This window comes from Choloepus didactylus, chromosome 1 (genome assembly GCF_015220235.1).
Source record: "Choloepus didactylus isolate mChoDid1 chromosome 1, mChoDid1.pri, whole genome shotgun sequence".
Lineage (NCBI taxonomy): Eukaryota > Metazoa > Chordata > Mammalia > Pilosa > Megalonychidae > Choloepus > Choloepus didactylus.
Window position 1 is genome coordinate 116,095,964 of NC_051307.1, and position 72,089 is coordinate 116,168,052.

The following is a 72,089-nucleotide window of genomic DNA, read 5'->3' on the forward strand; positions in this document are numbered from 1 at the left end:
GTAGTAAAACTGTACATAAACCAATATTATTTAAAGTCTCTTGTGTTTGGTTGTCTAACTGATCTCTCTACCTCTCATTCTATGTTTCATGACCCATAACAAAGGGGGCTAAGTTCAAACTTGATAGAGGTACAGCTACTCCAAAGTTTAGCCCAATTTGCTTTCCTGGCCTCATCTCCCACTGCTCACCAATATATAACCTCTACTGCTAACCTAAAGTATTGACTATTCTAAGGTCATGATGTGGTGTTTGTTTTGTTGCTCCTTTTCGTTTTCATATTACTTTTCCACCTTTGAGGCTTTCTCCCATATCTGCCTATCCATACCCATCATTGTTCAAGGGCCTGATCAAATGTCACCTCTTCTTTGAAACCTCATCACTTCAGTGTGAAATGATTTCTCAGAACTCTGATAGCATGTAGCCTTACCCTTACTTTTACTTCATTAAATGGTGGGGATCTTTTCATGTGTGGATTCCTTATCTTCTCATCTAGCATGGAAATGGAGGGAGAAAATTTATTCTATTGTGTTGCTTTAAGGTAGATGTTCAGTAAATATTGTATAATACATTAAAAACACCCAGCAACTACTTAAACAATGCATGATTATTTACTGAGTGCTCAAGAGCTAAATAAATTATATTATACAGTAATTTTTTTTTTACTAAAATGTCAAGTTGTTGGTCTCCCGGCATGCAACATCCACATTCTGACTAAGTGATATTTATTTTACTTTCTGAATCTGACATTGAGCTACTTTAATAAAATGCCTCTCTAACAAAATGATCAGATAGGATAAAATAACTCGGACTTTGGGAGATGGGATAATGTCAGGCTATGCTTTATCTTTGTCTTAGTGAGGCCATAAGGTCCAGACAATACCCTGTGGGGAGAACCGGCATCCACTGAAGGGTATATGCATTGTCCCTGTCAATCATCCCAGAAAGAGGTAAATCCTGGCATAGTAAGAGGTGGAAACTGACAAGCAAAGAACTTCCTAACTCTCTGGGGCTTCAAGTGAGTTGGGCCCAAATTCCCAGGCCTGAAGAATCCTGGAATAGTTTATGGGATGAGACTGAGCTCTCCCCGGCCATCTGGAGACATCCTGAGAACAATAACCAGAACAGATTTCTGCTTTCCAATCACAGAAATTATTTATGATTATGAGATTATTTATGATTGTGAAGTCTCTGGTCATGGGAGGATGCATTTGATTTTTGAATTTGCTAGTCATGGTAAGAGTAACTTGGGACATGAATAAAATGGTCATGGGGATTGGACATAGAGGAAGGAGCCTTGGGGATGATCAATCTTTTTGCTAATCTGGGCATGCAAGTTCTTCAAGATCTTGAGGACCAATTTGTTTACCCTAACCTAGTAAAGATGGAGATTTCGACTGATCCAATTAGAAGGTCTGTATTTTTGCAGCTTTCCTAACTCCTTCCCATTGTACCAATAGTGGGATGATGCCTACTAGCATTTTCTCTTCCTTTCCCAATAGTCATACGTCACACATTCAGCAGTCATGTGATTAAATTTGACCCATTGGGGTGTGAGCAGCAGTAATAGGTGCAACTTCTAAGGACTCTCCAGATAAAAGAGAAGCTGTTACCTCTGGACTTTGTTCCCCCCCTTCCCATAAGATGTTTTTTGATGGAGTGTTGATCCAGCTTCTACCATGAAGGACAATGCCCTAGGTTAATGTCAGAACTTGTGATCATTCTTGGACGTGACTTTGAAAGTCCATTTTTGGGAGTGTTGGGGTATACAGAATGGTGAACAGGTAAAACTTTCTGTTATTCTCCTTGCCATGGTTCTCATGCCTGGATCGATAGATTTCAAGCTGAATTATCATTCTTGCAGCATTCATAATCTTGACTTTTGTCTTGCATGAAGATCTGAATTTTCCTACTGATTCTTCCTGCACATCTACGTAATTTGCAGGCACAATTGAAAAAGTAAAAAAGTGAAATCCCCTCCAAACTCCCAAACTCTCCAAACTTAACTAAATATTAGTGAGAAGACATTGCTAAAAATCCAGCTTATGCTGGCTCTGCCATTGGTTAAAATCCTCTCCCGGGGGAACTGTATGTATATGGTAGGGTGATATTCATAAACCCTGTCAATAAGAGAGAAACCGGAAGGTTGCAGCCTAGAAATATTTCCTTATTTACAATTCTGCTTTATTACACTACCCTTCTTTGCAGCTCGGTTCCCTAATAGCTGAAATCATAGGCAAGTAGTGTTTCCAGTTTCATTTCTCCTCTGCACGTTGCTCTTACCTCTACTCCTAGGTATGAGACGATGATGTTATTCTCTATTAGGCTGGAGTCTACTTGAGAGTATGACAGTAACTAAGAAGGAATTCATAGATCCATCTCAAGTCACTTTTGTGTAGGTGACTACCCCTTAATAATCCTGGCCCTGATTGTGAAAGAAAATCATTAAGCATCTAAAATTTTCTAATACGTTCTAATTGTTCTAGTTTTCTAATAACCCTGGGTAATCTGGCCTTTGCAAAAAGACTCCAATAATCAGGTTCTAAAACGATGAGTTAGAATTTTGGTATTCCTGTCAGGTTAGCTTTTTCTCTTGCTTAGATTTTTAGGATGCCTGCTGTTTCTTTTCACATTGGATCAGATTCCTCTTCTGTGCACTGGATTTAGTATTTTTTCCATGTTCTCCCATCATTCTATTCCTTGCCTCTCCCTGGTTTTGTTTTTATCACCCTCATTTTGGTAACAAGCATTTGGAAAGAGCTCGACTCCCTATCTGTTAAAAAGAACACCCCCTCCCACTTTAATTTTTTCCTTTCCAAATAAATGCAAAAATACAATAATATACCCATAACCTGTATGATCATTTGATTATGCACATATCTTTGGATGACATAATTTAATTTTTTAAGCTTATGCAAATAAGCATTATCCAATAATAAAAAGTGGTAGATGTACTTGAATCAAAAGCTTGATAATTATACAATCTTTAAATTAATTAATGAGCCAAAGGCAGCTAAACATTAGCATTTAGAAAGATCTCTACAGCATTAGCTACTAATGAGTTCATTTAGATCCATCAAGCAACCCAGTTTGGAAGGCACAGACCATATTTAATCATATTCAGTCAGATCTAATACTGAAATTATGAATACAAGGCATTGTTGAGTGTGAAATTACCATAGAATCTTAATTGTTAAACATGAACACATTTCTTGTTTGTACTCCTAGATGAATGATAATTTGATGAGGAAATAGGTAATCTGTGTACAGTGGGCTTATTTACTGAAAAATAAAGAATTCTCAGGTGTCCTGATTTGAGTTACCTTTTGTACAGAAATTCATTTATATCAGCTGACTTAGAGGTTCTATTGCCCTCAGGCAAGAAGGATGCATTCTTTGGATTTGTCTTTTCCCCTCCCCTAAGATTTTTTTCTTTTGAGACGACATGAAAAATTTTAGAAACAAGGTGCTCCAATGATTAATGTATATTACAAAACACTTTTAAAATTGAAATGTAATGATAATACAGAAATACCCTCCCTCTCATGTTCCTTTCAGTCATTACCTACATCCCAAAGGTAACCACTATTCCAACTTTTCTCACATAGATTAGTCGTGCCTGTTTTTGTATTTTAAATAAATGTAATCATACAGTATGCATTCTTTTATATGGCTTAAAATTATGTTTGTGAGATTTATTAATATTGTTGCATGGCATAGATCATTCATTTCTCATTGTTGTGCAATATTCCACACAATTTATTTACCCATGTTGAAGGACATTTAGTTAGTTTCCAGTATCTGGCTATTACGAATCATGGTACTCTAAACATTCTAGTACATGTTTTTAATGTACCCATTTCTGATGACATTATATGTAGTTGGGTCTGTGGAATATGTCAAGGTTTGGCTTTTGTAGATTTTGCTAAACAAATTTCACAGTGTTTCTGCCAGTTAACACTCTCACCAGATATATGTGAACTGTATTTTTTAATGCAGTTAAATTATTGTTTCTTCTAGCTATATACACTACAATAGTTGGATGCCAGTAAAAGTATTGCACTGAGTATATTTTCATTTTTAATACTCATGCTACCAGATTCTGTAGTAGATACACAGTTCATTTCTCACTTGCTAAACCTGGTAAGGCGGTCTCCCTTGAGATGTGATTCAGGGATTCAGGATTCTTCCCTTTTGTGGCTCTGCCATCTTCAACATGTAGCTTCCAATGTCATCTGGAGCACTAGCATCCAGAGTAGAGTGTAGAGAAGTGTGTTGTCTTCTTAGCCGTCTGAGCCAGGAAGTGACACTTACGCTCTCTGTCAGCCTTCCCTTAGTGGGAACATATCACATGGCTCCACATACAGTTGATGTGTGTTAATTGTGGATTTTGTATTTGCAAACTCAACCTACTCACTAAAATTGATCTGTAACCCAAAATCAACACTCCAGGAACTTTCATGATCATTCACAGACACATGCAGAGCAGCTAAAAATTTGAGTCACTCAGCGCATATGTTCTTAGCTGAGGTTGAACAAGGCAATGTTTTACCCTTTTTTTTCAACTCTCATACTGTAAACGTGTCCTTTTTGCAGTTTAATTATTGCTAGATTTTTCACATTTTTGTGCTTTTTGTTGGTGATTTCTCTTTAAAATGGTCAAGTATAATGCCGAAGTGCTGTCTAGTGTTCCTAAACACAAGAAGGCTGGGATGTAGAAAAAACGTGTTTTAGATAAGCTTCATTCCGTCATGAATTATAGTGCTATTGGCCATGAGTTCAATGTTAAGTAATTAGTATCTATATTAAATATGGTTTCCTTAAATAGAAACACACATAAAACAAGGTTGACTAGAATACTGTGACCAGAGGCTCGCAGGACCCCAACCCTGTATTTCCCCTGGGAGCAGCGGTTCAGAATTGGCTAATTCAGTGTTTGTGATGCCATTATAAAACATTACCAGTAATGTAAGTAACAGGGAATGACTGTAAATGCAAGGGGTGTGGTGGTGGCGGGAAAGGTAGTCTTGGCTGGGTGACTGTTTCCAGTAATTAAGCAGTGGAAGAAGAGCACAAGTGCTTGTTGGGTAGCTAACTGCGCTTAGCACACATGCCTTAGCATTTTCGTGTATTACTGGTACCACCCTCTCAGAAAGTATGTTCTCCTTGGGGTCGCTGGATTAGTGCAATAATGACAGAGGTCACTTGAAAGATCTTGGAGAACTTGCAGGACAAACATGATGTGTTTGAGTAAGCCCTCTCTTCGTGGTAACATTTTTAATAATCCTCTCTCAGTAGAAATCTTTCCCATAAACAGTAGCCAAAATAAGTAAGAAGAGAGAGATTTGCAGGGGAACTGAGAAGTTAGACTACACATGGGTTCCTTTTAAGATATTTGTCCTTTATCATCTCATTCAGTGATCTTCGTGGATCCTTGATAAGCAGCAGTTATTCATCGTTTTAAAGTCCTGATATGGATTAAGCCTTTGGATTTGGATTGCCTGGAAAGCTTCAGGTCATCCAGGTCTCAGCAATGTCCAGGAAGTACATGTTAAACATAAGGCAAATATGCAAATTACATGAATCCAAGATTATGAATAGGAGAAAGTTAAGGAAGTGGGGGGCCCAGCATTAGGTATCTACTATGTGCTCATAATAATTTTGCTTTATCAGATAAGAGGGAATGCAGTTTATTACTTGGAGCACTAGCATAAGTTCTTTGTCCAGTGTAACAAAGGGAGGTTAAACATTGCTAACACATATTTGAAGTATCTACTAACCTCCCATCTCCCTGTTCCCTAACCAGAGTGACCTGTGTACATTACCTGTGGGAATAACTTCTTTTTCACCTGCTTCCTAAAATGTGCCTATGTTTCCAGGTTACATTATGAGGCTGATTTCAGTTGAATGAGTTCTGAGGCTTTAAAAATGAAATGGGGCCAGTGTAACCACGGGGAACAGAGAGTTGTATATATAGGAGGTGGTGTTGGGTAGGAGAAGGATGGAGAACTCTCAAAAATAGGTAACAGCTACATGTATTGAATACTAACTATGTGCAATTACAATGTGCCATGGATGTTATCTGCACACATTCCTTTAATCCTCACATGGAAGAGGGATTCAGAGAGGCGATCTGCTCACCTCACCCAGGAGGAGCCACAGTATGAATTGACACTTTCTGACTTTAGATTTTTCACGTTCTAATCACAGGCTCCACTACAAAGAGCAAAGAGGTCCTCTTTGAGGGAGGCACAAGGGCAACCTCTGAGTGGATAATGGAGCTGGGATTATCATCTGAGTCATGAACTTGACTTTAATTAAACCGGCAGCCCCTTCCTGATGAGGACTCACTGCCATTTACATTCATCATGATGACCTTTCCCCATGGTGGTTACAGCTTTTTGTAAAATAAACAAAAGCTAATAAGCAATGACAGTTTTCCGGTGTTTTAATGCTTACTCTTTTTTTTCATTTTCATCTGATTTCTGCATGTAATAGTGTGTGAGAGAGCAGTGGGCCAAAATTTTTTCCAGCCTTCACAATCAAAATGTTAATAGCCAGTTAATAATGGCTGCTCCATGTTTGCTTTCACCACTCCACTGGAAGAATAAAGCCTATTTTCTGGAATTTTAGCATAAAGGGATCCACAAAGCAGGGTGAATGTCTGGAAGAGATGGATGGCAGGAGTGTTTGGGGAGCTTCTAGAGCATTGCTATTTGTTTTGAAAGTGTGCAGAGCAGTGGGGTTTCACAACTCATTAGAGGTGTTGGGTTGTTGTTACAGTAAATACTGATAAAAGATACAATGGCTATAGGGGACCACTGTAATTTTTAAAAAGGTCCCTTTATGCTTGTGTACTGCATGTCAGTTTGCCTCAAAGTGATAATTCATTTACCAGTGAAAGGTCAAATTAGTTCTGTAGTAAAAGTAAGTTTAATTTGTAACCCAGTCAGAAGGAAACTATGAATATATCAAACTGTAACTGTATTAAGAGCTTCTGTTCCTTTAATATACTTTATTTAGCTTTCCAAAATACTGGCCACTCTTTGGTCTCTGCCCAATCAATTTAGGGCACGTTTATCTTTTCCATTTCCTTCTTATCTATTTTCAATCTCAATTCTCAAGCCCCACCCCCCCAACCTTATTTCGTGAATTCCATAACAAATTTAAATTAATTAGGTTTATTTTTCTAGAGGTATTGGTTAGAGCAGGTTATGAAAAACCAAATAAACCCTATCCCCTCATCCTGCAAATTATAAAGGCTTAAAAGCATTAGGAGTTTATTTCTCACCCATGTAACTTACAGAGAGAATGTTCTCTCCTTCGCATGATGAATCAGGGGCCTAGAATTCCATCTTGTGGCCCCACCGCCCCTTAGTCTTCACTGTTCGATGTAGTAATCACTAGCCACATGTGGCTATTGTAAATTAAATAATTAAATTAAAATCCAAGTCCTCAGTTGTACTAGCCATATTGTAAGTACAGGACAGCAGGCAGCACTGATACTCAATATTTCCATTATCTCAGACCATTCTGACAACTTTTTGTTTTGTTTTGTTTTTTACATCCACTTGGCAAAAGAGGAAAGAGAGTATAGAAGAGACAGACCCTCTTCTAAAATGCCTTGGCCTGGACGTGGCACACATCACTTCTTCTCACATTCTGTTGGTGAAAATAAGTCACTTGGACTTCTATGCAAGGGGCCTGGGTAGTGACAGTTCTATACCATGGACAACACAGACTGGAGTTTAGTGGACAGCTAGCAATTTCTACACACCAGATGAATTTAATAATCCAAATATGGTTTCGAGGAAAAGTCTTTGGAAATAGACAGACTTGGATTCAAGTCCTGCTTCTGACACTTCCAAACTGTTTGACCTTGGACAAGTCAGATACCCTGATTCAGCTTCTCATATTTAAAAGGAACAGTGGTAATATTTAATTCATAGGGCCTTTGTCAGGATTAAATACGGAAATGTATATGAAATAGAAGTGCAAATAGTTTATAAACAATGTAAAAAGGTGTTATAGCAATTAAAGGTTTAGAGTTCAAATATTTTATATTTTTTTCCCAAAGGCACATGAAAATATATTTTAACTTTAAAAATAACTTAGTTATAGTAATACTTTGCTTGTGTCTTACCAACATGTCGCTGACAAAGTTTTGCAGTATAGATATAATATATAGGGATATATAAGAGCTACAAGAAAATCCCCCAAACCATAAAGTTGCTCAAATGTGAAAACAGAGAAAAGTTTTGAACATTGGAGAATTCTCTACAGTGATCCCATACAATATAAGATAGAAAATAGTCAAGAAAAAAATGCTTAGGTGTTAAATAATTTTGACTTCCTCTTGCTCAGAAAGTGTTGGAGTCATATATCTATATCTTGTGATAGATTGCAACATTGGCCTCAGCTCCTCGTTCATTCGTGGAGCCTTGCTATTTGGCACACGACTTTCTAGGACATTTTCCTGCTCCTTGAATTCGGGCTGTCCTTGCAACTTGCTTTGGTCAATAGGATGAGGTGAAAGTGACATCATGCTGGTTTTGAGCCTGGTCGTTAAGAAGCCTTGTGGGTTTCTGCCATCACCTTGAGAGAAACCTCCTTGGACTAGCCTGCTGGTCCCAGGAGGAGTTCAACAGACCTGTGGAATGACCTCACTTAGACCAGCCACCCCCAGCAGACTCATGAGCTAAAGAAATACTTGCTTTTAAATGGCAATGAGGTATTATAGTTGCTTGTTGTGCACCGTTATCATAGTGATAATTAACTACAACAACTAGTTTGTTAGCTTGTATCTATTCGCTTGAACAAGTTTTAACATTTCAACTAATATAATCCACATAAAAATAGTAAAAGCCATTAAAGAGAAAAGTTTTACTAGCTTTAAATACACACACACACACACATTGCCTGGCACTTTTCATCCATTTCTGGGCTTCAAGCATGTGGTAAATAGCAACAATAAATGAGATGAAATAAAACAATGGGGAAAAATAATTATGGATTAATGCTCTTAGGCACGGCTTGACATATTTTTTCTGTAAAGGGTCAGATAGAAAATATTTTCAGCTTTGCAAGCCATATGGCCTCTGTCACAACTACACGAATCTGTCTTTGTAGCATGAAAGCAGCTGTAGGCAATATGTAAACAAATGAGCACGATTGTGTTAGCATAAAACTTTATTTACAAAAACAGGCAGTGGGCCGGATTTGGCCTGCAGTCCATCGTTTGTGGATTTCTCATACTAACTATTGATATGGAGATGAAGTATATGGAATATGCCTCATTCCATATCCTGCAAGCAAAAAGTGTGAAATTACCAAAAGAATACAAAATTATAAAACATGAAAAGGAATATTTATCCCAATTGTGAGGGGGAACAGGGTTAGAGCTATTGGAATGAATGAAATCATCTAGTTTAAGTCTTTACATATGCTTTATGTAAAGCATTATGCTTTAGCCAAATGCTTAGCATATTGGGCATATCTAGGGCTGTACATTATTGTTAGTGTGAGAATAATAGAAAAATATTATAAACAAAGTTGATGGATTTAACTATAAAAAATAAAAAACTGAAACCCTAGGGTATTAATAAAGCCATGTCTCACTACTAAGAAATTTGTTCTTTCCTCATCCATGGGTTTATGCAGTCCAGCATAGTAGTCTTCAATATACTGACTTTCTGGAGAGAAAACCGAAAAGTCTGACCAGTCTCCAGTAAGCCCTGGTATTGCTACTACAGAGTGTCATGTGAGACATGGGGGATTCTTCTATTTGGCTGCTCTTTCTGATACTTAGTATCTTAGTTTGCCAGGCAGCTATGACAAATACCACACACTGGGTTGGCTTAAACAATGGGAATTAGGCAAATCTTCAAGATCTGGGATTTGGCAATGGATTCTTAGATATGACACTAAAAGCACAAGCTACTAAGTAACAGCAGATATATTTAATTTAATCAAAATTTAAAGCTTTTATGTATCGGAGGAAATTATCAGGAAAGTGAAAAGAAAAGACAACCTACAGAATGGGAAAAAATATTTGGAAACCAGATATCTGATAAGAGGTTAATATTCAGAATATATAAAGAACTTTTATATTACAACAACAAAAAGACAGAAAACCCAATTAAAAAATGGGCAAAGGACTTGAATAGACATTTCTCCAAAGACAACATACAAACAGACAATAAGCATATGAAAATATGCTCAACATCATTAGCCATTAGGGAAATGCAAATCAAAACCAGATCTTGTATGATCTCACTGGTATGAAAGAATTAGAATAAGCAAATTCACAGAGTCAAAAAGTATAATATAGGTTACCAGGGACTGGGTTGGGGGTAGTGAATGGGGAGTTAAGGCTTCAATTGTACATTAATTGTAAATGAATGCTTAATTGTATTTGGGTTGATTGTAAAGTTTTGGTAATGGAGGGTGGTGATGGTAGCACAACACTATGAATATAATTAATAGCAATGAATTATATATTTGATGTGGCTAAAAGAGAAAATTTTAGGTTGAATATATGTTACTAGAATAAAAATTTAAAAAACAAATGTAGGACTGTACAACACAAATGGTGAATCCTATTGTAAATGATGGACCATGGTTAATAGTAGTCAACATTCTTCTATGCATTGTAACAAACACACCACACTAATGAGAGGTACTTATAATAGGATAGGATATGGGAACTCTGTATTTTATGCACAATTTTCCTGTAAACCTACAATTTTTCTAATTAAAACACACATACACACAATGAGATACCACTTCAAACCAACAATGATGGTTATTACTGAGAAAGAAAAGACAAGTTTTGGAGAGGATGTGGAGAAATTCTAGTGCATTGTTGGTGGGAATTTAAAATGATGCAGCCACTGTGTGAAGCAATATGGCAGTTCTATAATATAGAATTACCATATAACCTGACAATTCCACCCTAGGTATAGCCAAAGAAAGTGAAAACTAGGATCTCAAATAGATACTCGTCCACCAATCTTTATAGCAGCATTATTCACAATGGCCAAAAGGTGGAAACAGCCCAAGTGTCCATCAACAACTAAGGGGATAAACAAAATATGGTATATACATACCATAGAATATTATTCAGCTATAAGAAAGAAGTTATGAGACATGCTACAACATGGAAGAACTTTGAAAACATTGTGTTTGGTGAAATAAGCAAAGCACATAAGCACAAATAGTGTATGACATCACTTACAAAGAGATGCTAAAAATAGCAAATTTGCAGAGAGGAAATTAGAGGTTACCATGGAATTGGGGATGGGGAAGGAGAAGAGGAATGTGTATTTGTAGAAAAAATATATATATAAAAAGAAAAAATGAAAAAAAGAAAAAAATATTGCTTTGTTCAGTTGCTAAAAACAAAAACACAAGAATGTCTTGGCTCATAGTTTTGAGGCTAGAAGAAGTCCCAAATCAAGGTATTGGCAAGGCTTGCTTTGTCCTGGAGTCTGTAGTGTTCTGGCATTGGCTGCGGGTTGTCCTTGGGGTTCCTTGGCTTGTATCTCTGCCTCCTGTCACATGGTGATTTCCTCCTCTCTTTTCTGACTTCTATGTCTTCCAGGTTTTCTTTGTAAGGCCTCCAGAAATTCAGATTAAATCTCACCATGTTTCAGGTTAGCCACACCATAACTAAAAATAACATCTTCAGAAGCTCCTATTTATAAATGGGTCTGCACCACAGGAATGCGTATTAAAATTAAGAACATGATTTTGCTGGGGTCCATAACTCAGTCTACCACAGTCTCTGATGTGTCACAATTAGCTCCGGTATTGATGACACCAGAGCGCAAATGAATGTTATGTTACTGGACACCTCCAACGCTGCCACAGAGCTGCTGCCAACAAGGGTTTTGGGAGGGAGAACATCAGAGGGCTGATGGGGCTACTGTCTCCCGGTTCCCCAGTCTGCCCCATGTTTTTTCCATTATCCTCTTATCACTTCTAGGATCTGTCTGAAGTTTGCCTCACCTCCGCCCCATTTTTCTAGTCTGATAGCCCCTCTGTTCCCTACTCAGAGCTTCTAATGGACATTTTGTGAACAGTGTGACATCAGTGGTCTTCCTAAGGTCCGTTCAGAGTTGTCCATGGTTGTGCTCCTATGTAAATAGCAAGAGAAAAGAATTAACATTGATAAAAAGCAAAAAAAAAAAAGAAAAAAAAACTGAATGAAAATCTATAACATTTAATATCCATAGAACAAATGATTAAAGAGTATTAAGTGATATTTTACAAATGAAAAAATGCAAACTTGAAATAAATCTTTCCTGTCCCTACAGGATTAAATGTGATTTCTGGCCCTTCCTCTCTGGTTTGGGTCTTTCCTGTGTGTCCCCTCCGTGTTGGTGAGCCTGGGAAAAAGAGAGGAATTGGTATTTCTGCGCAAAGAGGAACTTTGTGAATAACAAATGCCTAACCAGAGATTGGCTAGCAGACAAAAACTTCTGACTAAAATGTTCATTTTTACCAAAAAATTTAAATACCTGTTTTACTGGTATTTAAATATCAACAAAATAAGCTTTGGTAGGTGATACTAATCAAAAGAACCACGAACTGATTGGGGTATATGACTCTGAAAATCTATACAAGGTGATAGTTGTGCTCAGTGGTTTTAAGAAATAATGCTTTTTTTTTTTCCCCTGATGACACTAGTAATAGATTTTCATTGTATGAGAGAAGAAAATACAAATAAGTGGGGGAGTTTAAGGGTCTGGGCTCTGAACTCAGACAAACTTGAGTTAAATCCCAGCTCTGCCACTTACTAATGTGAACTTTGGTAAGTATTTTAACCTCTTTAATCCTCAGGTTCCTCATTTGAAAACAGGGAAAATCATAGTAGCTCTCTCACGGGGTTTCTGTGAATATTAAATGAGGTCATGCTTGTAAAGTGCTTGGCATGCAGAGGGAACACTCAATTAATGTCAGTTATCATTTTTATTACCCATAATCCCACCACTTAGAGATCACTGCTGTTAGCATTTTGATGTACAGAGGGTTCCTAATTACTTGAATATTTATTATCCGAGTCACAGCAATTACAAAGTTGGTTAGGATATAACAGCCTAAGAATATTCACTAATTAACCGACCAATTATAAAATATCTGCTCTTAGACATCCCTCCTTGTTTAACTCTTGTGTCCATTGTACCCAGCATATCCACATCCAATCATGCAATGTAAAGACAAGGCCCATTGAAATGTGAAATTTCCAACCTTACAAAAGATGTGGGATTGCATGTGGGTGATGTTGGAGAACTTAAACATCTGGCAGAGTTAGACCAGTTAACACTTGAAGAAAGGAAAATCAGCAGGGATGGTGGCATGAGAGGCACTTTAAAAGAGAATGAATTGAATATGAAAAGATTAAGAGAGGCTCTTGGGGGAGAATTGATAAAGCCTCAAATGTTTCTGCAAAAGAGACTCTAATTTTGGAGCTAATTTTGCTAGATCTTTTTCCTAGACAAACTCCTTGCATATTTCCCTGTTGTCACATCTTGCTATGCCCATGACCATCAATGTGTGACAATTAGGGTGGATTCTCCAACATCAAAAATTCTGCAAAGTTGCTTTAGACTAAATTGATGTCTGCAGTGTAACCGTTTTGTCCTCTTCCTACCCCAGACAGAGGCCTTATATGACAAACAAGATTGTTGACTCTGCAGAAATAAGCTATTTGAAACAAGAGACAATCTCTTTGCCTTTTTGTAAACTTTAGAAAGATTTTGGTGGTAGTTGAGCTCTAGGTTTTTTTTGGTGGTAGATTCCATTGAGAAGCTGATGACAGCTATTTACTCTCCTCCCAGAAAGATGTATATTTGTACCTATCGTGAACATTTTGTATACAATTTGAAGGGAGGCCCAATGAAATCCATTTATAGGCCAGCAGTTAAGAAACCATTTTTTTTTTTAATTTTTATTGGGCTTGTCCAGATACCATACAATTATCCAAAGATCCAAAGTGTACAATCAGTTGCCCCTGGTACCCTCATACGGCTGTGCGTCCATCACCACACTTAATTTTTGTTCAATTTTTAGAAGCTTTTCATTACTCCAGATAAGAAATAAAGTGAAAGATGAAAAAAGAAAAAAAAAGAAAAGGAAACTCGAATCTTCTCGTATCCCTAACCAACTCCCCTCAATTGCTGACTTATAGTGTTGGTATAGTACATTTGTTACTGTTCTTGAAAGAATGTTGAAATGCTACTAAGTGTAGTATATAGTTTGCAATAGGTATATATTTCTTCCCTATATGCCCCTCTATTATTAACTTCTAGTTGTATTGTCATACATTTGTTCTGGTTCATGGAAGAGTTTTCTAATATTTGTACAGTTAATCATGGACATTGCCCACCATAGGATTCAGTTTTACACATTCCCATCTTTTGACCTCCAACTTTCCTTCTGGTGACGTATATGACTCTGAGCTTCCCCTTTCCACCTCATTCACATGCCATTCGGCACTGTTATTCTCACATCTTGCTGCCGACACCTCTGTTCATTTCCAAACATTTAAGTTCATCCTAGTTGAACATTCTGCTCATACTAAGCAACCACTCCCCATTCTTAAGCTTTGTGCTATATCTTGGTACCTTAAATTTCATGTCTATAAGTTTACATATTATAATTAGTTCCTATCAGTGAGACCCTGCAATATTTGTCCTTATGTGTCTGGTTTATTTCACTCAGTATATTGCCCTCGAGGTTTTGTCATCAACCCGTTTTTTTTTTTTTAGATGGTTTTGTTCACATGTCATACATTCCATCCTAAGTAAACAATCAATGGTTCTCTGTATGGTCACATATTATGTGTTCACCACCTGTTCTAGTTTGCTAATGCTGCCAGAATGCAAAACACCAGAGATGGATTGGCTTTTATAAAGGGGGTTTATTTGGTTACACAGTTACAGTCTTAAGGCCAAAAAGTGTCCAAGGTAACACATCAGCAAATGGGTACCTTCACTGGAGGATGGCCAATGGTGTCCGGGAAACCTCTGTTATCTGGGAAGGTACGTGGCTGGCATCTGCTCCAAAGTTCTGGTTTCAAAATGGCTTTCTCCCAGGATGTTCCTCTCTAGACTGCAGTTCCTCAAAAATGTCACTCTTAGTTGCACTTGGGATATTTGTCCTCTCTTAGCTTCTCCGGAGCAAGAGTCTGCTTTCAATGGCCACCTTCAAAATGTCTCTCTCTCTGCAGCTCCTGTGCTTACTTCAAAGTGTCCCTCTTGGCTGTAGCTCCTCTTCAAAATGTCACTGTCAGCTGCACTGAGTTTCTTCTGCTTGTCAGCCCATTTATATGGCTTCACTGATCAAGGCCCACCCTGAATGGGTGGGGCCACGCCTCCATAGAAATATCTCATCAGTTATCACCTACAGTTGGGTAGGGTGCATTTCCATGCAAATCCAATCAGCACCAAAACGTTTGCCCCACAAGACTGCATCAAAGAATATGGCTTTTTCTGGGGGACATAACACATTCAAATCGGCACGCCACCTTTACCACTATCTATATAAGGGCACCTACATTTCTTCCACAAGGCAGGAGGCAGAGTCAAAGAAGGTAGAGAGGCAAAAGAAAGAGGAAAAAAAATGACAGCTAGGAAGTAGCAAAAGGAAAAGTAACCTTAAATCAAAGTAAAGAGTCAGACAACACCATCAGTGTCAAGTGTCTAACATGCCTCCCCTATCCCCAACCCCCATCTGCATTTACCTTGGTATATCGCCTTTGTTACATTAAAGGAAGCATAATATAATGATTCTGTTAGTTACAATCTCTAGTTTACATTGATTGCATCCTTCCCCCAATGCCTCCCCATTTTTAACACCTTGCAAGTTTGACATTTGCTTGTTCTCCCTTGTAAAAGAACATGTTTGTACATTTTATCACAATTGTTGAACACTCTAGATTTCAACAAGTTACACAGTCCCATTCTTTATCTTTCCTCCTTTCTTCTGGTGTCTCACATGCTCCCAACCTTCCTCTCTCAACCGTGTTCACAGTTATCTTTGTTCAGTGCACTTACATTGCTGTGCTACCTTCTCCCAAAATTGTATTCCAAACCATGCACTCCTGTCTTCTCCTATCACTCTGTAGTGCCCTTTAGTATTTCTTGTAGGGTGGGTGTTTTGTTCACAAAGTCTCTTATTGTCTGTTTGTTGAAAAATATTTTGAGCTCTCTCTCATATTTGAAGAACAGCTTTGCTGGATATAGGATACTTGGTTGGCAGTTTTTCTCTTTCAGTATCTTAAATATATCACACCACTTCCTTTTTGCCTCCATGGTTTCTGCTGAGAGATCCGCACATAGTCTTATTAAGCTTCCTCTGTATGTGATGGATTGCTTTTCTCTTGCTGCTTTCAGGATTCTCTCTTTGTCTTTGACATTTGATAATCTGATTATTAAGTGTCTTGGTGTAGGCCTATTCAGATCTATTCTGTTTGGAGTACGCTGCGCTTCTTGGATCTGTAATTTTGTCTTTCATAAGAGATGGGAAATTTTCATTGGTTAGTTCCTCTATTATTGCCTCTGCCCCTTTTCCCTTCTCTTCTCCTTCTGGGACACCATTGATAAGTACATTCCTGTAGTTTGTTTCATCTTTAAGTTCCCGGAGACGTTGCTCATATTTTTTCATTCTTTTCTCCATCTGCTTCTTTGCATGTAGGCTTTCAGGTGTTTTGTTCTCCAGTTCTTGAGTGTTTTCTTCTGCCTCTTGAGATCTGCTGTTCTATGTTTCCATTGCGTCTTTTGTCTCTTGTGTTGTGCCTTTCATTTCCGTAGCTTCTACTAGTTGTTTTTTTTTTAACTTTTGATTTCTGCCTTATGTATGCCCAGTGTTTTCTTTACAGCCTCTATCTCTTTTGTGAAATATTCTCTAAACTTTTTGAATTGATTTAGTATTAGTTGTTTAAATTCCTGTGTCTCAGTTGAAGTGTATGTTTGTTCCTTTGACTGGGCCATAGCTTCATTTTTCTTAGTGTAGGTTGTAGTTTTCTGTTGTCTAGGCATCTGACCTCCTAGGCCATCCCAGTCAGGTTTTCCCAGACGAGAACAGGCTCAGGTCACAGAAGGAGGAAATATTCAGAATCTGGTTTCCCTGATGGTTTTTCTTAAAGGATTGATACACCTGTGCTTTTCTGCCTGGCAGGTGCACCTGTCAACCTGTCACTGGCTGGTGTAAGAGGGTGTGGCCTGTTGCTCTCCTCCCCCAGGCTTTGGTGTCTGGTTCTGGAAAGGTGGGCAGTAGAGCTGGGCCCCTCCCTTTCCTCTTGGGAAGCTATGCCCCCTCCAGAGAGGTCATCTGAATATCAATAAGTTCTTTGTTTCTCTGACTCTGCCAATCAAAGTGTTTTGATTTTAAAATGGCAGAGGCTGTCTTTACTGCAAAGCGCTGCAGGCTAAAAATGGCTGAGGTTTTCTCCACAGAGAGAGAAAGGGACAGAAAAGCTCTCAGGTTCACCCGTCAGCCAGAGATAACACCCGATCTTCTGGGCTACACGTCCTGAGACAGATATGTTCCCCAACTTTCCCAAGGTCAGTTGTCACCAAAAGCCTCTGTCTGCTTGTTGAGGATTTGCTGTCTGAAGTGAGCAGTTAACATTAAAACCCCAGTTGGAGCTGGGCCAAGATAGTGTTGCTCTCTAGCACTGCGAGGCTTCCTTGAGGGAGGGGCTCTCGGCTCTCAGCTCTCAGCGCAGGTCACTTACAGATTTTATGCTGTGATCTCGGGCATTCTTCCCAATTCAGGTTGGTGGATGATGAGTGGACAGTCACATTTGTCTCCCTGCAGTTATTCCAGGTTATTTACTAGTTTTTTGGTCATTTATGAATTGTTCCGGGGGGACTAACAGTCTTCCACTCCTTTCTATGCCACCATCTTAGCTCCTCTCCAAGAAACCATGTTTTAACTGTTGTATTTCAATATCTAAAAATATTTATCCATTCCTAAACATAGACTTGAGTGAGCTTTAATTCAATAAGTGTATATTGAATATTTGCCCTTTGCCTATGGTTGTCCAGGATAAAAGGGAAATATTGGACATACTCCTGAGTTTCAGCCGGACTGAGGTAACATCCTGAAGAGAGTACAGGTGATGTAGAAAGGCATCTTCAGTCAACCAAGGCAAAGGGTTACCTAAAAATGTTATCCATAGGGGGTTTTAGGAATTACGCATAATATGGGAGGTAAAGATCAGGCCCAGGGAGTTTCTCTGTGACCCTGGAGGGCAGGGGATGGGAAAAGTGTGCAAATCAGAAACACAGACTTGGAGAGAAAGAAAGGAGCTCTAGTCAAGGGTTTCTTTCTCATTCTGGGCCAGACTGAACTGAGGCGAATAGAGAAGGGCCTTGTCGGGCAGCCTGCTCTTCCAGTCAGCTTGATGTAGGCACCCATGTGGTGACTGCAATTGTCATGGGGTTTTGCCTGGTTAAGTGTCTCCCCAAAGTTCTTAACTTTTTAATGATATAAAGGCTAGAATGGCTGAACCCATACAGTGGAAAAAAATGAAGGTGTTTATTAAACATCACACCACACCCATAGACATATATACAGATTCAAATATAATTTACAGGTGTAGCTCCTGGCTGGTGCTGGAGTATAGCATCAGTTCCTCCTCACGAGGATATTGCTGAAGCCATCAGCCAGGTGGCATGACTTGTTTCCGTACACGTTCTGGAAGGTGCAGCTCTTCTTACTATAAATTCACTGCACAAAAGGCCTGCTATAAAACGGAATTCTCTTCTGTTCTTCTTTGGCTGGTGGGGTTTCATAGGCCATTATACTCTTAGGAAATGGATTGACTATTTCCTAGAATTCTTCCTTGCAACTTTAGGTCTTCTGGTCTTTAACCAGCACAAGCATATTTCACATCAGCCACCATAATTATCGTTATCCCCACAGGAGTAAAAGTATTCAGCTGACTGGCTATACTACATGGGGGCAACATCAAATGATCCCCGGCTATGCTCTGAGCCCTTGGCTTCATTTTCCTATTCACAGTAGGCGGACTAACAGGAATCGTACTGGCAAACTCATCACTAGACATCATCCTCTATGACACATATTACGTAGTAGCCCACTTCCACTACGTACTATCCATAGGGGCCATATTCGCAATTATAGGAGGATTTGTGCACTGATTCCCACTATTCTCAGGCTACACACTTGACACAACCTGAGCCAAAATTCACTTTGTAATCATGTTTGTAGGTGTAAACATAACATTCTTCCCTCAACATTCTCTAGGCCTCTCAGGAATGCCACGACGCTCCTCTGACTATCCCGACACATACACAATATGAAATACGATCTCATCAATGGGCTCCTTCATTTCTCTAACCGCAGTAATACTAATAGTCTTTATAATCTGAGAGGCCTTTGCCTCTAAATGCGAAGTGTCACTGGTAGAACTTACTACCACCAACACTGAATGACTCCACGGCTGCCCGCCACCATATCACACATTTGAAGAGCCTGCATTCATCAAAGTCTAGCCCAAGAAAGGAAGGAATTGAACCCCCCAAAATAGGTTTCAAGCCAACTTCATACCCAGTATGACTTTCTTTATGAACGAGGCGTTAATAAAACAATTATATAACTTTGTCGAAGTTAAATTATAGGCTAGAACCCTTTACAGCTCTATGGCTTACCCCCTACAACTAGGATTCCAAGACGCCACATCACCAATCATAGAAGAGTTACTTCACTTTCATGACCATACGCTGATGATCATGTTTTTAATCAGCATCTTGGTGCTATATATCATTTCACTAATACTATCAACCAAGCTCACCCACACCAGCACCATAGATGCCCAAGAAGTAGAGACTGTATGAACAATTCTCCCAGCTATTATCCTGATCTTAATTGCCCTACCCTCACTACGAATCCTGTATATAACGGACGAATTTGATAACCCGCTACTCACCTTAAAAACTATAGGCCATCAGTGATACTGAAGCTATGAGTATACAGATTATGAAGACCTTAACTTCGACTCATACATGATCCCCACTTCCGACCTAAAGCCCGGAGAACTTCGACTGTTAGAAGTAGACAACCGAGTTGTTCTGCCTATGGAAATATCAATTCAAATATTAATTTCGTCAGAAGACGTACTCCATTCATGAACTGTCCCCTCACTAGGACTCAAAACCGATGCCATCCCAGGATGACTGAATCAAGCCATCCTTACGTCTTCATGTCCTGGCCTCTACTATGGCCAATGCTCAGAAATTTGTGGATCAAACCACAGCTTTATACCAATTGTACTTGAACTTGTCCCACTTAAGCATTTCGAAGACTGATCTACATCCATACTCTAAATCATTGGAGAAGCTACTCTAGCATTAACCTTTTAAGTTAAAGACTGGGAACCTGAACTTCCCCTCAATGAAATACCTCAACTAGACACATCAACATGATCCATCACCATCCTCTCAATATTCATCTCACTATTTACCCTAATACAACTCAAACTTACCAAACACAACTTCCCTACCTCCCCAACACCCAAAACACTCAATACAACAAAACACTTAACCCCTTGAGAAGCAAAATGAATGAAAATCTATTCGCCTCTTTCATTACTCCCACAGTAGTAGGAATTCCTATTGTAATCCTCATCGTAATACTCCCTACCCTACTATTCCCCTCACCTAACCGTTCGATTGCAAACCGACTCATCTCGATCCAACAATGAGCAATTAACCTAATTTTAAAACAAATAATAATTATTCACAGCCCCAAAGGATGGACTTGGTCCCTAATACTAATTTCACTTATTATATTTATTGGGTCAACAAATCTCCTAGGACTACTCCCCCACTCATTTACCCCTACCACTCAACTTTCTATGAACCTGGGGATAGCCATCCCACTATGAGCTGGAGCGGTGATTATGGGCTTCCGCCACAAGACCAAAACATCATTAGCCCACTTCCTACCACAAGGCACCCCAATCCCCCTTATTCCCATGCTAGTGGCTATTGAAACAATTGGCCTATTTATTCAACCTATGGCCCTGGCTGTGCGACTTACAGCAAACATTACCTCAGGACACCTTCTCATACACCTGATTGGAAGTGCTACACTAGCACAAATATCTATCAGCCCTACAACAGCCCTCATTGCCTTCATCGTTCTAATCTTACTGACAGTCCTCGAATTCGCAGTGGCGCTTATCCAAGCCTACGTATTCACACTCCTAGTTAGTCTCTACCTACACGACAATACCTAATGACCCACCAAACACATGCTTACCACATGGTTAACCCTAGTCCATGGCCCCTAACAGGGGCCCAGTCCGCCTTACTGATAATCTTGGGCCTGGTAATGTGATTTCACTTCAGCTCTACAGCCCTACTGATCACCGGCCTAACCACCAACTTCCTGACAATGTATCAATGGTGACGAGATGTAGTACGAGAGAGCACATTCCAAGGACACCACACAACAACCGTACAAAAAGGACTACGATACGGAATAATTCTATTTATCGTATCAGAAGTCTTCTTTTTTCTAGGATTTTTCTGAGCCTTTCACCACTCCAGCCTGGCGCCAACACCAGAACTCGGTGGATGTTGACCCCCTACAGGAATTAACCCGCTTAACCCACTCGAAGTACCCCTTCTGAACACTTCCATCCTTCTAGCCTCTAGAGTATTAATCACATGAGTTCACCACAGCCTAATAGAAGGAAATCACAAGCACATGCTCCAAGCCCTATTCATAACAATCGCTCTAGGGGTATACTTCACCCTCCTGCAAGCCTCAGAATACTTCAAAGCACCATTCACTATCTCCAATGGGGTGTATGGCTCAACCTTCTTTGTAGCCACAGGATTCCACGGACTACATGTGATTATCACCTCCTCGTTTCTAATAGTCTGCTTCCTATGCCAATTAAAATTTCACTTTACCTCTAACCACCACTTCGGATTCGAGGCAGCAGCTTGATACCGACACTTCGTAGATGTAGTCTGACTATTCCTCTATGTCTCGATTTATTGATGAGGCTCATGTCCTTTTACTATAACAAGTACGACTGACTTCCAATCAATCAGCTCCAATAACAAACCCGGAAAAGAACAATTAACCTAATTCTCACCCTACTCATTAATTCTGCACTAGCCTCGCTACTCGTAACCATCGCGTTCTGACTGCCCCAATTAAATGCCTACTCCGAAAAATCAAGCCCATACAAATGTGGGTTCGACCCCATAGGATTGGCCCGACTCCCTTTCTCTATAAAATTTTTTCTAGTAGCCATTACTTTCCTTCTGTTTGACCTAGAAATTGCTTTACTCCTGCCACTCCCATGAGCCTCACAAACCAACAACCTTAGCCCCACACTGATTATAGCCCTCATTCTCATTTCACTCCTAGCACTAGGACTGGCTTACGAATGATCCCAAAAAGGCTTAGAAGGAACTGAATATGATAATTAGTTTAACCCAAAACAAATGATTTCGACTCATTAGATTACGTTTAGGCTTGTAATTATCATATGCCATCTATCTATATCAATATTTTCCTAGCATTCACCATGGCCCTCCTAGGACTGCTACTGTACTGATCACACATAATATCCTCCCTTCTATGCCTAGAAGGCTTAATATTATCCCTATTTTTCCTAAGCACCCTAATAACCTTGAACACCTATCACACACTATCCGCTATAATACCTATCATCCTCATGGTATTCGCGGCCTGTGAAGCTGCACTAGGTCTAGCTCTCCTGGTAATAGTTTCAAATATCTACAGGCTAGACTACATCCGAAACCTCAATCTTCTACAATGCTAAAACTTATCATCCCCACAATCATATTAATTCCTCTCACCTGACTATCAAAAAACAACATAATCTGAATCAACTCCACTGCCCACAGCCTCTTCATCAGCTTAATTAGCCTATCAATATTCTACCAAACCACCAGCACCAGCCTAAACTTCTCGCTACTATTCTTTACAGAACCCCTCTCCACACCCCTACTAATTTTAACAACCTGACTATTACCCCTAATAATTATAGTCAGACAGTCCCACCTATGCAAGGACACAATCAGCTGGAAGAAAGTATGTATCTCAATACTCATTTCCCTCCAAATATTCCTAATCATAACATTCACCGCCACTGAACTAATCATATTTTACATCCTATTCGAAGCAACTCTAATTCCAACCCTCATTATTATTACCCGATGAGGCAATCAAATGGAGCGACTAAATGCGGGACTATACTTCCTGTTCTACACACTAATTGGGTCCCTACCCCTGCTAGTAGCACTAACCTACATCCAAAATTCTCTAGGATCCCTCAACTTTCTCATCTCCCAGTATTGATCACAACCACTACCCGCAACCTGATCATCCAACCTCCTATGACTAGCGTGTATAATAGCCTTTATAGTAAAAATACCACTATACGGACTCCACCTATGACTCCCAAAAGCCCACGTCGAAGCCCCCATCGCAGGCTCAATAGTTCTAGCGGCTATCCTACTAAAACTAGGAGGCTAAGGAATACTACGCATCACAACTATTCTTGACCCACTGACCGAGTCAATATCCTACCCATTCATAATGTTATGTCTGTGAGGCATAATCATAACCAGCTCAATTTGTCTTCGCCAAACTGACTTAAAATCCCTAATTGCTTACTCATCAGTAAGCCACATAGCCCTAGTAATTGTAGCCATCCTCATTCAAACACCATGGAGTTTTACAGGAGCCTCAGCCCTGATAATCGCACACGGCCTCACCTCCTCCCTACTATTCTGTCTAGCCAACACCAACTATGAGTGCATCCATAGTCGTACTATAATCCTAGCCCGCAGACTTCAGACCCTCTACCCCTAATAGCACTGTGATGACTCCTAGCAAGCCTAGCCAACCTAGCTCTCCCACCCACAATCAACCTAATCGGAGAACTATTTGTAATCCTACCAACATTGTTATGATCCAACATTACAATTGCACTTCTAGGACTTAACATAATCATTACCTTATATACTCACTATTTATGCTAATCACCACACAACGCAGCAACCCAACCAACCACATCCACACAATTAAACCGACCTTCACATGAGAAAACGCACTAATACTAATACACCTACTACCACTGGCCCTCCTATCAATCAACCCCAAACTCATCCTGGGATTACCCTACTGTAGGCATAGTTTACTAAAAACACTAGATTGTGAACCTAGAAATAGGACCCCAAAAATCCTTGCCAACCAAGACAGCTACACAAGAACTGCTAACTCTTGTTTCCATACATAAAAGTATGGCTCTCTTACTTTTATAGGATAGGAGCAATCCATTGGTCTTAGGAACCAAAAAACTGGTGCAACTCCAGATAAAAGTAATTAACCTATTCCCCACCTTCATCCTGATCACTATTCTTATCCTCATCACACCTGCCATCCTATCCACCTCAAAAATTTACCACACTAACCAATACCTGAATTACGTAAAAACATCCATTATATACTCCCTACTGAGCAGCATAATCTCAATCACTATATTCATCTGATCAGGACAGGAAGCAACCATTTCAAACTGACACTGAATAACAATCCAAACTATAAAACTCACCCTAAGCTTCAAACTAGACCACTTCTCACTAATATTCGTCCTGGTACCACTCTTTGTAACGTGATCCATCACAGACTTCTCAATATGGTACGTACACTCAGACCCTAACATCAACCGCTTCTTCAAATACCTCCTTCTATTCCTCATCACCATAATCATTTTAGTAATTGCCAACAACCTACTCCAATTATTTATCGGATGAGAAGGAGTAGGTATTATATCCTTCCTATTAATCGGATGATGATGCGGACGGGCCGACGCCAACACAGCAGCACTTCAAGCGATTCTGTATAACCGCATCGGAGATGTTGGCTTCTTCCTAGCCATAGCATGATTCTTATTCCACTCTAACTCATGGGAATTCCAACAAATCTTTATACTCAACCTAAACGATAACACCCTTCCCCTCCTAGGCCTGCTCCTAGCAGCAACAGGAAAATTCGCTCAATTTGGCCTACACCCTTGACTACCCTCAGCCATGGAAGGACCTACCCCAGTATCTGCATTACTGCACTCCAGTACTATAGTGGTGGCGGGCATCTTCCTACTTGTACGATTTTACCCCCTCCTACAAAATAACCTGGCCCTCACACTAGCCATGTGCCTGGGGGCCATTACCACCCTATTTACCGCAATTTGTGCCCTAACGCAAAAGGACATTAAAAAAATTGTTGCCTTTTCCACATCCAGCCAACTAGGCTTAGCCAATCCCACCTAGCATTCCTGCACATTTGCACCCACGTGTTCTTCAAGGCCATATTATTCCTATGCTCCGGCTCCATCATCCACAATCTAAACAACAAACAAGACATCTGAAAAATGGGTGGATTGTTTAAGGCCCTCCCACTTACCACATCCTCCCTCATCATCGGAAGCCTAGCACTGACCGGAATACCATTCCTCACTGGATTCTACTCCAAAGACTTAATCATTGAATCGGCAAACACGTCACATACCAACGCCTGAGCCCTATTAATTACCCTAGTCGCCACCTCCCTCACAGCCGTGTACAGCACGCGCATCATTTTCTTCGCCCTACTCAATCAACCATGCATTCATACCCTAGCCCCAATCAACGAGAACAATCCTTCCTTCCTCCACCCCATTAAACATTTAGCGCTAGGCAGTGTATTCGTGGGATTCCTAATCTCCAACAACATAACACCAATAACAGTTCCTCAAATGACAATACCAATGCACTTAAAACTATCAGTGCTAGCAGTTACCATCTCCGGATTCCTGCTGCCCATAGAACTAAACCAACTGACCCACAACTTACAACTTAAAAAATCATCTCACCCCCATACATTTTCTAACCTACTAGGTTTCTTCCCCACCATCATACACCAGACACCGCCACACCTTACCCTTAGCACCAGCCAAAACTTAGCATCAACGCTGCTAGACTTAATCTGACTTGAAAAAACAGCCCCCAAAAACCTATCCCAGCTCAACCTCCTAGCCTCAATTAATACCTCCAACCAAAAAGGACTAATTAAACTCTATTTCCTCTCCTTCCTCATTACACTATTCCTAACCATACTCCTGCTACCCTACCACCTCGCGTAACCTCAATTACAATAAAGATGCTAACAAACAGAGCTCACCTAGCCACAGTCATCAACCAGACCCCATAGTCATATAATGACTATGACATAATCTTCACGAACAAATCCTACTTCCCCACCACCAAAAACAGCCCAATCTTCTATATACTTAAGACCACAAAATACAGACTCTGCATCATCACCACCTAAAAGCAAAACAACCACCAACCCTTCAACCAGCAAACCCGCAAATAAACCCCCTAAAACAACAGCAGTTGACCCTCAAGCCTCAGGATACTCTTCAGTCACCATAGCGGTAGTGTACCCAAACACTACCAACATTCTACCAAGATAAACCAAAAAGACCATCAAGCCAAAGAAAGAACCCCCAGAACTCATCACCATACCACACCCAACCCCTCCACCCACAATCAACCCCAAACCACGGTAGATAGGGGACGGCTTAGACGAAAAGCCGACAAAACTAACTACAAAAGCCACACTTAACAAAAACACGGTATATATCATAATTCTCACATGGAATCTAACCATGACCAATGATATGAAAAACCACCGCTGTAATTCAACCATGAGAACTAATGATCAACATTCGCAAAACACACCCCCTATTCAAAATCATTAACCACGCATTCGTCGATCTGCCCGCGCCATCAAATATCTCAGCATGATGAAACTTTGGCTCGCTTCTGGGAATCTGCCTGATCATGCAGATCTTAACAGGCTTATTCCTAGCAATACACATCCGACACAACTACCGCCTTCTCATGCGTCACCCACATCTGCCGAGACGTAAACTACGGCTGAATCATCCGCTACCTCCACGCCAATGGAGCATCAGTATTTTTCGTCTGCTTATACCTACACATTGGCCGCGGCCTGCAGTGGCAAGAATTAAAAGGCATCACCTTGTTGCTTTGCCAAAATTCTGCTGTTTAGCTATTTAATCTTCAGTACAAATGGATCCCACCTGCAGATTGACACAGATACACCTGGCTTGGCTGGAATAAGGAAGAAGGGGAGGAACTGGGAGACAAGGCAGACACAATTAGAAGCCAATACAAGACAATGCATGACCAAGTGATCAATTTTGTGATGAGCTAGTATGAGCAGAATCATCTGGGATGGCTTTATGGAGATAAATGTGAGTGCTGTTTGGGTGATAATCACCTAAGTTGAAGGACAGGATGAGCGCGGTGGTGGGAAGGAGAACAGGCTGTGCCAAGGGATGAACCTCAGAGCAGGTACCGTATATTTCCTAGGAAGGCAGTGTGAGGCCTCACAAAGAGCATGGGGCTTACAGTCTATTCATTTGATAAAAATTTATTGAGAGCCTACTATGTACCAGCCACTGTTCTAGGCTCTAGGGACCCAGTCATGAGCAAAACAGACAAGTTTCTGACCCTCTGAGTGCTGACACGCTAGAAGATTCTCTTGAGCCAGGGTCTTCAATGTATTATCTTGTTCATGTTGAGAAAATTACTCAACGTCTTTGAGTCTCTGTTCCCTCGGCTAGAAACTTGAATTATACCAATTCCTTCACAGCTTGGTTAGAATTAGAACATTAAACCAGATAATGTAACTGAATCATTTAATAACTTATAAAATTCAATGACAAGTTTAGTTACTATTCTAACTAGTAAGTGACAGAATGTATGATTTTTTTCTTTTTACTTTGTTCTGGCTTTTTTTTTTTTTGACATGGTCTATGTATTTATTCTAAAGTGTGCATTTAGGATGAGTGATTTTTGAAAATGTATAAAAATAATTTATGTATTAATCCAACTTCAATATTTACATAGTCCCTTAAAGGGTTTTCATTTTATTATATCAAGAAAAATGTATTTTAATAACTCCCCACAGTATTGTTAAAAGTCAGGAATTTTAAGAATTTCTGATATAAAAATGTTAGTATTCATCTACAGAAAAATAATGAAGCTGGGGAATGACACCAATAATACTTTTAAATATAATTATGTCTTAGCCATGCTATGCCATATCATAAGAAGAATCCAAATCACTGAACCATAATTGCAAGTTGGATCTGGCTTTTTACTATGAATTCTTGGAAGAAGAGAAAGTTGCCACCTGACTGATGAAGGATCCAGTAAGATCACACACTGAGTAACCAGCCTCTCCTCTACTTAAAAACTGTGTCCAAGACTACAGCTCTGTCTCTGGGAAGCATGAAAGGAGAGTGAGCAAAGTGAAGAGAGACAAATGTCTCAGTGTACAATGACTGAAAAGGATGAAAGAAACACTGGTAGCCCTTTCATCAGCTTCTGTGGTGGGTTCACCACCTCAGGAAAAAGTTGTCACTCAGGTGAGAATTTAGAGGACCTGATGTGCTATGAGCTCATGAGTGAAGTTGAAGACAATGTATTTTTAGAAAGTTTGTCATTGATAGAGCATTGTTTCCTGAAACCCACAGTGTTTAGGGTCAACCACAAATACAAAATTTCTCCCGAAGAGCTTAGGCTTTAAAGGTATGGATTGCTTTCCTTTACGCCTTTAAAAAGGTTCCTTGTGGTTTATTGGTTGTAGTGACCTAAATATCTTCATCAAGCTTCAGTTAAGTCCTTAGGACAGAGCCATGTGCCTCTATGGGAGGCATTTGTAAAAGCTGGATTAATTTGCTATTGAATTATTTATGTAAGCATAAATATTGTAGAGGCAATTAAACCTCGGTGTGGATAAATCAATTTACATTGTGTTTCTCCAGTTCATTTCAGAGGAAGTATTTGACAGGAAATAGAAATCTTTGTCAAATGCAAAAATACCCTAAGAACCCCTCCCTCCGTTGATTTTCTTTGCTCTCTAAACATACCCTGTGAAGTAATTTTGTGTGTTATTGTAATTCTTTCCAACTTCCAAAGATAATAAGTCAGAAAGCATCAAGAGTCCTCTCTTGTCAATACCAGGAAGTCAATCTTCTGCCTATTCTGGTATAATTTAGCACAGTGAGAATCAACTGATTTCACAGATATTAACTTTATAGAATATACAAATGGAAGTGTTATAGGGAAAATAATTTCTCAGTGAACAGCAGAGATAACTTAGCAATCAAGAAATGCAATCTCCTTTTGGTCTCAAAACTTACTCAAAGGCTGGAACTCGCCTGGAATCCACCCCCCTTCTCCCCCACAAAGCAGTGATTTACAGAAATGAAACCTGCGGGATATATATTATGCAAACGCTCTGGGGAAGTGAATCATAGCACATCCAAACTAAAATTGATGGAGCTGCAGTGAAAATAAAGTTATTAAATTTGTGGTGAAGGGGAAAATGCAAAAGATAACACTTTCATAATATCTCATATATAAAACCAATCAGCTCTACCTGAAGAAATCCTTACTTGAAGCCGTTGCATCCTCTGCCCTTCTTACCCAGCACGCACTTTCAGGCTCTATCTTAATTTTTGGCCTTCTCTCATCATGCTGGTCAAGATTTCATTTCCTTTATTTTTACACCAGCTCTAGAATCAGAGCTGTGTTTTTTCTTGTATTCAAGACCATCTAAACCAGCTCGTAACCCTCATTCAATGTCACCCTAATTTAAACCCGATTCAGATGCTATTTTTCAGAGCAGCTGAACATTTTGACAAAACCACGTCATCTTTATCTAGCTAGATCTTTCCTGTGGTGGACTCATTGAAGTATCCTAAGTAGAGAAGTTGGTATGGGAGTCAATGTATACTCATACATCAAAGTATATTAAAACAGAAGCTGCAGAAAGGTATGGGGGGGCTTCCCTCAGTACTGAGTCAGCAATGAAAAACTTTTGACTCAAATTGGTGCTCTGTGCATAGTAGATAAGAGATACATGATATACGATAAATCCCAAAGTACTAGACTGCATTCGGTAGCAGATACAAGAAGAGGAGACAAAAAAAAAAAAAGCAGACAAGTGCAATGAATTTACCATAATCCGAGTTTCAGTCGGAAGCAGAACGCAGTATCTTACTCCACTTGAATCTGTCCTCTGCAACACAGAGAACAAGCGAGTTTGTTGAAATGCAAATCTGATCATATTGTTTCTTGGCTTAAACCCATCTTCAGCTTCCCGCTGCTCTTGGTATAAATGACCGAATCTTTAATATGGACCAACTAGGCCCTGCATGGTCTGGTCACTGCTTACCTCTCCAGACTCATCTAGCATCGCACTCTTCCTCGCTCTGTGTGCAACAGCCATACAGCCACTTCGTTGAAACACCTTACTTTCTCCTCTTCTGGCATTGACATGCTGTTTCCTCTGCCCAGATGGCCCCCTCCCACTCCCACCTGCAGCCCACTGACTCTTACCCAGTCTTCAGATCTCATCACAAACTTCATTTTTCCAGGGAAAACTTCTCAGATCTTCACAACATTGGGAGACAGTTCTCCATGGTTTTCTTTCATTCCTCATTGGCCCAGGCCTTCTGAGCAAGGCCTTCTAGCCTTGGAAGCTAGAGATAGTGTATCCCTAGAGAGATTTAGAAATATGTATCCTTGGAGACATCCCAGGGTGGTAAAGCTCGCTGCTTCCCCTCCCTGGAGATATTTGCTTACATTCCAGAGTAACAACAATGCCTTCCCTCTCTTTCCTGGAGGAAATTTACTTACATTAATCTCTCTCCCTCTCTGGAAGGGAGGATAGGCAGAAGGATAGCCTTATAAGAGCTCAGAGTCTCCCAAAATTCAGAATGCCTCTCCTGGGCTGCACCTTACTGCACATGCAAGTAACATCTGCCTTTATCCTGTTGCCTCGTGGAGATTGGGGTGTGGGGAACTGATGCAAGATGCTGCATTGGCTGCTGTTTTCACAGTGAGTAATAAACTGTCCATGCCTCTGACCCAGGAGTATTGTGTCTTCTCTCATTATGTGTATATGAAATGGTGAGAGGCTAATTTGTTAGTTTACCAATTGGATAAAATCTCAGACCCTTCACAGTTTCTGACAACACATGACTAGTCAAATTCTCCCTTCGTAGCACCAGGTACCCCTCATTTATGGCATATATCGCTGTCAATTTTACATTTTTCGTTGATTATTTGATGAATATTTCTCTCTGAGGAGAAGGGCAGTGTGCTGCATTCTTTTCCCCCTGTTGTGTCTCTTGCCCTTAAAATACTCAAATACCCGTTTGTTGAATATGGAGTAGCAGGTTAATTCTAATCAGGAGGATGAAGAAAGATTTCAAAAGGGGAAGGATGTTTGAAGCAGGCCTTGAAATGAGTAGAAAATAGGTGGTTGGAGACAGAGGTTGTACATTTCTGGTAGTGGGAATAGAGCAGTCAGTGTTGGGGGACAGATAATGTGGTCTGTGTGACTACTCCTTGGGCTTGTGTGTGGACCAATGTGTGGGGTGAGTGTTGGGGCATGAATCACATCTTCCACAAAGTCATGCTTGAGTCCTAACCTGCGATCCTGTGGATGTGAACCCATTTGTAATTAGGACCCATGAAGAGGTTTTGATTAAAGTGTGGACTCATTTATGAATAGTATCTTCAAAGATCCTATGTAGATGAGTTCTAATTGAATTAGAGTGGGCATTAATCCACATGGCTGAAGTCCTTATAAGCAAAGGAAATTGAACACAGAAGTAGGAGCCAGAAGTCACTGGAAATCAGAAGAGCAGATATAAAGAGGAAGAGATCACAGTGTGCGGGACAATTGTTGGAACATTGCAGACTCCAGGAGAAATCACGGCCTGGCAATGCCTTGGTGTTGGGCTTCCAGTCTCCAGAACCAGCCCTGGCAGACTAACACAGGAGGTATTAATGAAAAGTGAGTCATTTTCCTGGTAAATTTCTACTCCATTTCTGAATGTAATAAAGTGTAAAAAATTCTGAAGCTTGGTGGACATGAGAGACTGACGTGTTTTAGTTTTAGATGTTTCTAGGGATTATGTTCTTATTTTATTTAACACTGCTAGTGAAGTAGATTTGTATCTAATTTTTTTCTTTTCTTTTGTGTGTTGATGAAACTGAAGTACTCTTGATTCTTTTGAGCTTCTAAGCTGAATTTTAAAAAAAATTGTTATAGTAACATATACACTCACAATTGTTCATTTTAACCACTTTCAAGTGAACAATTCAGTGGTGTTAATTATATTCACAATATTGTGCTACCATCACCCCAATTTTTCCGTCACCTCAAACAGAAACTCTGTGCCTGTTATGCAGTAATTCCCTCTTCCCCTTCCTGCCCTCTGTCTGTATGAAATTTTCTGAGCTGGATTTAGTGCTGATTAAATCCAAGGCATTTTAGGATCAGGGGAAGCACGCAAAATATTGGGATCAAAGCAAAACCAAACAAAAATCCCCAAACAAAACAACAAATTACTGAAGTCAACGTTAACTCTAGTTTGTAAAATGGGAAGGTGGAGACGGATAATCCTGCAGACTGTGGGCTTCTCTCTTGCCGGCCCCTGTGACAGGATTTCTCTGTGATTTAGAGTCCTCCCCAGAGAAATGATGCTGCTGTGCGCCCCCCGGGGCTGGGTGAGGCAGCTGTGCAACCCTCCCTCTGGTACAAAGTTAACAATGTTTAGCCTGAGCTTCATTTTCACATTTCTGACTGAATCATGAGCACCTTTGTGTTTTCTTTACTTGTTTCTTTATTTCATTCAAAAATAGAATTGGGAATTAATAAATTATTTCTCTGGGTTTCTCTTAAGGAAAAAACAGTATGAAATCGTGTCTCAAAACTTATAGGAAAATCTTTTATGAGAGGTTGTCTTTAACCATAGTATGTACAAAAATTATCTTTAGTGAAAATGACATGAGTACACCCTTACCCTTTTTAATATTTCAGAGTCCTTATTAATTCTTGAATTCTGCTGAATTTAGTTATGGTCTCTAGGTTTTTTTAATTTTATTCATATAATGTTTCTTGTCTTTTTACTAAGTGGCCTCCTGAAATATGAGTTGACTGTTCATGGCTTTTCTGTTTCTTTCCCCATTTGTGTTGCAATGGGTGTGCCTGGTTTGATTCCAACAGTAGTAATTTCCCCCTTTGTCTTCTGTCATTAATCTTCTTCTGGAAAGAAAATCCTGATAAGACAAGCTGGTCAGAGTTGTGTGTACCGTAAACATAGATCAACTATGAGTGATGCTCTAGAGAGCTACATCAGTTAGGATCAGGATGGTCAACACATAATAGGAAAATCCGTAACATGGGCTTAAGCAAGATAGATGTTTATTTCTCTCTTATATAACACTAGTATGGAAGTAGATATCCAGGGCAAGTACGGTGCTATGGCATATTTTTTTTTTCCAGAGACGACCATAACAATATCTTTTGCACTTCTTAAACTATGGCCTCACCATTCCCCCACCACTAGATGAGTCTGGGAGTCCTCTCCTTGAACCTGGGCTGAATTTGTGATTGCCTCAACCAGTAGAGCTCGGCAGATACCTCTATGTAACTTTGGAGGCTAGGGCACAAAGAGCTATATGATATCTGCTCGGTTATGATCTTGGAACCATGCCGCCAGCTGGGAGGAAGGCATGGGTTGTGCTCTGGCTCACCGTTGCAGCTGAGATCCCAGCCAATAGCAAGTATTAACACTATACTTTGACTCCAGCCCCATATGAGAAACCCAGAGCAAGAACCACCTAACTGAACCTTGTCAACCCTTATAAACATGAGAAGTAGAATAAATAATTGCTGTTATTTTATGTCACTAAGTTGGAGGTGGTTTGTTACTCAGCAATATAAGATTGCAATAGAGACTCAGTCATTAGTGACCCAGGCTCCTTCCAGCTCTCTGTTCTATCTTTAGGATGTAATTCTCATCTTCATGTTTTAAGATGCTGCTGAAGCTCCACCCACCACATCTGAATTCCAGGCAGCAGGATGGAGGTATAAGAACAGAAGAGTATGGACCTTTCCTTCCAAGGAGACTTCCTGGAAGTCTCATACAATATTTCTAGAATTTACTGGCCAGAATTTACATAGGAATTTAGCAGCAAGGAAGACTGAAAAATGAATTATTTATTCTGGTTGTAATGTTCCCAGCTAAAAATTGGACTTTTTAAGGAAGAAGAGAAAGGTTGTTGGATTAGACAATTGGTAGCTCCTGCTTCAGGGCCTTTCCCGTGAGACAAGGCAAGTGCATGAGCTTTAAAGTCCAGAAGCCGGTTTTATTTTACTATATCTACCAGATAGCTAAGGTTGATGGCTAGGTGACCTGGTATATAACTTTTACTGTAACTGAAATTTCAGTCTGCTCATTCTGGCATTTCTGGGTCAATATGATAGCCGATAAACAGTGCATGATAAGTCTCCTCCAGACTACCTGTTAAAATACTCATGAATAACCACAAAAATGTTGGTGCCAAAACTATAAACTGAGGAGAAAAGAAATACACGTGAGTTTGGATAGACCATGTTTTTACTGCAGCATGGCTGGGGTTAGATTTTTAAAGTGTTCTACGGCTTCACATGCTCCATCCACTGAACCAGAATATTTTGGAGGAAGAAGACTTTAACTTAAACCCCACTGTTCATCCATAACTCTGGGACTCTGAGTCCTCATCCATCAGTGAATCAGGCAGTTGCATTTCATCTGCACAGGAACCATCTTTTAAACCAGCCATATCTGTAGTCCACTCTCTGTATCTCCCCATGCCGCTAAACTGTTCCTCCCCTCTGGCATCTATTGAGAGGTCCATGCAAAGATTACAACTTCCAGGACTCAACAGGGGCTTGTGTAATGAGATAACAGAGGTTGAGGCACAAAGAACTGCATCCTGGGATGTCCATTATTTTAGGAAAGGCCTTGTTACAGGCACAGCTGGGGGAGGAAGGTGGGTGGGTGGGTGGGTGGGGTGGGCTCTCTATGGATGACTCTAGTGAAAGACGTGGACCACCTCAAGGAGAAGCTTCCCTCGGGGGAACGCCTGCGAGGCTCCACAGAGGGTCAAGGGGTAGGGCACACTAATCTCTCCGGGTCCAGATCTTATAGAGGAACATATCTAGTCCCTAAATGGTCAGGGAGGAAATGAAGGACCGTCTTGCTCATTCTAACTCTGTGCAGAAAGAGAGAGAGAATTCATCTCATTCAGAAGGAATAAACAAACAAAAATAGTTCCCCTAAACTCAATTGGGTGGAGAAAATTCACAAACAAACCAAATAACAAACTGATATCAGCTTAAAAAAATTTTTTTAAAGGGTAAAGAAAAAAAAAAAGCAGTATCGCAAGGCCAATAAAGATTCTGTTTAATCTGTTGCTATTTCCACAAGTACACCCTACAGGTCTGTGTGACGAGAACTGATGCTCAACATGAGAACCCACAGACACTGTAAGATTTTCAATCAAATATTCAATTAAGTTCTCCATGTTCTATTTACTAAAGTGGAGAAGCAGACATTTTATAAAAGGTTTTCCATAATAGGAATTGGTTTGGTTTCACAGATACTGTATTCCCCTGGTTGCATTCATTTGCTAGTGTAATTGAGGTCTCTGACCATACCATGTACAAGAGATAATATTTAACATTTGCTTCTGGGTGACCTGAAATCAGAGTAACATAAAATGGAAAAATGTTATCACACCACTGCCTCTACTTGTAGCCTTATAATCTCTAACCATTTGTTATTATGTGACTACCCTTTAACATGGATCAATGGAGACTAACTGTCACAAAATTTACTGCATTTCCACTCACTTGTGTGTAATCTTCGAACATTTTTGCTTAAGAATGATTATAAAGAAGAAGAAGATGAAAATAGCTAACACCTAAATACTGAATGTGGTAGATTGAATCATGTCTTCTACAAAGACATGTTCAAGTCCTAACTTCTGGTCCTGGGGGTGTGAACTCATTGTAAATGGGATCTTTGAAGATCCTATTAAGATGAGGCCAACCTGAAGCAGGATGGGCCTTAATCCTATGGGACTGGGTCTTTATAAGCAAAGAAGATTTGGACATGGAAGTACAAGCCACAAGAGGAAACACAAAGAGATGGATTGCCATGTGATGGCAGCAGAGATTGATTGCCAGCAAGCCACCACCAGAATGCTACAGACTTCAGAGAATTCCTGATTCTGCTGAAAAATTGTTTTTGGGCTTCCAGCCTCCAAACTGAGCCACTAAATTCCTTGTATAAGCCAATCAGTTTGTGGTATTTTGTTATAGCAGCCCTGGCAAACTATGATGGTTACAATTTGCTAGGCATTGTCCTAGAAGCTTTACATGCTTAAATACTTTTAAGCCATACCACAACCCTGTGAACTTGGTAGTGCTTATTAATCTCATTGATAGATATGGAGAGGGTAAATAACCAAAACAAGGCCCTACAGTCAGTAGGTGGTAGAACTGGGGCTTGAACCCAAGAGTGTGTGACTCCAAAGACCATGTCCTTCTCCACTACTAGGCATAGCACTTCAATTTTGAAAATTCTCAGTTAATAATTTATAGCTAGGGTATGGATAAAGCTTGATGTTTTGTAAAGTACATAACTATTTGCAACTGGTTCTTGCAACATTCCTGGGTATAGGTTTTGCTTCCTTTTGGTTAGTGAGGAAGGAACTTAAGCATAGAGAGATGATGACCAGCCAAGGGTTGATTTTGGCCTCAAACACAGGTATCCTCATGTCAAATCTAGAGCTCTTTCCACTGTGCCCCATTTTGTACACCCCTGTGGTAGCAGATGCTGTTAGTACCTACCCCTCCCTTCAACTCCTACCATTTCATTGTAGGCTGGCTGAGCTCACCTGCCAGTATTGCATGCCTTTCATGAGAGCTTTTACTGGCTGGAGGGGCCAATCTGCCCCTGAAATGCCAGGCATTAATGCCTCCCCCCATCACTGCAGCTCTGAACCAATGTCGATGGAAATTGGTCAACTCTGAGGCCAGTGTTCTTTTTAGGCTCCCAGATTTTCCTCCCTAACAGAGTTAAGCTCCAATTGCTCACAGGGGTAACTTGCTTGTTGACACTCCCTTAATTGTCCACCTTCTCTTCCCTGCCACTTCCCCAGTCCCCTACTGGTGTTTTCTCTCACCCATTAAAGAAACTGCTTGCACTCAAATTCCTTGTCTCTAGTTCTGCTTATTGAGAATAAACATAAAAGTATATAAAGCGGATAAGTATATAATGACTTCACCCAACAATACAGAATAATAAACTCTGTATTGTTGTGTGAAGTCATTATATACTTTATCTGGCACCTTTGTTCTCCGTTGTTTTATCTCTTCTCTCCCCAACCACATGCCATGAATATGTAGTTTTTCTTCTTGACATCTAGAGTCTCATGTGTTTGGGTTCAAGGGAAAGCGAAGGAGATCGGCCAACCCTTTCCATGGGCTGTTATGTGGAGCCTCTGGGGCAGGTGTAAGTTGGCTCAACACTACAGGACTCAAATCCATAGTGGGCTGTTACTGTGCACCCCTGGAGCCCTCACCGATGCAGCACTCAGTCTCACTCACAATCCATGCTCTCTTGAGATGCTTTACTATCTCCTGAGTGTAGGTTTGGTTGCCCATTCAAACTGCAATTCCTTGAAAGCAGCAGCTTTCTCACTCTGTTTTTAAATCCCTCCTGGTGCTGGATGTTTTGTAGGTGCTCTCTCTATACTTGTGCTTTGAAGAATATGTACTGCTTTTGATTTGTGAGTTATTCCATACATGTTATGTGCTTTGCCTTTAATGTCTGTGTCTGAACTGGGATAGTTATTTATTTCATAAAAAAAAAAAAGGTTCATATGGACTTATTTAACTCCAAGTTTGTGATAAGAACTAAATCAGACTGAGGTTCATCTTTGCACTATATATTAGGCCAAAAAAGGGCTTGTTGAGTAGTTAAGATTGGCATAAACAAGCTTCTCTGGGAAATATTTATCTATATGAGAAGCTTTTATTTTTTTTAGCTACTATTTCACATTGGTGTTTGAATAAATGAATGCAGGTGGTTTCGATCACTGGCCAGGGTATATGAAACATCTCCACACTCATTTTGGAATTGTCCAGGACTGCCCTACTGGAATCTGGACTTAGTGGTGCCAGCTTATCCAGGTACGCACTTGGAGGGGAAGGGAGCCGTGGTTAGGCATGAACCTGTGGGTGGTGTGACGGACACATTTTAGGTGGCTGCCCAGCTCACAGAATTCAACCTGCTCTGACAGGCAGGTCTGGTCCAGTATGAACCTGCTCTCCTGGTCATGGCTAATATTTTTCAGAAGTTGCCTTTGAATGTAATCTGGACCACTTATATTCTCCCAGGAAATTTGGAATGTTGAGCTAAGTAACAATGGACATGAGAGTCATTCAGGTTGAAATACTAATTCTGACATGACAGAGAAGTCGTTCTTACTTCTGGCTACACACTAAAATAATCTGGGCTGTTTTTTAACTCCTTCATTCACTCAGCTCCCAGAGATCCTGATGCTTGGTTTGTGTGGACCAGTGCATCATAATTTTCTCTAGAGAAAATTGCCGATGAAGCCCCTGAGCTTCACAAAATCCTTCTAGTGTCCTTCCAATAAAATCATTCTCTCTTTCATACACTATTTTATTTTATTTTATTATTTTGAGATAAAGTCACGGTTATAGGAACAGTTGCAAAAACAATACTAACCCCATACAAAGAATTCCATCATACCCTGACCCCCCTCCCCCGATAGATCAATCCACCAACCTTAACATGCTGTCACATCGCTATTTCTTTCCCTCCCTCCCTCCTTCCCTATCTATCATCCCTCATCTATTGCTCTGTCTTCTGAACATATGAGAGCTAGCTGCACACATCCTTGAACATACACTATAATTCACATATACACTTCCCATGAACAAGAACATTCTTTTATGTAATCCCATTAAGTGCAGCTAAGAAGTACAAAAGATTTAACTATGATACAAAGCTTACATTCTATATTTCCTTTACCTATGTCTCAACTGTGTCCCTTTGAGCCACCTGTCCTCTATCCTCCAATTCCATCCAAGTTCATCCTTGGCATTCAATCATCTTCTATTTAGACTGTCTTTTTTTTTTTTTTTTTTTTTTTTTTTTTTTTCCAGTTGTGGAAACATATATACAGCCGAAATCTTCCCATTCCACCCCCTCCCTAGCTTTCCATTAGTGGGATTAATCACCTTTAGAATGTTGTAATGCTCTTTCCACCATCCATTACTAGAAATTTCCCTTCACCTCAAACAGCAACTCTACACTCATTTCTTAACTCCCCATTGCCCCTTCCCCCTTTTCTCTTAATGCAATCTCTACATTTCATCTCTATGGTTATATTCTCTGATAATTTCTTTGTGTTTGCTGTGGAGGTTAAAATTAACCTTTTAAATCCATATCAATCTTGTTTTTCTTTGATACCACCTTCACTTCAATAGGACACATAAACTATGTTCCTATACTCCTCCATTCCCCTACCTTTATATAGTTGTCTAAAATTACATATTTTACATTGAGTTCAAAACCACTGATTTGTCATTAGAGTTTGTGTAATTTATATCATGTAGGAAGTAAATAGTGGAGTTACAGTTCAAAAATTATTAACTTCTACTTGTATTCCATTGTAGTTGGAGAATGTGCTTTGAGTATATTCAAATTTTTTTTTTTTTTTAAATTTCTTGAGGCTTGTTTTATGTCCCAGCTTATGGTCCCTTCTGGAGAAAGATCGTGATCACTAGAGGAAAATGAGTGTCCTGGTGCTTTGGGATGTAAGGTACTATATATTTCTGTTAAAATTCTCTATATCTCTTTCTCCTTTCTGTTGTTTCTCTGTTGGTAGGGTTTCCTTTAGAATCTGAAGTAGGGCAGGTCTTTTATTGGCAAAGTCCCTCAGGATTTGTTTGTGAAAAATTTAAGCTCTCCCTTGAATTTGAAGGAGAGTTTTGCTGGATAAAGCATTCTTGACTGGAAATTTTTCTCTCTCAGAATTTTAACTATGTCATGCCACTGCCTTCTCGCCTCCATGGTGGCTGCTGAGTAGTCACAACTTAGTCTTATGTTGTTTCCTTTGTATGTGGTGAATTGCTTTTCTCTTGCTGCTTTCAGAACTTGCTCCTTCTCTTCAGTATTTGAGAATCTGATCAGAATATGTCTTGGAGTGGGTTTATTTGGATTTATTCTATTTGGAGTTCGCTGGGCATTTATGCTTTTTTGTATTTATATTGTGTAGAAGGTTGGGGAAGTTTTCCCCAACAATTTCTTTGAATACTCTTTCTAGACCTTTACCCTTCTCTTCCCCTTCTGGGACATCAATGAGTCTTAGGTTTGGACGTTTTATTTTATCTATCGTTTCCCTGAGATCCATTTTGATTTTTTTGATTTTTTTCTCCATTCTTTCTTTTGTTCTTTCATTTTCTGTTCTGTGGACTTCTAGGACACTGAGATGTTGTTCAGCTTCCTCTATTCTTGTATTGTGAATATCCAGAGTCTTTTTAATTTGGCCAACAGTTTCTTTTATTTCCATAAGATCTTCTATTTTTTTATTTACTCTTACAATGTCTTCTTTATGCTCTTCTAGGGTCTTCTTTATGTAGCTTATATCCTGGGCCATGGTCTTCTTGATATCCTTTAAATCCTTTGCCATGTTTTCGTTCCTCGATTGCATTTCTTTGATTAATTCTGTGAGGAACTTTGTTTCTTCTGATAACTTGATTTGTGTGTTTGGAGTTGGATTCTCCATATTGTCTGGTTTTATCATATGCATTAAGATTTTCTGTTGTTTTTGGCCTCTTGGCATTTGCTCTGCTCGACAGGGTTCTTTCAATTTGTAAAAACAAACAAACAAACAAAAACCCTATCTAATTTTTCAGAAACACTGTTTGGTGACATACGCTTTCTCTAACTAACCAGCAGATGGCGTCTGTGAGTCACCTATACCTCTCATGTCAGTTCTCCATCTTGTGCCCATAGCATGTGGGGAAACGGTTCTTGTGGGGTCCAGCCAGAGAACTCAGCCTGGGTGTGTTGCTGGAGCCGTCCTCCCCGAATGCGGGGCGCTTTTATGGGTGGCCAGGGAGGAAGGACAGCCTCAATATTCAAATCCCCCCAGTTCCCGGAGATTCAAGGTTGCCACAGGAGTCCAAGCCTTCATTTCATTTCAGCCCCAGCCCCTCTCTCTCACTGTCCCACAAACCACCGGACTTGGCGTAGTGTCCCTGGGATCTCTGAGTGGGTCGCCCGACCCAGCCGCGATCCTCCAGGACCTCTGCTGAGGGAATGCCGTGCTACATCATCAGTGCATGCCATCCCTCAAGGGAAGCCCCAGGCTGCCGGGCCAAGCCGGCTCGCCTTCAGCCTGATGCAAAAATGGCCGAACGGGGCGTCTCCACACCCCATCCTCGCACAGTTCCTCCTTCCCAGCTCCGGGATAACTGGCGGGGCTCTGGGCTGTGGGCACGGCCCCAGGCAGGAGTTTATTCAGCCCTCCCGGGAGCAAGCTGCGAGCTGCGGGGTTTCATTCAGCTTCTGGCTCTTCCCTCTGTTCCCCCGGCCCCAGGGATATCTGCAGCGGGCTATCTTCCAGGCCAGACACCGAGAGGCTGGCCCAGCCCCCTCTTGCTGTGTTTTACTGTGTGTTTCCCACAATCACACCTGCAGCTGCTCCTGGGTTTTTCCCTTTTATTTATTTATTTATTTATTAAAAGAGCCCATCGGTCTCCAGATGCCAAACCCTGGCTTCCCCAGATCGCCGCATGGCTGTGGGACTTCCAGCCAGCTTACTCACTCGTTTCAGAATGCAGACTCTCAGTTTCACCAAGTATACAGTCCCTGGGAACTAGCAGATCTCGTCCAGCTGGCACATCGCTGTAACCGGTATTCTGGGTCACTCTCTGGTCCTTATCTAGTGTTTTCCACAGAGGTGTTCCTTAGCCTTGTCTCACCTAGCCTCCATCTTGGTTTCTCTTCTCTTTCACATACTCTTTTGCTCTCATTCTCACTCATATCCCTCCAAATCTAACCAGAGTCAGTCTTTATTCCTTACTACTAGAATAACCTTAATTAACATAACTGGTATCCATGTCAGAATTACCATTTTCATGAAAATGTAATCTCAGTAAGCCATATTGTTAGAAATTTTGGCATGCATCTTCCAGGGCATGGAGACCAATCGACTTCAGGCAGGAAAGTTTTATTTGCACGTCAGCATGGCAGGAGTCTGAAGTAAAACTTCAGCCTGCCCGAGACAAAGGGAGAACCGTATTTATGCTTTTCCTTTGGGGGCGGTCATTTGGTAAAGATGGACAGAGGTTTAGCTGGTGGGCCAAGTGGTGATTGGGCCCAGGGATCTGCCATGGTGGAAATTGAGAAGGAATGGCATGGAGCCAATGGGTAAGTGAGTAGTGTTTTTTTTTTTTTTCCTCTTTTAGGGATTGGACCATATATAGCTGGAGAAGGGGGGCTTTGGGCAGGATGCAGTGGTCGCAATTTGTTGTTCTGTACACCAGGAGTTTAGCACAAAAAGCTAGTCTAATGTGCCACTTGTGAAAGCCTGCATTTGGAGTGGAAGTTTCCAACACATATGACTCCATATTTTGATATTATTTATGCATCTCAGTTTTAAAAAATTACTATTTGGGGTTCTCCAATTTTTCTTAAAGGATCATGCATATTACCCCTCTAAGATATGACTATTATTTTGTTTCCTTAAGGTTTTTCAGGCATTAATTCTTTTCTCTTCTTTTTGCATCCTATTCTTAGTTTGCATAATTCTTGTCCACTTCTTGGAGTGGACAACAGGATAGAGTGCCTTGCATTTTCATGGGGTGAGTTGGACTTTAAATCTTCTCTCCTTACTCTCAACAGCCCTAACACGTGTGTGTGTGTGTGTGTGTGTGTGTGTGTTTTAGTAAAAATGCAGTGCCAGTCCTCTCACCTAAGTACACTGTGAAACATCTCCTTTACCCTTCCTCATTTTCTGGCTGTCTTTCCTTTATTTGTATCTATTTATACCACATGATTCCAAAGAGATGAAAAGTTTATTTTGTTTAAGCATTTGTGTTGGTTACTGTCACCCTGGAACTACTGTCAGTAGGCTGTATTGGTTTGTATCACCAAGCACACATAGACTCACTCACAAATTTTATTGTGAGCAGATTACCAAATAAGTCTTTGATATGGCTGCCTTGTCAGTGACCAGCTGAGACTTCTGATACGGGCTTTGGTAGGTATTTGCTCTCCAGCTGTACTGACCAGCTGCAAATGGTGCCATGCTGTCCCAGTGGGGCTGCCCGTCAGCCCCACACGTGTGCCATTTAGCCCAGAAATAGAACTAAAGGGAAAATTTCTCCCTCTGCGCTGTCAGCAGAAATGTCCTTTCAAAATGGCTTTAGGATAATTTTGTAAGTATGAAGATGATCCATTTATTAGCATAACTTACTTAGCTCTATTTAAGGTTGGGAGACCCCAGTGAGTCTTAATTGAAAATATTGGCTGTGGATTGCTAGGAGATTTAATATTGTTATTCCTATCTCAAAATTCCATTACCCAAGACTGAGCCAAAGAGCTTTTGTGAGTCACTTGGATTTCTCTCCTGGCCAGCTGCACATTTGATTTAGAATCACTCTGCTTCCTTGGTTCCAAGCAGATGCTCAATGTTTTTCTCACCTCAAGCCCATGACATCCTTATTAGTTCTGTTTTAATGTTGAGAGATGGTGAACTGGGCTGTGAACCAAAACATGAATATATGGATCACATTGTTGTCACAGAAGGTTGTATGACCTCTGATTAGATCAGTAGGCTGGTATTTGATGGTACTTCACTGAAAAATCATCTGTCACTATATCACCCAAGGATGGCCAGCCTTTTGCAAACAACACACTATATACTCAAGGCCCTTCCCACTTATAGTGGGAATGCTAGTATTTTCGAGCATTCTTGCAGGCAGGCAGAGTATTTGACTTTTCCTAGCACATCTTTCTTTGGTTTTGTGCTTCTGCTAAATTCTCGTTCTCTACCCCAAATCTGAACTCCTGGCCTGTTTCTTCTCTCTTATTTTTTTCATCAACTCCATGTAAGGAAGGCAACTTTGTCTGAATTTTCTCTAACCCTAGGCAGTGGGTCTAGCAGACATTTGCTGAAAGTCTGGAGGTTATGTGTGGGTCTGTGCATGCTTGGATGGGAGGGATTCTATCAGTATAGAGCACTCACAGCAAATCATTTAAAATTAAATAGTAACTATCTTTATTTTAAATATCTCCTGGCTTCCCTCATCACTGAAAAATTTCTCATAGCCCTCTTTTTCTCCTTAAATTCTGGTCTTTTTTTCATGTTGCCAGCTCCTTTCTTTCTCTTTAGATCACCTTTTCTCACCCCCTTTTACCTAAGGAGGAGGAACTCTGAAATTCGGTGGGAAGAAATGGAATCCTCAGGGAAAGACTCAGGCGGGTGTAGTAGAGTATTCAGAGCATGTGTTTAGGGGTCAGATAGTCCTGGAAGTTTGTATCTTGACTCCACCACTTACCAACTGTGGGATTTGGGGTAAGGACCAAACCCCTCCATTCATCAGTACCCTTCTCTGTAAATTGGGGTAGCGTTGGTACTTACCTTACCGGAATTGTTTTGATGATTAAATGAAACAAGGCACCTAAAACACCTAGAATGCTGAGCTCTGTAAATATAAGCTGCTATTATTATGTCACCATCCTACCAAATGTTGCCATAGTGTGGGGAGAGAAAAGATGCTCAACTGATGCAGGTGCCAATCCAGTTAGTGTATAAATACTAAACAAGGTCACATTTCCTTTGTTATGCAAATAGGTAAGACAGACTCTTCTCTTTGAATTAGTAAATCTCTTCTTTTATGACTTCTGCTCTCTTGGCTCCCTGGGGCCCCTCCAGTTCAGGCACCACCAAACCCTCTGAGGGCCTTGCAGCACCAAAGGAGCCAAAGCAGAGGAGCCACTGGACAAGTGTCCTAAGTTTGCCTATGGTACAAGAACTCAGGAAGTCCTTTAGATACATAAAAGCCAGTCCAGCTCACTTGGGATAGGAGAACTGAAAGGAGTTGTAGCTAATGAACGTGCATGTGTGCACACATGCACCTATTTGCATATAGTTCTTGGGGACCTGGATACGGCTGTAAAGAGCAGCGTAAGATTCAAGGTTGTAAAGACCCTAACACCACTTATCTTTATCTCAACCAATAGAGTTTTTGGTTTTGTTGTTGTTATTAAGGCACAAGTACAAATAGCCTGTAACAAAGATGGCTGGCTTCAGCTCATTGCAGTGCAGAGCAGCATGCACCTCCGCAGCCCGCATTCCTGAGATGAGCTTCGTTTGTAAATCAAAGATGGTGGGTGAACCTGAAAAACAAGGTAATTTATACTCCCGTTGCACACCCAGCAGCACCCCTATGGTTCTTTGTGACTTGTTTTTATTTTTCCATTTTTTTTTTTTTTTTTGCAGGGAAATAATGGTACTGGCTGGGAAGTAGCACCGAATAGTTCTCTGTGTTGTTTTATGGCACTGAAATGTAAATTTCACGCACACCAAGCAGTTTATGATACGGCAGCTTATTTCTGTGACCCAGTGTGACAACCAAAATGTTTAAGACCAGACTCAAGACTACTTTAACAGTAAGTTTAAAAGGAAAAGGGGGTGAGGGTGGGGGAAAGTTGCAAAAGAACTTGTCAACAACAAAGGGGGAGAACTATAAGCAAGTGGAATAACAAATTGGTTCAGGGAAGAAAGAAGGCTTTGGAATTTCCCCACCCTTAGTTGGAAAAACGAGACTGGGAATGTGCTTTCACTTGCATAGCCTTTTTTTGCTGCCCATTTTGCCCTCTAATTTCAGAACAGGGTGGTCACAGCAAGACTTTTTTCTCCCTCTCCCTTCCAAAGCCCTTTCTCTTCTTTTATCTTTAAGAAAGAGAGAGATGCTTTTGAAGAGAATCATAAATGAGAAAGGGAGCTTGTCCTGTAGCTGTTGCAGATTAAGTATTGAACTTTTATTCATTATTTGTGTATGTCTGTATTTTAAATAAATATCCTTCCTCCTTTCCTCTCCAGTCACAGTGTGTCCAAGGCTTGTAATTGAAGCCGATAACTTTTATTATAATATAAGGACAACCCTGTACATCACGGTGTTCCATGGCCATTTGTTCCAAACATTTATTGAAGGGTAGCATCATATGTGAGCAAAATTGTCATGCTCTGTCCTCCCCTCCCCCGCTGGCAACAGATGTGCCCTTTAGTTGAATGAGGGAAACTTTATGTCCACTGAGAATACTTTGAGAAGGTTCCCAGGAGCAAGCTTCAGTCCCACAATTTCAGAGTATTTATTCTCTGAACATGAGGGTGTTGGTTAATTATGTTCTCATATTATGTATGTGCTCACAGCAAGTAACTTGTATCTTTTTATTTGAATGTATTTTAAAGCAGTAGCAAGAATAGTAAGGGGACATGAAACACATGGACTGAATGGACCACTTTATGAATTCAGAAAGAGGAACCACCCATCATGACAAAGGAAATTCTGGTCTAAACATTGGCAACTTGGAGGTTGCATTATTTAGTACAGTAAACAATAAATTATAAACATGGTGCAGCCACTACCAAAAAATGCATACAAATCCACTGTAAAATGTTATTCACTAATGAGTACCAATAAAGTGAGTTCAAATAATGGGGGAAAAATGGTGGGTGAAACTACCGTTAAGAACCCAGCAGCCAGAAAGATGATACCTCGGCCTCCAGAGCAAAGAGGATTCCCAATTGACACCAGTCTGAGGCCATTAGGGGCGTAAGGGGTGCAAAAGTGCCAGTTCTGACAAGCAGTCTTGATTTCATGTCCCTTGAAAGCGTTCCCTTTTCTGCATAGTTAATAAAAGGTATTGAGGAGAAAGCACCATTCAGGCCTTAACTTTTTGTCTAATGTGAATCCTCACAATTTCTCACACAGAGCTTTTTGGTGGTAGTTATTAATGGCACACATTATGGATTATACAATCAATATGCCTGAATTCCTCTAAATTAGCTCATAATTTGATCACAGACTAACTCAGTTAATATGGCAGAAATAACTTTTAAATGATGTCTAATTACCACCCTAAACACCAGATGTCAGTTTTTAAATGCAGGTCACAGATCAAAAGGCATTTTTTTACAATTGTAGGGGAGGGAAGGGCGACTGGTGAAGGAAGTGCAGCCGTTGTGGTATATGACTTCTTGGGGAGCATGTTTTTGGAAATAGAGCAGAGTGGCAGGAACTTCATTTCCATTGGAACAATGTGAGTAGGTGATGGAGTGTGTGTGTGTGTGTGTGTGTGTGTGTGTGTGTGTGTATGTGTTTGGTTCATATTCTATTCATATTATGGGGTGACACTGACAATGTAAACCTGAGGCCCAGGTTTAAGAGCTCCAAATGTATGCTGAGTTGAGGTGAGTATCATGTGAAACAGTTATTTGTAGGTGACAGAGGTGGACTTTCCGTGTCTGTGTAGGGAGAAAGATGAACGAGTGTCTCTCTGTGAGCAGAATTGTCACAGGCAAGGTAATGAGCAAACCAGGAACCTCGGAACTTTCCGATAGAGCCCCTCAATCCAATCTCAAGATGAAAGATTCAAAGCTGCCTCAGTGTTATTACCTCTCAAATATGGCCAGATTTTAACATGTCCGTGGTCAACAGTAATGCCATTTTTTTTCCTGTCATGATTAATTTTAGTAGGTGGATAAGATCAGTTGTGAAACTACGCATCCTTCCCACCCCTCTCTGGGATCAGTAAAACTATTTTCATTTGTGTGAAAGAAGATGTAGTCTTGCCATAAATATTTTGTTTTTCTAAGTTGGCCCTCATGTATAAATTGACGATGTGAACCTAATTTTCAGGTGGATGGAGGTCTTTCAGAAAGCCGCTGCGTTTCAAGGAGGCAGAGTAGTGTGGTAAAGACATTGTGGTCTTTGAAGTTACCTGGGCCTTCCTTCTATTCACAGGTTTACTACTTACTACTTTTGTGTTTTAACTTTGGGCAAGACAAGTTGAAGGCAAAATGTGGATTGTAACACCTATTTCCTAGAGTTGTCATGAAGATTATATGAAATATTATAAGTAAAGTGCTGGCACTTAGTAGGTTGCAGTAATTTACAGTTATCACAACATCAAGCATCATCATCATTGTCCATCACCACAGTCATTCTTGTCTACTTGAAGTTTCATAAACATATTACACTGATTACTGACCCGTGGCATTTGCTTGTATTCCCCATTTTGTTTCATCTTCTAAGTTATACCTGTTCTTCTAGGTATTGCTTGAATCTGATATTCCCCCTCACCTCTCTCTTATTGCCAGATCATTCCTCTTTTCCACTCCATATTTGCTTAGGAACTGTTGCTGCCTTCTTTGATAGCTTTTCCATAAACCAGTCTTTTCTCCTCAACTAAGGCTCTGGAAGATAGCAACTTGCTTTACCCTTGTGTATATCTTTATCAGATCCATATGGAGTAGAGTCCATGTAATAGGAAGTCAACACTTACTTGAATACTGAATAACAACATGTGCAAATATTTGTGTATATTCACCTGGTGACGTAGGTGGATGTGGATTCATAGACACAGAACGTAAGAGATGAGAAAGACCTATGAACCCATCAAATCCATCTCTCGTTTAACGGGAAGAAACTGAGGCTCACAGAAGCAATAGACACTTGTACTCAGAAAGGTTTAACTACAGTGTGTTCCTGTTGACAAAACTGTATAATGTTCAGGAAAAATTTGCACACCTTTTATGTAACATTTTTTTGAAGCATACGGGATTCTTTGTATGTGGATTGCCAAAAAGTGTTCCTTAAAACTTACTTCAGGATATATATATATATGAGAAATGATTCAGCACACCCACATTTGTATTCACAGACCAGAGCACTCCGTGTGTGCTCATTCGAGTGGGGACTTTTAGCTACCTGCCTGCCTCCGTTCGCTCTTTCTTCCTTTTTAACACACCTGGATTGTGTTCTGGTCTCCTCTTCTCTCTCACGCAGCCCGTAGGACACAGGGGAAGCCGATCCCATTTCAGCTCTAGGGACGGACCCTGATTGATCTAAGGCTCTGCACTAATCAGATTTATCTTAGAGTCATCCAGTTCGGGAATGGATATGTTTTAGTATTTTGATAATGAGCCAAGAGGAATGATTTATCAGGGCTTTAAGGGAAAGATCCTCCTCCCTCTCCTGGGAGACTTCAGGAAACAATTCTCTCTCTCCCCCTGAATGTGACTGAGAACACATGTGGCTCAGCTGTTTACTGGAAGCCTCATAAGGCTGCAAGAGGAACTGGCCTTGGAATAAAGCAACATTGTGCACAGCAGTGCATGACATTAAAAGAACCTGGGCTGTTCATGATATTGCTGTGCTACTGTATCAGAGACACCACTGCCTCTGAATGTCATGTTACATGAGACAATAGATTTCCTTAATGTTTAAGTCCATTTCAACAGGTGCTCTGTTACTTGCCTAGCACTCTAATAAGCATTCTTGGGTAGATATTTTCCTGCAAGCCCAAAATGCTTTCTTGACAGGTAAGAGAATATAATATCTTCCTGTAATATAAATTAAAACCCTCACAAAGCCCTCCTGAGAGTTCTATTCAAATGCTTCCGAGAGCGGTTAGAAATTCTCAGAATAGTGATTTCTAAAATAACAACTGCAACTCCTAACAACCCCAAGGGTCCGTGACTATCTGAATGCTGAAGTTTATTGGATACCAGCTTGGAACCAGCACTTGGCAGAAGTGAAGGATTTTGTAGTTTTGATGTAGATTGGGAGGTGGAGACAAAGATGACAGAGAAGGAAGAGCCCTTGGCACATATAATGTAAATAAAACTTCTCCATATCTTTATTAAGTTTCTGATGAAACCCTCAGTTGATTTAAGATTGCAGAATTTAATAATGATCACAATATTAATTCTTGTGTGCTTGCTCTAAGTGTTTTGCAAAAATTAGCCCGTTTAATTATTTCAGCTATCTTGGTGTTATCATCCCTATTTTACAGGTGAGCAAGCCAAGACTTAGATTAAGCAACATGAGCAACGACTAACAGAAAGAGATGAAAAAGGGAGCCACAAAGTCACCTCATGTATGTTTGACTTTAAAACTTAGGCTGTTAATCACTACAGTATAGTTCCCTAAAACAACAATATCGTTTGGCTCATTTCTTATTTCATTAATTTATACAATGAATATTTTACTAATGAATAAAATAAGGTTGCTGTTCTTGATGAGATTACATTCTAATAGGGGAAGGCAGCTTTTAAAAAAACACAATTAAGAACATAAATGTATATAGTTGACATGCATGCATATTTATGCATAACATACATATATATTTAATATAAAATATAGTGACAAAAGGCAACACTCTTTCTGTCTGTGATCTCCTTAGAAAACTATTAACATCTAGAGATGGAAGCTGTATACCTACCATAGCTGGTGCATTTCAGCTATGGAGGAAAGCCCTGTCTTTGTTAGCAAGGCTAAAGTAAGGCTGAAATCGTTGATTCTCTGTCAGCCCTTGCAATCTTTAATGCTTGCCAGTAGGTGGCACTCATGCCTTATAAACATTAGAGATGCAAGTTTGATTGGCACTTAGAGCTTGCAATGAGACTTAAGTTCTTTGATTTTATAATGCTAGAGCTTCCTACGCTATCTAATTATCTCTGTTGAATGGGTTGAATATATGAAAGACTTAATCAGTACAATTTGAAATACAGGTAATGTGGCAGTGTAATTTCCAGTGACAATTTATACAAACTTTTATTTTAAGGTAGTCCTAAAAGTGTACCACATTTTGTTGAAGCCTATGGATTATATTCATTCATGATGAACAATTGACTGCATGATGAAAATAGGTTTATGGAAGTGCAGCATTCTGCTAAATTATATGGTTAATACACACTTAGAGTTGAGAATATAATAAAGGTTTTCACAGGGAAAATGAAATTGAAAAATGCAACCCATCCCTAGAGATTGATAAGCCTTTTAATCAAGCTTGCAAAGTTTTTCTGATAATCTGCATGGAATCTTTGCTATTTTAAAGGAAGGTGAACATTATAATACGCTGGACTTTTTCATAGAGAAAAAGAAAAGAGCTGCACATTTTGAGCTCTGATTAATGACCTTTTGATAATATCCCTTAACATCATCTGAATCCTTTTCTTTCAATGTTATACTGAGGGTTAAAACATGTAAATTTGTAGCACTGGGGTATCATTTGGTCCTTTCAAAGTCACATTACTTTTTGCAGTAAGTGACTGAGAACTGGTATTGGATGAAACACGAGGACTAGAAGTGAACAGAATCTTAAAGGATGTACCTGTGTTGTTTAAAGATGCCGCCACTGGGCCGTTCAAACACTTTCTTCTCACTTGCTAATACACTTGCTAATCCATTCCCCCACTGCATTTGCTGAAAATGTTATTTGTTTTCTGTCAGTTACCTTCTGAAGTGCAAGGTAGCATCTTATTGTAAAAGCTCAAATCCCTTTTGGTTGCCTTGTAAGAAGCTATCAGTGAATTAGCATTCACAAAAGAAAACTACTGGTAGTCTGCAGCAGCCAATGAATGTGAATGTGGGACTTGGGTGCTTTTAGTCTAAAAATCTCAGGGTTCTAGTGCTTTCTGTTCTCCTGCATCTTATTTGGAAAAAGTTGATTTCAAAATGTTGCCAGGTTTTTGTAAAGGAAAAGCCACCTTCACATGAGTTTCTGCTGGCCTAGCATTTTGTTATTACATTTCTCTGCAGTTAATGTGGACACATTTGTTGTCATTTCCTTTCTTTCTCTCTTTGGGTGTGTACCTATGCACATATCCCTTTAGATAGATTATAAAATAAAATGACAGTCACTGTGAATTAAATTTTCACTTATGATGTTAAAATCTTTCCTTTACCTTTTCCTTAGAGGGTGTGGCAGGGTGGGAGGGAGAGTATTGGGAATTCTGCATTCCCCAAAGGACCTTGAGTCTCTCCTCCCAAATCCTTTCCAGGATGTTCAGCAACTCATCTGTTCAGCTTCTTGTTTTTTTCTTGGGTTGGATTTGATTCAACTGCTCACTATGCTGAATCTTTCTAAACAAAATCAGGTCCAGCGCATTCCACTTCTATTTTAATTAAGCATTAATGTTAAAAAAAAAAAAAAAAGTCCAGCATATCCACCTGCTACACTTTTTATAGCCCAACATTTGGTTTTCCTTTTCTGAGAAACTAAAGAAAAAAATGAAGTAACCAATGAACTAGTAATAGCAGTCTGCCTTTAGCTGACACAAAGTGCAAGACAAACCAAAATTGGTAAAATTGTCTACAGAAAAACTTTAAACATTTCTTTAATTTTCTTTAACAATACTGCTGAAGATTTTAACCTAACTATACTTGGGTAAGATATCTCTCTTTTTTTTTTTTTTCCAGAGTATATGAGATCTATCAATTTAGAATTCTTTGTTTAAGCCAATTCAATGCTGATCACGGAACACTGCAAGTGTCAGGGACAGATTTCCTCCAAAACGTCTAGGTAAAATGAGTCAGTGTGGGAGAGTTTTCAATACAGCGGAATCTGTGAGATTAAAGGGAAGGCACTTGTGCGATAAGGCATTTCAACAGAGTGACAGCTAAAGAGTGTTGTTCCTACTCCCTGCCATTACTAAGTGAATTTTTCTTGGATTCGTAAGGTGAAGAAAAAAAAATCGACATTGTTTATAGCTTGAAAGAAAACCTTTTACAAAACCATAGAAAAGTGGGGACCCAGTGTAGCTTTCTGAAGTGTCTGAGAAAAGACAGCATGGCTCACTGCTTCTAAATTAGATCACAAATTTTCTGGTTGATGGCAGCATCTTAGTGCTCACCCTGAAGGCAAAGATCTGAACGAATTACATTTTAATATCTTAGGTTCGTTTATCCCTGCTGAGATCAAAAAGAAGGAAAGAAATACACATACATGGAAATCCAATAGGCCCAAGGGATTTGGCAGCAAAGCTGTACATGGAAAGAGAGTATCATTTAAAGGGAAATCAAACCACTAGTGGTTCCCCCAGCAGATGAGACACCCTGCTTACCACATGTCATCAATCTGACAGAGTACACCCTTCTTGGATAAAAGAAGGCATGATGGATTTAAGAACTAAACTTTGCTTACTGAGATGCTCATGTCATTAACCGCTTAAACTCTCACTTTGTTTTCCCAGACACAGGAAAAATGTTAATGTTGAATAAAGCTTGAATTCAATGTGCCTGTGAGAATATAAAAATTTTTATGACAAAAGCAAGGAAAGGTATGATAACATGTGACCAGATTGGGGAAGACTTTGTTTGCCAGGCTATGGAATTCTGTATTTATTCAGGGATATTGGGAATCACTGGAAGGTTTTGAAAGGGAGAATGATTAACACGGCAGAGGCATGATGTGGATGGAGAAAGGAAGGCAGATCACTTTGGATACTGCTGCAATGTTTGAGGCAAAAAGAAGCAGGAGCTAAAAGAAGGGTAGTGAAGGTCGGGATAGAGATGAGAAAATCAGTGAAAAGGTGACCATGCAGGCAGATGTGCAGACTGGGCAACTGCTTAGACACAGGAGCCAAACAGAGTGAGGACTCACCATGGTATGAAGTCTTGAGACTCAGCCACTATCAGATTGGTGCTGCTGCCAATAGAAATGGGATCCCTAGGCATGGAACCAGATTTGGGTAGAGATAAAGAAATTCAGTTTTCAATATGGCCTGTGAGGGTCCTGTGGGAGACCCATATGGAGCTGTCCATGAGATATTGAAAGTGTGAAACAAGAGTACATACATAAAGAGAGTTGTTGGGGAGGGGAGAATTAGGGCACAAAAGGTAAATTTTTGGAAAGTGTGTTTCATCTTAAACATTCATCTTAGTTTTGCATGTATTCTTCAATAAATATGTGTTGTTTTCTTAACTTGTTTTTGGAACTGAGTTTAGCAAACATTCAGTGAAATGCAAAAGTCTTAAGTGTACAACTTGGTTTTTATAATTGTTTTAATATTATAGTCACATAACTTCAACACTTCTAGATATTACTGTCCACACTCTGCCATGGACTGCAGGGAGTACGCAAATAAGCATTTGAAGCAATCGTCACCTGGAGAACTGGGAAAGGAGGATGAAGGGTTACGGTGAGACATTGGGGATAAATCTATATTGGGCAGTAGGTGCAGGAAGAAAAGCCCAAGAAATTGATCAGAAAGTTCAGAGAATTAGTGTTGCTGGTACCACAGCAGGGGAGAAGGTCAAAGCATGGATGCTCAGCAGTCAAATGTTCTAGAGAAGGTGCAAAGAAGGAAGAAAGTCTTTAGATCAGGAAGGTGGGGAGGATTATGGAAGAGAAATTTCAGGAGAGCAAAGAAGGTCGTCACATTTCAAGGGTTGAGGAGTAAGTAAGTGGGTGTTCCAGTTTGCTAACGTTGCTAGCATGCAAAACACCAGAGATGGATTGGCTTTTATAAAGCAGATTTATTTGGTTGCACAGTTGCAGTCTTAAGGCCATAAAGTGTCCAAGGTAACACATCAACACTTGGGTACATTCATTGGAGGATGGCCAATGGTGTCTGGAAAACTTCTGTTGGCTGGGAAGGCACATGGCTGGTGTCTGTTCCAAGTTCTGGTTTCAAAATGGCTTTCTCTCAGGACGTTCCTCTCTACACTGCAGTTCCTCAAAAAATGTCACTCTTAGTTGCTCTTGGGGTGTTTTTCCTCTCTTAGCTTCTCTGCAGCAAAAGTCTGCTTTCAACGGCTGTCTTCAAACTGTCTCTCATCTGCAGCCCCTCTCTCAGTTCCTGTGCTTTCTTCAAAGGGTCCCTCTTGGCTGTAGCAAGCTTGCTCCTTCTGTGTGAGCTTATATAGTGCTCTAGTACACTAATCAAGGCCCATGCTGAATGGGCGGAGCCACACATCCAGGGAAATCATCCAATCAGAGTTACCACCCACAGTTGTGTGGGGCCTATTTCCATGGAAACAACCTAATCCTAACATTCCAATTTAATCCACACTCATGTGTCTGCCCTCACAAGATTGCATCAAAGAACATGGCTTTTTGGGGGACATAATACATTCAAACTGGCATAGTGGGTAATGAAGAAGTAGAGGGAGGCGTGTTTAGAATGTAAAGACTTGCATGTTTGCAGGCTGATAAGAATTAAACAGCTTTTTAAAAAAGATAGGAAATCCAAGTGAGAGGGGAGAATTCAATTTGGGGTGGGGGCTGGAGGGCAGGAAGAGGTAGAAGGAAAGGCTAAGTCCTGATGAATGCACAGATGCTAATTAGGTGACTAGAACCTGTTTCTATCCTTTATTTCCAGGGGAGCTTCAAGGAATAGAGTGGTAAAAAATTCCTTTTTGTTACGTAAATGACGAATCTGGGTTAAACAAAAGGCCCCCTTTATACTTGGTGGGAAATGATTTGTGGGGATCCGGTCTGCTTGGACAGTCTTCTTGTTTGCTGGTGAGGAGAGATGCATTCCAGAAGCTCCCTCCTTGCCAACCTGGAGTTGTCTGAGATGTGCCTGGTGTAAGCCAATGACAGTTCTGCCTGGTTTCTGTCATCCAGGGAATTATTTTGGGCAGTACAAGTATGCTAATTTAATTATGCTGCTCCTGCTGGGTGATGTTCTCTAACATTCTTGGGATGAACCACAATGAAGAACCACATGGGCTAGGCAGGTGTTTGACTTTACTAAAGTGCTAAGGTTGCTGGATTTACATCCCATTCCTGGAACAACCTAAAACCTGCCTGCCAAGCGTGCTAAATTTGCACAAAACATTCTTATATCCATTAGAGACTGGGCATACGTTTCTTTTGCCAATTTGGCCAAAGCAAGCAAACAAACTTCTTTTCCAAGTCACAGATAATGAGCAGACTTTACCCAACTCCCTAGAGGGTCAGCTCAGCAAGTCAGCTTGCTACTCTTGTATCTCTCATCAAACATCAGTGTTAATTATGACTGATTAGGATGAGTTGGATTTGTTGACAGAATATCTAATGTATCTAATCAACTCCAATTTTTTTCAAAGTTAATTTTGTAAATGTATTCCAACTAAAGCACCATGGGGTAAGTACTTTTCTTATTATAGCTCCTGATCTATCAAAAAAAAAAAAAAAAAAAAAGATCAAGAAGTAGGAAATAGATGAACTATTGTATTGCAGTTCCCTTAAATTGCTTTGGCTTGTGCCTGAGTAAAAGAAATGAAGGAATTCTTGGAGGCCCAGGCCAGCCTCTAGAAGATATGAGGTCATTTGTATGTGTGTATCAATGAACACAATGTTTTCAGACATCATCTACCTTGGGATTGATTGTGCAAGAATTCCTCATTTAAAGCAATGGGTTTCATCTGAAGTCAACTTCCTAAAACTGTCATGTCTGAAAAAAAAAATTAAACTCAAAATCCATTTTGGTTGAATGAATTAGCAACATCTCCTTGTGTTGAAGGAAGGTCTACCGGTATGTTGCAATATCGATGTTGAGAACTTTGAACAGTGATGTTTCCATATTCATGAAACCAGAACTGTAAACCTGAACAATAAACAAGGTCTCTTAGCACATGTAAATATTCTGATCTAACAAAGTAATAGAAAATTAGCTTAAATCTAATCTCTTCCATTTTTATTCTCCCCAAAGTCACCTCTATACTTTTCTTAGAGAAGTGCTTTTTCATTTTCACAATTCCATCTCTTAATCCCAAGGTGCTACTTGATATACTCTCCCAGTGGCCCTTCTGGGATTTGAGTGGGAAATTGTGCATTTTAAAAAATGGTCAATTGAGATGCTTTACCCTGGCTTTCAATGCCAGGAGATTTTGCTGCCAAAGAAAGTAACCTTGCTTTAATTGGCCTTTAGTAATAATTTGTATTAAGGAACAGTCAAGGCATTATTTGCATGGTAGTTCATTAAATTTCTACAGTTGAAATGATTCAATCTCTCTATATGCATTTTACTTAAGTGATCTTGTATATGAAAACACAATCTCATGACCTCAAAAATTATCATCAAAAATGTTTATCATATATATAATCACATGGGATATAGAAAGACCAAGAGTATCTATAGTTAATCTTCAGGGGTTTAACTAAAGTTTGTAAGAAAGCTATGAAATGTGTGAATTTAACCTTTGACTATTCCCATGTAAATCACTTGGTTTCAGAGTGTTTGCCCTAGCATGAGTGAAGGTTTGTATTTTCTTCTTGTCAGAAAGCCTGTGAACTGGCAGTGAAACAATGATATTTGCAAATGTCACCTTTAATGCCTCCCTGCTAGTTCACAGGCAGCTACTTTTATATATTCAAAAATGTTTGAAATCTCTGGAGGTAATGTGACTCTGAATAGTGCCTAGAGGTTGCTTTAAAAAAATTTTATTTTTTAAAATTATTTTGTGGCAGTGGACAGGGATCAGAGAAAGAAGGATGTGAAAACCAATGCCATTCCTACTTTACTTACCCCTAGAAAGCAGGTAAAATAAAGGAATTATGCCTTTCATTTGCTATTAAACCCTTTCAGAATAAGCATTGTTTTTGAGGTATTTTTTCCACCAACGTCTTATGTCTTTTCCTCACACCTATGTTTACAGCATGACTGACTGAGATTTCAGATAGAATTTCTTCTTGGAAACCTAGAAGCTTTGAGTAATGATGATGATCTCATTAGAAACACAGTCTACCCCAGAATTACTATTGATTTCATATGGTAAAAATAAATTGTTGCCTTCTCTCAACCCAACAGATGACAGAATAAGGGTTAAAATTCTTTCCACAATGCTGCCTACTCCTATAAAAAAGTATTCTAATATTCTTTGCATAAATTTAACTTCACTCAAACTGTTATTAGGCAATACACTTTATAAATGTGGGAGAAATGAAATGACTAGATTCAACTTTAATATAGTAAAAATAATCTTTTTTTGAGAGCTTACTCTCTGGTAGGAACTGTTCTAGGCACTTCCCATTTGTTATCTCATTTGATCCTCATAAAGCTCGACACAGTAGGTATTGTTATTCCTCTTCTACAGATGATTAAACTGAGGTACCCTCTGAAAATTTGATTCCACAGAGAGTGAATACAAATGAATTAAAAGCTATCCTGACAGTTTGCTGAGCTAACAATCAAGCTCGATGAACATTCTTTTCCCTAGCTACAGTAGGGATTCCTCCAATGAAGAAATCCTTGTCTCCTGGAGCCTCATTTTCTTGGTAGTGCTTTTCCAGGGTGCTAACCAAGCCTTTTTCTCCAGAGCCTTCCCGTCACACAGAGAGGGAGGTTAAGAAAAATATGACTGATGGTTTCAACTATCCCAGGGGCGGGCGGCTAGTGTGTGCTCTGTTGGTGGGGTAGGGGCAGGGGCTATTTCAGCAGGGAGATTGTGGGATTGTGGGTTAACTCCTGTTAATATCCATCAATTCCTCATTCTTTTATATCTGCTATCTGCTGCAATTGCAGCTTCAAGTTCAAAGCAGACTGCTGCCTCTAAGCCTCTTTTATATAATATAAAAATTCTGGAGGTCCCAGTGCCTGAAAGTCTTAAGGGAACTGGTGTTTAGCTTTGGGGTGAATGGAGACAGCATGGGGAAAGCAAATACAGAGAGCAAAGAGAAAGTAAGTATGGCCTGATGGGAGCTAAGCCCAAAATAATAGGGCAGAACAGAACAGTAGCAGCAGGCAGGGGTACTGCATGAAGGCTAGAAATGTAACAAAGAAGGTGTGTGGGAGAGAGAATGGGGAGGGATGGGAGTTTGTAAGGGAGTTAATTCCGAAGGAAGCCCCAGTTTTTCAGTGATGTACAAAAAGCAGCTAAAAGCAAAATAGAGACACCGGCCTAGCTGGCCCTGTTTAGAAAAGATTTATCATCTTTCTGTCTGAGAAGGGATTAGGAGTCAAAGCTAAAAACACTTGTTTTATTTAATGGAAGAAATCTATTTATTAGAACAATCAGTTCAGTTCATAGTTTAGCAATCACACATACTAAATTTTCCTAAATCATTTCCATGGATTCTCAGTTGTGATTAGAAATCATGACTAGATCTACCTGAATTATTATTAATCATATCATCAGCTTTACCTGAATCTGACCAGTGACTCTTTGGTAATGGGACCAGTGTCTAGCCTGGGAAGGACTTCCCTGATTATGTGTCTCTGCTCCCCTACTTCCCTGGAAGAGAAGAAAGAGGTCCTGAAAATGTAGTAAAACAAGGCCAGAGAGTTGAGTTATTTTTTAACATTGAGTGTGAAGAGCTGCAAGTTACTGTTTAGACAAGATTGTATTCCATTTGCATGAGTGGGGGCAGAGAAATTTGCTGGAGGTGTGTTTGTTTAATGTAGCTGTTAGAGTCTTTGGCTTACACTACTTAATTTCATAGCTGTCACTTTGTCTCATGGGAATGAGAATGGAATGTGGTATTTCCAGTAATTTGCGAGAATGTGTAACCTAAGCATTGCTAGATCTCATGGTAGGGATGAAATTAACGCATATGATCAATATATTCCACTTGAGACACTTAACCCGTTAGGACTGGAATACTAAATAACCTGTTAAATATGCACTGTTGGCCACCCATTTATTTTATAAACTGCTTTAAAACTTTAGGCGAATGTACAAAAAAACATATATATTTAAAGACACAACACGCTAAAGAATTAAAAAGCAAGAAAACCCAAATGCATACTCTAAGTCTTCTGTTTATAGACAGGGCTTAGCAGGAGTATTTATAGCTTTCCTTCCTTCTATTTACATTCTGTGTTCTACTTGATTACCCCAAATATTCATGAGATTAGAACACTGGGTGCCTGTTACACTCTTCCTTGTGAAGTGCATTTGTTATTCAAATTATTACAGTGAACCATCCTTTAAGGGCTATATTTATTTTCATTTTAATAGAGAAGCAACACCCTGTCTCGTTCCTTATAAATTCGTCTTTACAATCTATCAAACACAGAAAGATGCTTGAGATTAAATAAATGTGTTACTAATATAGTGAAAGTCTGATGCTTGAAATATTTAGGAGATTTTTGGGCATTTATAATCACATCCCCCTAAGTGCTCTGGGAATTGGCAGAAAGGATGAGTGATAGGTGGCACTTCAGGCAGTTTTCTCCTTGGTCCCTTGTCCCATGTTTCAGTTTGCTAATGCTGCCAGAATGCAAAATACCAGAAATGGATTGGCTTTTATAAAGGAGGTTTATTTGGTTACACAGTTACAGTCTTAAGGCCATAAAGTGTCCGAGGTAAGGCATCAACACGTGCCTTCACTGGCGAAAGGCTATTGGTATCTGGAAAACCTCTGTAAGCTGGGAAGGCACGTGGCTGGCATCTGCTTGCTCCTAGGTTGCATTTCAGCTCCTCTCTCAGCAACTGTGTGTTGTTCAGACTGTCTCTCATGGCTGCAGCTTCTCTCCAAAATGTCACTCTTAGCTGCTCTGAGGTCCCTCTGTCTGTGAACTCCTTTATACAACTCCAGTGATCCAATTAACAACCACCCTGAATGGGTGGGGCAACACCTCCATGGAAATTATCCAATCAAAGGTCTTGCCCTGTTGATTGAGTCACATCTCCATGGAAATACTCAATCAAAGATTCTAACCTAATCAACACTAATACGTCTGCACCAACAAAATTGCATCAAAGATAATGGTGTTTTAGGGGACATGATACATCTAAACTGGCACACATGTATAAAGATGAACTGTTATAGAGACACAGGTCAGTTGAGAGAAAAGAGTAGCATTAAAAAGGGAGTGAACATCTAAGAGAGAATGAAGGCAAGCATTCACTTCTTCATTCGTTTACTTTTAATGGTCACTTACTCCATTGGGGACAAAAGATGACATGGTTCTTACCTTCAAGATGCTGACAATCTTGTGATGGAGACAGACATGGGATAAAATAAGTTCTTCTGTCATGTCCCCTTAACCTTAACTCTCGCTACAGAGAATACGTTCTTTGTCCTCTTAGATTTCTCCACTCTACTTGCCCTCTAAAGAGACTTTGTTCATTGTCAGTCCAGTGCCTAGTTCTTTGGTGATCTCGGCACAGGAAAACAGACAGGTCAGAATTCTGGGTTTAAGGATAAGGGTAGATTAGAGTGGGGGATAAATTAGGTGAGGTGAAGAATTTTTGAGGGGGTTGTTGATAAAAAGCATTTAAGGGAGAGGATCCAAAAAAGGTTTGGAGAAGCCACGAGAGAAGTGGGGAGGAGAGAAAAGGTGAGTTGAGATGTATCTTTGTCATGAACCACATCCCTTTCATGTTCTTAGAAAATTGGAAGTAAAATTTGCAATTTCATTTTAGTTGTTTTTGGTTGCTGGATTCTGCTTCCATATTTGACTGGGCCATGTGGTACTTTGCTTTTATTAGAATTATAGCAATACTATGTTTACGCAATGGGATGAATTGGCATAAATGGCACTTCAGTTAAAAAACAAAAGGTAGATACCTTTTGCAGGTCAGTGATGCTGAAAGGATGGGATGAGGGTGGGTAGGTGTGTGTTGTGTTCGTGTACGTTTGTGTGTGGGCTTGACCCTCAGCATTCTTTACATTCTGTTGCAAACGTCTCAGTTGGTGCTCCTGCCTTTAGAATTACCTTCATAATTCCAATCATGACTTTACCCTGCTTAAACACTTGGATGACCATAGGATAAGGTCAAACTTCTTAGCAGAACAAACAAGCCCTTCACATTTGTGCTCAGTCAACATATTAAGCCTCACTTCTGACCATTCCCCCAACAAGCACCCAACCTGTGATCCTTTTGAATATCTTATTGTCTCCTCACTGCCAATTTGCTATGGCTTTCACTCTTTGATCTCATTTCTGCTAATGCTGTGAGGCTTCTACAATAGTCTTTGACACTAGAGTTGAGGATCACAGCTCTTTGCTCTTGTCTTGCTACCTCCTTTTGTAATTACCAACCTGGCAAGCCAGACCATGAGCTTGATTTGACCCTGATCTAGATTAATTTCCTTGAGAATATTTAACTCTTAGCACTGCAGTCCACTATATCAAGGAAGTCTCCCTGTCCAAGGAAACATAGTGGGTATAATGGGTTTTTACTGAGCTTCCTCTGGAAAGCAGAGTGTGGACCTTCTCTCCCCCTGATTTTTTTGCACATTTTGGGGATAGTGGCCTGCTGGAGGCCATCCTTCTCGTGCTGGAATGTCTTAAATGGATTTACTCCCTTCTCTCTGTGCATCTGTTGGGGTGAATTTTGTCTTGGTTACCTTGATTCTAGTGTATATTTCTCTCCTGCATCTCTTCTTACAACTGTTGCTTTTCTCCAGATAAGAAAAAGGGCCATTCAGCTCAGGGCTTGGAATCTAGAGATGCTGCTGTATTATGCTGTCTATTTCTGTCCATTCCAAGTCTTTGGAGGAGCAGCAGTGCTTCTTTGTATGGGAAGGAATGACAGCTCTTCTGAACTCTGAAAACTATAAATCTGGTCTCATCAGTTGATGTTGGTGGTGAGAGCATTTTAAATGTGACAAAGGTCCTGTGGTTGTTTATGGCAGCTTTCACAGGTCTTACAAATAGATTTTTGCATTGTGTTGCACTTAACTTGTAAACAGAAGGCAATTCTTTACTTTAAAAAAAAAATAAACAGGCTGAGAGTTGTTGACTGTGATGCTCAAGGGTGCAGTTTACTCAAAACCAAAGACAGGTTTGGGCTGGACGCCATCAGGCAAGGACATCAGACAGCCAGCATAGGAACTGGCTCCATTCTATCTTTTCCTTTTTATGTTTTTAAATGTTTGTTTCTTCATTATGAGAGAATTTCTAGAGGTAGGTTTAAGTATCAGAGGTTCAATTTGAGAAGCCTATAACTCGTAGTATGTTTCTTAGATCAGTGATTGTCACTTTTGGGGCCCTGTCAGGTTGTAAGACAGGTTATGAAACAATGTAGTAGTGTTTGTGAAGTTTATAGATACCATAATTCTGTTTTATATATATTCATATATATATGACAATACTTTTGCTAGATTCCTAATGAGATAAAATGTATTAAAAGCAGTACGAATATGAAGCAATTGGGGAGATATTTGATATTTCTAGATTAGAGGGTGAGATTTACTTTATTTATCAAGATGATTATCTACCAGACAAATGAAAGTGCTCACTATGGAGTGCAGCTAAAGAAAGAAATGTAGAAAGAGAGGATGTTGTTGGTGGAGAAGGTCACGGTCATAGACTTGTTTTTATTTTCTTCTAATTATACCACACATAGAAATCTTTTTCTTTGGGTAGAATTGAGGTAAATAAGGGAAAATATGTTTTTGAACATAGCTGTGATTAGTTCCAAGCTCTGTTGTTTACTGGCTAAGTGATCTTGGTTAGATAAACTTCTTGGCTTACCTTGAATGTCAATTTACTTACCTGTAAGATATGAATAAAAATATACTTCTTGAAGGATAGTTGTGAGGTTTACATAAAACAATGAATGTTTGATATTTAACAGAGTCTTGTTATAAACAGATGATCCGTAACTGTATGGGGAATAAGTAAGTACAGACTTAATTGGGTGAAATGCTGCAAAAGTAATAGACTTCCTGTTGTTGAGCACAGCAATAGGAGTGTCATTCCCTGGGCTCAGCCCTGGGGTTGTAGAATTGTGAAGACTCAGGCCTTGCCCTCAAGGAAGTCATAGTCTACTAGAGAAGTCAAGCCTGTACACCAGTGGTCATAGTATCATGCAATAGGGACCATGCCTTGTGACGCAGCAGATATTATGGGAGTTCAAGGGGATTCATTTAGTGAAGGGAGGCCAGTCTAGGAGAACTTCCTGGAGGAGGTGACCCTTGAGCTGACTTTTGAAGAACAAGTGTGAATCATTTTAATCTGCCAGAAAAAGGAGTAAAGAAGAGAGTGGGGGGAGAAGGCTGTTGGGGTTCAAACTCACATGTGGTTTCCTGGTTTGGCATGGAAGTTACATGGTTCAAAACAACTTCCTTTTTTTGTAGAGTTCCTGCATTTACCTGGCTTTCCCTTTATTGAAACAGGATTATTGCAAAGAGGGGACTTCCTCCTCCAAGTAGGGCACACCACATTGTAGGGCTATGACTCCCAAGTTCTCTGTTCTAAATGGCCTCCTCAAGGAGGCAGTGATGTATCAGTGGTTTTCCATGCCTGGGGGAGCCTTGCTGTCTAGTCACAAGTGGTGAAAGCAAGTGAAGGGCAGGGTGTTTGGCAAGAGTGATTCCCACTGTTTTATGTGTGTTTTGACACCTGTCGCTTTATGTGTGTTGTGCTGGGTGCAGCACCATATAGTTACACGGCTTTGATAATCAATGTGTACCATGTTCCTTCAGGTCAGTGGGGAGCACTTGAGGTCTCAAGATGGCTGTCATGCTGGGCTATGACAGCCGCTCTAGGCCATTTCCTGTATCCCAGTGATTCCCACCTCTCTCCAACCACCCCTTCCCAACACCCCTTGCCAATTATATTTTCTCTGGGAAACAACTTGTCCTTAAAATCTGCTATAGTCACTGCCAGAATGCAAGTCATTCCTCTGCATTCCTGGGTAGGTGGAATCTCTTAGGCTAGCAATTACCAAAGTTATGCAAACATCCTCCTTTTAGATTTCCTTAGAGTACCTGCTACAGAGAATAAGATGCTTTGTGCAAATTGGGCGTTAAAATTGCCTTGAAAATACATTTATAATTGCATATAAAACAAAATGTGCATGTGAGCTGTGTGGTTTTATTTTTAATCATCTGTTCTTTAGTAAACATTTCACTAAGATTCCAAGAAATAAAATCCCAGGGCCTCATAAATGAATAAATAAAATATGAGGCATAATAAAATCACGATATAATGCACATGAAGAATAGGACAAGAGGAATGTAGATAGAAAATATACAGTCTTGTAAGACTAACATTGTGCTCCTTTATGAAATAAATATATCTAGGATATTATAATCAAACACGTTTTAACATTTAGGAATGCACTCTATTATTTTATCTTAGGTTTTATGTCTAAACCTTAATGCATTTATATTTCTTTTTATTTTTATTAATCTAGTGAGAAGCAGCTCTCAGCTAATTCCCACAACCTCCATGTACTCCACAGATGCTATCTTTCCATGAAGAAAAAATAAATTTGTATTTTGTGATGTGACTGGATTATTTTCAAGGAGAGAAGTTTCATTGTATTAGATTTTTCCATCCCTTTGTAGCAAAACAGTTTCAAATTCAATTAAACAGCAGCAAAAATAATAAATATGTATAAAAGTAGGTCACTTCACATTAATTCATAGAGAAAATAGGTCTGCTCAAACACAAGTCTGCGGGGTAATTACTGTTAGTCACTGCTTTAACGCTGGAACAAATTGTGACGATTCCTGTCCTCCTTCCCTTTCCTCTCCCACTTCCCCCACTCTTGTGTCAGCAAACACTGAAAAAGCAAATAAAAAGGTAGTTTCAGCAGTTCTGAGAGGCGACAGCCAAGGGAGGGTCTGTGGTTAATGGTGACTGAGTTTCAGAGTCCCAGCAGCCAATAATGGGCACGGTGATAGAGTTTTGTGTGTTACCCAGGTCACTCACCTGAGCTGCAGACTGTGCTTCCCCTTTGCTCATTTGAGGAAACTCAGCTCAAATTAAAAAATAAATAAGAAAATGAAGGGTCATCTAACAATCATGACTCTCATGTTTGTGGCTGACATTTATATATCTTGGGCCAGTATATCTGCTACCTGAGGGTTCCCTAAGAATACATCTCCACTAAGCTTACCTTTGGCCCCAAGAGAATGGTTCTGACCATTTATGGTGGTGGTGAAGTATTTTTTTTATTTATGGAAAGTTCTCACATGTAAGTGAGTATATCTAGGGCAGAGGTTGCAAACTGGTAGTTCCAAGATAGTTTAGCCACCGCTTTACTGCTGGAAGAAATTTTAATGCTGGAAGAAATGATGCATAGTATTATTTTAAAATTTGAACTATTTTTCAACATTTAAAAATCAGGTAATTTCATGTTAAAAATATCCAGATTTCTGGGCTTTCCAAACAAATCAGAAAATCTCACAATAATGGGTCCATACTCCCTCATGGCAACGACTGGCTGTCCCTAAGCAGCAGCACTACTGATTAAATATAGACCCACGTGTGTGGTTTCTGGTTTGCCAGAATCCTTACCATTCCCTGATTTATGACACCCAGTCATCTTCATTTATTTCTGTAGCCTACATTTGTTGTTTTGGACAGGAGATTCTCAAAACTGCTGCTTATTAGAATCACCTAGAGAACTTTCAGACATCAGTTGTACCCCCAGAGATTTTGATTATATTGGTCTGGAGTGGGGTATTGTTAAAAGCATCTTAGGGTTTCTCAGTGTGTGGCAAAAATTGGGAAAACTCTGGCCTAGGGGATATAGAAAGTGGGCATGGCTCATTTTCTCATGAGGTTCACAATTGCATGACCTTGTGGTTTCAGTGAAGGAGAAGTGTTCTAATTTTTGTCTCCCTTGAAATTCTGTGGTGCTTTTGGGATTCATTTGGGCCCCTGGAATTCACAGACTGGTGCTGCTGACTGGGGATAGGTCAAGGATCTTGTCTTTTAAGGATTTATGTATGTTGAGGTTCAAACTAATTACTACTCTTCAGATTTCCCCTACCTCCTTATAAAGCACAATGTAGAATGTATTTTGCTCATTTGCTCTCTCTTCCCAGTGCTGTGCAAAGTGAGGACATTTTGGCAGAGCAAAGGGGGATGCATCTGTGGAGTATGTCATGAGATCAACTTTTTAATGCTCATAAAAAGACAGGATGTCAATTTACAGCCTCATCTGTCACAAACATTTTCAATCTTGTCGTGATTTATGAAATACTGTAAATTGCAATCACACTGGCCCATAACATCCTGGCAGCTACTTCAATAGCAAAACTTTCATCCAAAAATATGATTTATAGGTGGAATAAAAGTTTCAGAAATAGGGAGGTGCTATTATTATCATGCACTTACTGGCAAAGGAAAGTTTTCTCTATAAGAAATATTTCTTTCCCACCCACATGGCACCCTGCATAGAGCACAGCAAAGGAAAGTTCTGGCTTGCAGTTTCCTGTGCATCTTACAAATGAGGAAGGAAGTGTTCAAGGAGACTATATAGAAAGAAAAGGCAAGAAGAGAAAGGAAGCTTTCATTTAAAATGAACTATCCAAGAGTTTCTTCACTATTTTCGCCTGCAGATGGACGTTCCCTGCAGTCCTGTTGGGGGAAGACAGAAAGCTTTATGGAACAGCCAGTATGAGTGGTTTGACATGTAATAGGTTGGCAGATTTAGGATGATTAAAAAATGCATGTGTGTGTGGGGGTGGGGGCAGTTGGGTCTGTGTTCATCTTAAAACACAGTGACGACTTCTCACCTTGTTGAGAGAGCCATACTCTTGGATTCTCAGAAGAATCTTAATGTTTGGGATTTCTGAAGGACTTTTTGCCTATGGATAGGCTTTCGTCTTAGACCTAGATGTTACCGCATTCTAAAGAACTTCACCTCAGCAGTATTTACCTTGCAGAGATCTTGATGGGGGTTGGGGGAAAGACCAGACTCAGAATTTTAAAACAAGATGTTGCAGCTTACAAGACCCGCATTACAGAAAGGAAGGAGGGGCCTCACCAGCCAGGGACTGGGAATTGCCCCACCTTAGTTTTCTTTTTTTCTTTCTTTTAGCCCATCAAAGTGACAGGCTTTTTTAAAATACTCAGTCCACCCTTCAAGCATTGCCTCTAGTCAGCTGGGAAGATGGAGGCTCATGGCACTCAGGTAGGAAAAAGGAAAAAGAGGGTCACTTAACAGAAGAGGGGAAGGTGAATTTAGGATAAATTGCCAAACTTCCAGAAGTTTATTTGAAAGGAGTACTGATAATATACACTTGAAAGGACGTCAAATATACATTTGGAAAGAGGTGAACTATACATTTGAAAACAAAGCGGGCATAGTATTTGTTTATGAGAACAAAGGGGTTTGGGATTATGACATTGAAATTCTGTAAAGAGATCAAGATTGTACAGGGGAGGAAAATATTAAGGGTCTTTTAGTTTAGTTGAATTTTTAACAAGACAAAAACTCTTTGGTTTGTAAAGGGGCTGATTTCCTCTTAAGTTCTATTTTAATCATCTGGTTCTTCTTCTCTAGGTAGTCTGACCCAGAGTGGGTACTCAAAGAAACATTTTGATAAATGATGTTTTACTCATGGGCAGAAAAAAGTTAAACCTCGTCTTGAAAGCATTTATTTATTTGGTGCAAACCACTGTAGGAGATCCATTTTTGTCAGATCCGCTGACAATGTTGAACTTTTCCTGAGTCCTGTGCTCCCAGAAAGCAGACAGGTAAGAAAAATTCCACCACACTTTTGTGTTCCTCAAATGGCTACGGACAGAGGACCACCTGCTCTTACATATTCCAAGATAAGGCCCTTCTCAATCCTACTTCATGACCCCATAATGCTCATAAACGACTCTTATTTACCCACCTCTATAAAACCCCAGACCCCTTCATTTGCTTTGAGATGCTCCTCATTAATGAGCATTCTCCCTACTGTAATGGCCTGATGTGGGAGCTCTGGACCCATGGCCTACCCCAAGGGCCTTGAAGACTGTGCACACAGCAGCTTCGTGACCTAGGTCAGTCATTTAAGGTGTTACTTACTCTCCTGGTAGAATCTGGCCTCTGGCGCCAAATGTAATCTATAGCTTACCTCCTCCCTGAAACTCCCTGAGATACTATTATCTACAAGATACCCTATAATCCTCCCCTCTTCTCTATTGATTACAATTGATCCCTCCCTACGTCACAAGACCCCCACTCCTCTCATACCCATTGGAATGTCTTTGTCCTAACCCTTATAAGCCACTCCCTGGCACCCCCTGCTTTTGCGGAGTGTCTTCACATTGAGCTCTGAACCTGCTGCCATTCAGAGCAGCTCCTGAATTCAGGGCAATGTGACCAGCTTCCCACTCTGTAGGTAAGCCCCAAAATAAAGGTCCATGTCTCAGAACGTGTCCAGTGCTTTCTTTAATACTTCGGCTGCAAAAGCCCCTTGGGCTGCAACACCTGAATAAAATCATATCCTTATTTGTCCAGTGCAGTTTGTCTTTCCTAATTTTGGTGCCATGACTCAGGTAGGATTGGATCTTGCCTTTGGGTCTCTGTTTACTCCACTCAGGTAATGAGGGCTCTCAGAAGTCTTTGTGTTGCATTTCAGACTGGTGATTGGGGGAACCGTTGGCTGCTGGCCCTGGAAGCACAGTACGGATTTGATTTTGATTCTTTTTGAGCCCTGCTTATTTCTGGCACCGTCTTATTTTGGTTTTGTGGTCTAACCATTTGTCAACTCTGTAAATGGACTGATGATGTATCAGAGATCTTGTCCCTGTTGGGTGAAGGTAGAGAATCTGGTTTGTTACTCATTTCGATTGTCTATTTTAAGCTCAAATCAGTTAAGAATTTTAGGACTACTGGATAGTGTATATATGAACTGGTAAATTTTGTATTTGTGTGTTTATGCTTGATCTTTCGCTGAAATTTTAGAATCAAAGCTGTAAGTATTCTCTGTGTGTGTGTGTCTGTAAGTTTATATGACTTTAATTCAGAAAGGCCTTTACCTCTTATTCTGTGAGAGTGTCATATTTTCCTACCTATTACCTATTACCAAATTAAATTATTAAATCTCTTAAAAGAGCTCCATTCCGATTGCATTAGAGAAAAATAGGAGCTTATATAAATGGAATATTCCTAAAATCCCCAGATATTAAGAAAATCGAATCTTGAATTTTTTTAATGTGAATAAAAAAAGATATTCTTGTAAAAAATGCCTCAAAAACATTTTAGGAATTCAAGATCACATAATTTAGGCAAATCCTTGAAGAATAAGACTAGGTTAATAAGGATTTTTAAAAAAGAGCTTTATTTTTTTGGAGTTATCAGTGTTAAGTATAATACAAGCTTACATTCTTATTTTACTTGGGTATGTTCTTCCTAAGCTTATATAGGATCACTGATCAATTAAGCTAGAATTATTTCAACTTAATGTTTAAGATTATGAAAAATGTAAATTTATGTTTAAACAATTTGAGTCATTGTTCTGAACAAATTTCAATAGAATTACATTTTGTGGTATGTTAGCTTGAAGATAATTTCTAAGGGTTTAATTTACTTGAAACCTTGGACTTACACTAAATTGAGTTAATTAATGGATATTCATTGGATACCTAGATCATTTATACATAAGAGAGATGATATATTAGTTATTAAGTATATTTTATTATGAAATATTAATTTTTAAGCATATTTTAAATTTGGTATACTTTTTGCTGTTTTGTTGTTTTTAACTTAGCTATCTATTTTTCTTTATTAGAGGAGTTGTGGGTTCACAGAACAATGATGCATAAAATACAAGATTCCCATATACCACCCTATTATTAACACCTTGCATTGGTGTGGAACATATGTTATAACTGATAATAGCACATTTTATAATTGTACTATTAACTGTAGTCCATGATTAACTTAGAATTCACTGTTTGTGTAAAGTAGTTCCATGGAAATATTTTTTAAAAATTTTATTCTGTTCCCATAAATACACTCTAACATTTCCCCTTTTAATCACATTCAGATATATATTTCAGTGCTGTTAATTATGTGCCCAGTGTTGTGCTGCCATCACCACATCCATTACCAAAACATTTCCATCATTCCAAATAGGAAGACTGTACATTTTAAGCCTTCACTTCCCATTCCCTATCCCCAGCCCATACCCTGGGAATCTATATTCTATATTCTGACTCAATGAGTTTGCTTAGTCTAATTATTTCTTATCAGTGGGATCATGCAATATTTGTGCTTTTGTGTCTGGCTTTCTTGATTCAACATGTCTTTCAGGTTCATCCGTGTTATTGTACGTTATCAGGACATTCCTTTTTATGTCTGCTTAATACTCCGTTGAGTGCATACACCACATTTTACTTATCCATCCATTAGTTTCTAGACATTTGGATTGCTTCCATCTTCTGGTAATTGTGAATAATTCTGCTATGAACATCGGTGTGCAAATATCTGTTTGAGTCTCTGCTTTCAATTCTTTTGGGTATATACTGAGTAGTGGGCTTGCTGGGTCATATGGTAGTTCTATATTTAACCTTCTGGGGAACTGCCAAACTGTTTTCCAGAGTGGCTACACCATTTTAAATTGCCACCAGCAATGAATGAATGTTCCTATTTCTTCACAGAAACTTGTAGTTTTCTGCTTTTTTTTTTCATTAGCAGCCATTCTAATGGGTGTGAAATGGTAGCTCGTGGTTTTGATTTGTGTTTACTTGACAGTTAATGATGTTATGCATCTTTTCCTGTTCTTTCTGGCCATTTCTATATCATCTCTGGAGAAATGTCTGTTCAAGTCTTTTGCCCATTCTTTAATTGGATTGTTTTTCTTTTTGTTGTTAAGTTGAAGGATTTCTTTATATATTCTGAATATTAAACCTTTATTGGATATGTGGCTTCCAAATATTTTCTCCTATTGTGTAGGTTGTCATTTTACTTTCATGATAAATTCTTTTGAGGAACTAAAGTTTTTAATTTTGATGAGGTCCCATTTACCTACTTTTTATTTTGTTGCTTGGATTTTGGGTATGAAGTCAAAGCCTGAAGATGTTTCCCTACATTTTCTCCTAGGAGTTTGGTAGTTCTGGCTCTTATATTTAGGTCTTTGATCCATTCTGAATTGATTTTTGTATAAGGTGTGAGGAAGGGGTCCTCTTTTTTTCTTTTTCTTTTTTTTTTTTTTACAAATGGAGATTCAGTTTCCCCAGCTCCATTTGTTCATTTGTTGAGGAGAGTATTCTTTCCCAATTGAGTGCTCTTTGCCCCCTTGTCAAAAATCAGTTGGCCATAAATGGGAAAGTGGATTTCTGAGCTCTTGATTAGATTCCATTGGTCTATATATCTGTCCTTGTGCCAGCACCATACTGTTTTGTTTATTTGGCTT

General features: G+C 39.7%; 3 pseudogenes; all 3 read left to right on the plus strand.

The window, feature by feature from the left end:
- The first annotated feature begins 19,606 nt into the window (after positions 1-19,606).
- LOC119537819 lies at positions 19,607-20,337 on the plus strand (annotated as a pseudogene).
- A 251-nt stretch (positions 20,338-20,588) lies between these two features.
- On the plus strand, positions 20,589-21,269 carry LOC119537827 (annotated as a pseudogene).
- A 43-nt stretch (positions 21,270-21,312) lies between these two features.
- On the plus strand, positions 21,313-26,201 carry LOC119521693 (annotated as a pseudogene).
- The last annotated feature ends 45,888 nt before the right edge of the window (positions 26,202-72,089 follow it).